General features: G+C 60.0%; 3 protein-coding genes across 5 annotated transcripts; 1 reads left to right on the top strand and 2 right to left on the bottom strand.

Moving 5' to 3' along the window:
- Nucleotides 1-5,170: 5,170 nt before the first annotated feature.
- On the bottom strand, nt 5,171-14,877 carry RNPEPL1 (arginyl aminopeptidase like 1). Of its 2 annotated transcripts, none has more exons than XM_057306174.1 (11): nt 14,335-14,877; nt 10,873-11,013; nt 10,314-10,465; nt 9,659-9,775; nt 9,233-9,468; nt 8,917-9,030; nt 8,442-8,554; nt 8,057-8,165; nt 6,855-7,104; nt 6,633-6,775; nt 5,171-6,169 (listed from the first exon to the last, which is right to left on the bottom strand). In XM_057306174.1, the coding sequence occupies exons 1-11, from the start codon at nt 14,860-14,862 to the stop codon at nt 5,829-5,831; spliced, it is 2,244 nt and encodes a 747-aa protein (XP_057162157.1). In that variant the 5' UTR covers nt 14,863-14,877; the 3' UTR covers nt 5,171-5,828. The 2 variants fall into 2 exon arrangements, with proteins under 2 accessions (XP_057162157.1, XP_026346958.1); XM_026491173.4 differs by having other exon boundaries at nt 6,855-7,085.
- A 1,928-nt stretch (nt 14,878-16,805) lies between these two features.
- On the bottom strand, nt 16,806-19,997 carry DUSP28 (dual specificity phosphatase 28). Of its 2 annotated transcripts, none has more exons than XM_026491202.4 (2): nt 19,455-19,997; nt 16,806-19,327 (listed from the first exon to the last, which is right to left on the bottom strand). In XM_026491202.4, the coding sequence occupies exons 1-2, from the start codon at nt 19,890-19,892 to the stop codon at nt 19,169-19,171; spliced, it is 597 nt and encodes a 198-aa protein (XP_026346987.1). In that variant the 5' UTR covers nt 19,893-19,997; the 3' UTR covers nt 16,806-19,168. The 2 variants fall into 2 exon arrangements, with proteins under 2 accessions (XP_026346987.1, XP_026346995.1); XM_026491210.4 differs by having other exon boundaries at nt 18,364-19,327; nt 19,491-19,997.
- A 3,572-nt stretch (nt 19,998-23,569) lies between these two features.
- On the top strand, nt 23,570-42,266 carry ANKMY1 (ankyrin repeat and MYND domain containing 1). Its single transcript, XM_026489264.4, has 7 exons — nt 23,570-23,738; nt 26,201-26,384; nt 29,183-29,326; nt 33,988-34,460; nt 36,191-36,407; nt 36,615-36,779; nt 40,629-42,266. The coding sequence occupies exons 1-7, from the start codon at nt 23,581-23,583 to the stop codon at nt 41,094-41,096; spliced, it is 1,809 nt and encodes a 602-aa protein (XP_026345049.3). The 5' UTR covers nt 23,570-23,580; the 3' UTR covers nt 41,097-42,266.
- The last annotated feature ends 11,614 nt before the right edge of the window (nt 42,267-53,880 follow it).

Genomic DNA, 53,880 nt, shown 5'->3' with positions numbered 1-53,880 from the left:
CTGGCTGAGGGTCTCGGGATGGTGGTCACAGTGTTGGCCAGAACTAAGTCAGCTGGAGATTGGCTGGGCCAGGGGCCTCAGCTCCTTGTCACGTGGACCTTTGTGAAGCTGCTTCAGTGTTCTCACCACGTGGCGGCTGGTTTCTCCCAGAGCAAGCGATGCGAGGGAAAGGGAAAGTGCAAGCTGCAGGGTGTTTTGGTTTTGGTTTTTAACATTTTATTTATTTGAGAGCAAGAACACAAGCAGGAGGAGCAGCAGAGGCAGAGGGAGAAGTAGACTCCCCACTGAGCAGAGAGCCTGATATGGGACTTGATCCCAGGACCTGAGCTGAAGGCAGCCGCTTACCAACTGAGCCACCCAGGTGCCCCTGCGGGGTGTTTTATGACCCACCATGGATGTCCTCCATCGTTTCTGCCACATTCCCTTCACTGAGAGCAAATTCCCAAAGTGCAGCCCACACTCAAGGGAGGGAGCATCAGAGAAGCTGTGGACACGTGTTAAGGACCCCATGGGTCCCGAGGGGTGGGCTGGGAGTGTGGCAAGTGCAGGGACCGGATGAGCAGTGTGGGAGCCTGGGGAGGGGGTGGGGGGGCGGGGCAGCCCAGGGCTCTCACTTTAAGGGATCACGCACTGTGCGGTGGGCTCAGAAAGGTCTTTGAGGCTAGGGTGGGAGAGTGAGCCCAGGGGCCCAGGTTTTGAACCAGCGAAGGAGAAAGATTTAGTTTCTTTGAAGGTGCTTGGTGACTAGTCACGTGAGTCAGAAAGAGGGAGGGTGCCGCGGGATGGTGGCACCAAGCGAGGCAGCCTGAGGCCCTGAGGAACTGGAAGAAGGACTGGCTTTGTGCCCTGTCGGTTTAGGAAGCTCATGGGACTCCTCGCAAAAGAGCAGTCTTTGTTCAGGAACATGCCTTGACGCAGACGAGGGGCAGGCGCGCTCTCCGTCATGCTGCCAGGTCTGAATCACAGGGCAGTTTCTGGCCCGCAAAACCATGCAGGCCCTGGGTCCCACCGTCCAGGGCCTGAGAGGGGCCCAATGTCCTGGTCCTGTGGGCAACAGATACCTGTTCCTCGGGGCAAGCCCTTCTCTCTGGGAATCTCCCAGTAAGGGGAGGATGCAGGCGCGAAGCCCCCCAGCTTAGCCAGGCCCTCAGGACAGCCTCTGCCGTGCCCATCCCGGAGCTCACTGCCGTCAGAACACAAGGACGGCAGGAAACTGGGCGGCCGCCCCCGCAGGTCTGGGAGGTGGCTGGAGCAGCAGCCCAGGGGCCGGAGCCTGGACCACTCTACAGTCACCTGAGCAAGGACTCTTCTGGCTGCTCTTGGCCTCCGTGTCAAGCACAAACCCTGTGGTACAGAGGACCCCAGATGGTCGTGACAATTAAGTGAGAAAGAATGCGAAGTGCGCGGCTGGCCTTGGCCGGGGGCGGTGCTCAGTGAGGGGCAGTGGCCAGTGAGGGCCACGGTCCTGGGCCTGGGGGCCGGTCAGTGAGAACACGGGATCGTGGGGGTGGACTGGGAGTTGGGTCCTAGAAGCCTGGGTCTCCCGTTCCCCGCTGGAAGGTTTGAGCTGAAGGAAACCCCAGGCAGGGCTGGAACAGGCCGTTTCCACCTTGCTTGCACCCACCGCAAGGGCTTGAAGGGTCGAACTCATTTGAAACACGATGAGTGTTGAGTTGTGTGGTCCTTGCCCATCCCAAAGGCAGGTGTCACTGTTCCATGTTAGGATAAGGAGCCTGAGCTTCAAAGGGAGGAGGTGGGGGGCCCGGGGGAGGACACAGCCAGCGCCCAAGCCAGGCAGACCTCGTTCACTCTGCTCACTGCAACAGAGGAATGGCTTCTTTTTGGGTGGTGTTGTAGATTAATATTTTTTAGAAATAAAAATAATACAAGCTCCTAATAAAAGTTTTCCCCCCTACCTCTTGCTCCAGAGGGTCCCCGGGGTCACGTGTTCAGTGTTGTCCCGAGCACAGTGTAGATCACCTCCGCCCTTGACTCCAGTTCCCTGCTCTGGGGCCTCTGCTCTCCCAGGGTCTGGGCGGGGGCGGTTTACCGAGAGAGTGTGGGGGGTGCAGCTGACATTAGATTTCTCTTGGCAGAAGGACAGTCTGTGCTGGGTGTACGGGGTACGCGCGAGCCAGGGCCGGAAGGGCTGATGGGGAAGAGTGGTGGGGAGCAGAGGGGAGGCAATGCTAGGGAAACGAGGCTGGGGTCCAGGGGGCCAGCTGTGGAAGGAAGGGCGAGCCGAGGGCAGTGTGGGCGCCTCGATTCCTGTGAACAGTGTGGCTTAATCTGTCTCTCCATGACCACCTGGTCTTAAGGAAATTCTGCTACTTCACATTTCCTCTGTACTTACCTTCAGACTCCTTTGCTAACTCTAGAACATTCTTTGTCCCATATTCCAACCCATGAATCCTCTGCATTGTCACCTTTCTACGGAGTGTTCTTTTTGGGGGGGAGGAGGGGTCATTTTTAACCTTAGTGATGGCTCCTTAGAACAATTTCCAAGCCTCTGCCTGGTTCTTTTCTGGGTTCCCAGTGTCCTGCAAGTGCTGATCCCTGTTTTATGGTGTATTTCACACACACACACACCCCTGCCGGGTGTGGCTGAGATTTTCCTTCTACGTGCTGTGAAGTCCTCCTCTGACACTCCACTTGCTGTTCCCACGGGTGTAAGTTTAGTCTGGTGGGTGCTGACCCTCTCCCGGGAGTGCCCAGCCCAGCGTTATCAGATCTGAAGTTCCGCCCTAGGCACCTGGCCTTAGGGGAGGGACCTACCCCCAGTGAGTCCCTGAGAGGGTGGGAAGCACTCCTGGGACAGGCTGGACACACAGGACACAGCCTGAGGGACCCTAGGACCAGAGAGGTTCCCGGCAGCGTGGGGCACTCCGTGCAAACCCGCGGCCTCCTTCCTACCTTCCCCGAGCGTCAGCTCTCCTCACGGCCCCACCAGAGCCCATGCTCCAGGCCACTGCTGTCCCCTTTCTGGGTGTCATGCCCCTGGCTCCCTCGATACCACTCTCCTACCTGCCCGGCTGCTCCCTTCTCTGTCCCGAAACTGCAGCTGTTTCCCAGAGTTCTGCCCTCAGCCCTGTGGGGGTCACTACTGCCACTTGCCACCCCCCTTCTGTGCACGTAGTGGGAGTGGCTGTGCAGGCCCCCCAGCGTGTGCCCTCTCCATGGCCAGTGTGAGCCCCTCGCTCATCTCTGGCAAGGTGTCTGGAATGTCCCAGATGTCCTCTCCTTCGTCAGCATGGGTGGCCCCTGAGGGACCACAGTGATGGGGACCCCACCCCACTGCCAGCCTGTAGCACGAATGAGAAACACCCCTTGTTGAAAACGTTGGTATTTCAGACGGTTTGTTGCTGGAGCGTGACTTATTCAGCCTGTGGCCGAGAAGCTGGCCCCGAGGAGGGTACCCCTCGATCAGAACACGGGACACGTGTACAGTGGCGTGGGGTGGGCGGGGCCGTGATTGGAAGCCCGAATGTTGCCAGGCTCTTGTGACCCGGTGGCGCGACATGGTCAAGGCCAGCCCTGGTGACTCACAGGGCAGACGGTGTGTGAGACGCTCATGGATCTGGCGGGAGCAGCAGCAGCGTGTGTTGGGCACGGGTGGCATCGAGCAAGAGAGTACACGGAGGAGCTGGCCCACGACAGTATTCCAGGGTTCCAAGCTGTAGGGAAGAGGAATGTCGAGAGGCCAGGAATGCAGGGCCTCACAGGGCTGGTTGCACTGTGTCTCGCCCCAGAGGGTAGCTCGGGGCCAGGACAGACCGTGACAAGGACAGTGTCAAGGATATGGGCATCACCCCCGAGTTGTGATGGCTGGGAGTCGCTTCTGCAAAGTCGGGAGAGAGCGGGCGGGCGGGGAGGGAAGCACACCTAGCAGGGTCCCGGGAAGGCGTCGTGGCCGTGGCCATGGAGCTGCGGGCAGGTCTGTGTTTTTGAGAGTTGAACTGCTAAAGAGACCAAGAGCCCAGGGCTAAAAAGCGTGTGACAAGACTTGAAAACAAGCTTCCCTCTTGCAGGGAAGAGGCTGAGAAGGCCGCTCAGCCCCACAGAGGGCTTCTTGGTTGACGCCTGATTCGGGAAGAGAATGGACCCTCCTAAGGGCAGAGCCAGGGCCCCCGAGAGCCCGGGACAGGCCCCACTCGCAGGACTGGGTCCCTTGCAGGGTGCTGGATTGCTATGGGGCAGGGGCTGCTGGGCGCCTCCTGTGTTCCCCTTTCTGCAGGGATGTTGCTGCAGTGGCCCTGTCCCTGTTCCCTGCAGGGCAGGTGACTGGCCTTCCAGTTCACAAGTTTCTGAGTTGAGTGGGCCCCACTTTGCCCTGGTGCACAGACCCACATCCATGGAGACCACCAAGATGCTGGCTGTGGGCTCCACCATGACTGTGGGGGGACCGGGCCATCTCCTGGGGGGGGGGGCGGGGGTCTAGAGCCGTGACCTGGCGGCTGGGCGTGGCAGTGCCAGGGTGGCTGGCCCACCATTTCCAGTGCTCCCGTGTCCCGGCCCCCTGCGTACAGCGGGGCTCTGTGCCTGGGACTGGCCAGTGGCGCTGCCCTGTCAGGCTGAGCCCATGCGCGATCGTGAGCAGAACCTGGACTCAGCCTTTGGTTTCAGTGGCTGCCTCACTCCCACCGCTCATTGCTCAGGCAGTCGCCCTTCCTGGTGGACACCCCCGTGGAGTCCCGGCCTCATTCCCCCTCTGGCCGCACCTGGACCTGTAGCTTCTGCCGCACCTGTGCTAGTGGGTGTCTGCAGCCCCTCGCCCTTGCTCATCCCAGACCAAACTCACCCCCACCACGCACCCCTGCCTTTACTTCGGGCTGGGATGGGGGCCACCACTGAGAAAGGCCCAGAGCGAGGGTGGTGACAAGTGACCTCCTTTGCTTCAGTGTTCGATGGTCAGCTGGGAGGGAGCAGAGGCCTGGCCCAGGGGCCGGAGAGGGAAGGGGTGGCCTGCTGCAGGTCCTCAGAACCCGGGGCTGCAGAGCATGATCTGGGGCCTGTGAGGGCAGAGCGAGGAGTGGCTGGAGCGCAGAGGAAGACCCTTTAGCCCCCTCAGCATCCCCCTGTCAGAGGACAGGCCGTGCACAACTTCTGACCCCCACCCCAGGGGAGCCCGGTGCCCACGGAAGACGATTCGGGTGAACAGGCTGGGAGGTTGTTTGCAGAGTGGAGGTTTAATGGGACAATCATGGTGACCCTGTTGCGGCGGTCCCCCAGGTAGCCCACATCGGACTGCCGGGGCCCCCAGGCCTCTCCCAGCACGGTGGGCCTAAAAAGAGCACCAGCCCCACCTGCCCTCTTCCATGTGGGGTGTTACAGCCACAAGACAGACTGTCCTGTCCCACTTCCCCTGGGGCCCAGGACCCCGTGTTCCCTGAGGGGCTAAGGCTTTCTGGGGATCCCTCCCCAGGGAGGTCCACCCCCTCCTCAGTGTCCCCTGACCCTACACTACAGGCATGTCTATGTCCTTGTCCTCTGCCAGGGGCCAACTGAGGCTGCCGACCCCCGGGGTGGGGTGCAGGGCTCCGCGGGGTGGAGGCACGCTGTGGGGACAGTGCAGCCCGGACGTCGTGGCGGATGTAAGGCACAGTGTGGCAGTTGCCGTGGGGACTGCGGGGCTATCACCCCGAGGGCAGTGCCCGGCGGTCAGTGTCGAGACAGGGAGGCATGGCATGTGCTGGCCGCTCCGGGCCTGCAGTGCAAGAGAGCTGGGGGGACCAGGTCCACGGGCACCGCCGGCCATGAGGAGGTCCCTGGGTGAGCCCCAGGAGGGGGCATGGTCCCCGGCGGAGCTCACGGCCAGAGCCGAGGCACAGTCAAGGCAGGCCCGGGCCACGAAGGCACAATCGTGGTGTCTGGGAGGTCAGGGCTAGGCAGACACGTTGACGTCCCTGAGAGAAATGGTGCTGCTGGGGGCCTCGTCCCCGAGCAGCAGGGCCGGCGTGTCTGCGTCCCCCTCCGAGTCCGCCCCGGCCCTGGCCTGCTCCACGCCAGGCTCGGCGCCGGGGCCCAGGCCCTGGGACAGGATCTGCTGGATGGTCCTGCGCAGGTTGGGGTGCAGTCGGCCCTGTGTCTGGTAGAACACCTCCAGGGCGAAGGACTTGAGTGCGCCGGTGCAGAGGTCCTCGTACAGCGGGATGGTGTACATGCGGGACATCTGGGGAGGTGGGCACACTGTGGGCCCGGCCCGGCCCCCGCCAGCAGGGGCTGCAGGGCCTGCGCTCACGCTGACCGAGGCCTCTCGCCCCCACACTGCTGCGGGTCCCCTGCAGAGGCCTCATCTCCAGGGAGCTTGGGCTCGGGGGCACTGACGGGGACAGGCGTGTGGAGCAGGGAGGCCTGGGACCCTCAGACGGCCCTGGGGCCAAGCCAGGCATGGGACTGCCCCCAGGCCCAGGGCCATGTAGGCCTAGACCTCCAGACTGTGCTCCCAGCTTTCCCTCCGGAGGACATGGCCTCCCTGAGGACCGATGGGGTCCAGGCTCCTCCCACCTGGTGTGTGCCCCAGGGGCAGCCCAGACCCCGCACCTCCCCCACCCCACTGTCCTGGATGCGCAGCCTGGGAGGTGGGAGTGGAGGGCTGGGTGGAGCAGTTGGGGGGGTTGTGCAGGTGGCCATACCTGGCTCTCGAGGAACCGCCGGACCCGGTGGAGGTCGGGGTAGTAGTCGTTGCGGACCACGATCTGCAGCCAGCGGATCCGGATCTCGGCGTTCATCGAGTCCAGCAGGGAGGAGTAGCACTTGGACAGGCTCATCACCACCTCTGCAGGGCCACGGGCAGGTCAGGGCTGGGCAGGCACCGCCCCCCCCCCCCCAGCCACCCTGGCAGCCATGCGACCCACCCTGGGGCAGCGGGGACCCATCTAGGAGCCGGTCCAGGAAGAGCGCTGTCTGGAAGGTCCTCCACTTGGAGATGTCGATGGCACTGGCTGAGGCGGCTGCCTGGTCCAGAGGCTCCGCAGTCCACAGCTGGAAGAGGGCCTCTACCGGCCGGGTCAGGCTGGATCCCTGAGACAGGTCTGGCTCGGCCAGCGGTGGGCCCGTGGCGTTGAGCCAGCGCTCGAACTCCAGCCCTGCAGGGGAGATACCGACCTGGGGTCCCCACCCAAGCCAGGAGACCCCAAATGCTGAGGGTGTCCCTGGGTGTGACTGTCCCAGGGCCGGGGGACCCCAGGGCAGAGGCAGCTAGGGGAGGCCGGGGTCAGCTCCAGCACCTGCTACCCTGAGCCACAGGAGTGGCTTCTGTGAAGGAGAATGAGGGAGGCCGGAAGACTCAGGTTGGTGACTGAGGCACCCCTGTCCCTCCCTCCATGCCTCTCATGGGTACCAAACAGTGAGTCACTTTAAACCCAACCTCAGCGCCAGGGGGTGTGGTGGGGGGCAGTGAATGGCAGGAGTGGTGTGTGTGTGGGGGGCGGTCTGCAACATAAGGGGCTGATAAACCGACAGTCCTGCTCTAAAGCCTCGGGCTGCTCTGGGGGCAGGTGCTGCCCATTCCCCACCCCTGAAAACTCTTGGTGCACTCATTAAAACTTCCAAAGCAGAGTCACCCTGCCCAGACCCCCCAGCCACACCTCATTGCTCTCCAGCAAATATTGGCTTCTCCCTAGATGTCAGACCTCTACAGTCTCTCCTTTGGCCCCAAAGCCCTTGGATCCCCAGAGACATCATTATGGGCATTGCACAGATGGGTCAGCTGGCCTCAGGCAGCTCCAAGGCAAACCTCCCTCTGCCCAAGCAATCATGCCCCAGGCCCTTTGCACATACTGCCTAACCAGCCTGCCTGCCCTAAGTGCTACCTCCTCAGGGAAGCCAGCTGGGCCCCATCAGGATGGGAAGCACACTCTCCTCTCTGCACCCATGCTGTCCCAGCCTGAGGCTCACACCATCTGTCTAGGGTTGGCTGAAGGAGGGACGGCTGAGCCCAAGGGGCCTTTCCCTGGGCTGAAGCAGTAGAGCCCCCCCACCCATCCTCACACCCACTGCTCCCCCGGCGGGCTGAGGGCCATCTGGCCCTGGACACGTGGCAGGCAGTGGGCCTCACCTGCCCGGCAGTCCACACTTTGCTCCTTCAGCTCTGGGAAGAAGCTCAGGAAGGAGTCCAACAGGTCCTGGGCTACCACGCTGGTGAACTTGTACTTCTCCACGTAGGCCTGTGCAGGTGGGACAGGGCTCAGCAGGCCTGGGTGCTGGGCGCACCATCCCCTGCCAGAGCAGCGTAGGCTCAGACGCACCCGTGTGGCCATGTGGGCCTTGCCAAGTGGCTGAGACCAGGAGGGAGCCAGAGGGAGGAGGCGGTGTCCTGCCCTGCTGCTCCCAGGTCCCCCCAACTCCACGCCAACCTCCAGGACAGGAGGCAGCCCTGGGAAGTGGGGAGGGGCTCAGGGTGGGCGGAGGGCAGGGCAGGTCCCCGGGAGAGGGCTGCTCACTCGGAGAAAGTCGTCAAAGCGCTGGGGCTCTCCGCAGAGCTGGGACAGGTAGTACACGAAGCAGTAGCCCTTCTCGTAAGTAAACAGGTTCATCAGGTGGCTGGGATTCACTCCTGCAAGGGGACACCCTGGCTCTGGGCGGTGTCCCAACCCAAAATAGGTCTCCTGGGATGGTGTGCGGAGCAGGAAGGGCCCAGGGTCCTCACATATCCAGATGCCCTGGGAGTGCAGCGCCCGGGGAGCCTTGGCGGAAACGGAGGGCCCACGAACATGGCGGCCAGGGCTCAGAGCCCAGGAGAGGCAGTGGCAAGCTGAGGGAGCCTAGGAGAGGCCTTGCTAGGGCTGGGGGCACCTGGCCTGGCCTTGGCAGGGATCCAGCCAGAGACGCTCTAGCCAGAAGAAGCAAGGGGTGGCAGGGAGGCCCTGCAGGGTAACGTCTGTAGGGCCCGAGGTGAGGCCCGGCAGGACTGGGTACCTGGCTCCAGCTTGACCTGAAGCTTGCTCACTGGGCTGTCCTCTCCGAGGAGCTTCATCTGCCTGTGTAGGGCATCCAGGCGGAAGGCCGTCTCCAGACAGGTGAAGGCAGCCCCTGGACAGGGGGACAGTGGAGGCAGGAGGGGGCGAGGGCAGGTTTGAGGCTGCTGTCCCAGCTGCTCCCCGCCCTGAGCCCTGTGGAGCTGACCCAATGCCACTCTGCTGGACACACACATGGTGGGGGACCACACCCTGGGGGACAGGCTGGGCTCTCAGCCCCTTGGTGGCACCAGCCTCCTGCTGGCCGCGGGCAGTACCGTAGGTCTCGGTGGTGATACGGCGCTGGGCATAGGTGGCCAGGCCCTCGCTCAACCACATCTCCTCCCATGTGGCATTGGTGACCGCATTGCCGAACCAGCTGTGGGCCACCTCGTGGATGACATCGATGACCAGGAACTCATCACTCTCCAGGATGGAGGAGATGATGAAGGTGAGGCAGGGATTCTCCATGGCCACGATGGGGAAGGAGGGGGGCAGGAAGACGATGTCGTACCTGGCCAGGGAGGAGGGCAGGCAGATGAGCCGAAGGGCTGTGGGCCTGGGTGGTGAGCGGCACTTCCTCCCCAGAAGGTCAGACTCAGGGCCCTTTGTGCAGGCCCCCCGTTTACTCCTCGGGAGGGCGGGACTTGCCCCCTGCCCCCACCCCCTGTAGCCGGCCCGGCTCCCAGTGCTCCGGGACATACCTGCCCCACATGTATGGCCCATACAGCCGCTCAGCCGCACTCAGCCACTGCTCCACCGCGCCCGACAGCTTGCTGGTAGCCGTGGGCAGGAGGCACGGCTCGGCCCACACCCGGCTCCTATCACAGGGCGGAGAGGGTGGGCAGAGGCTGACCAGCCCCCACCCTGCTCACGCACCAGGCCTTCCCTCTCCTTCTGGGCCCAAAGACCACCCACACCTCAAAAAACGCCCAGCCCGCTGCCCGCCGCCCCACCTCATTTGAGGGCTACCAAGGAGGCCGTCCCCACCGCAACGGCCAAGCCACATGCTGAGGGGTGGCTGGGTTCCTTTTGCCACGGAGTTGAAAAAACCCGCCCAAGCTTGAGGGTGCACCCGGCTGCGGTGTGGCCCCGGCAGGATGGGCTTGAGGAGGGCACTAAGGAGGCCGAGAGCCCCAGCTTCTGGTCTGGGGGTGGGTGGGCTGAGAGGAGCCTGGCAGGGCTGGCCTCTGGCTGAGGCAATAAAAGGCGGGGGGCAGGGCTGGTCTCCACGCTGCGGGATCCCCAGCGGGGCGGCCACAGATGTAGGCCCCATGCCCAGCCCAGGGCGGGACTTCCCCGAAGCCTGGGCCCCCAGCAGCAGCCGCTGCTGTGGGAAGCAAGCGGCAGTGGCCCTACCTAGGCCCGATGTCTGCCGGCTGCAGGTCCCCGGCCACCAGGGCCACGAGGTAGGCGGGCACAGGGTGCTCCATGTGGAAGCGGTAGACGCCCTCCTCCTCCACGTACGTGCTCTGCGTGGCGCTCATCAGCACCTGCACCCCCGACGGGGCCTGCGTGCGAGAAGGCCCCACCCATCAGGGCACCCCATGTCCTTGATGGGGAACCCCATGCTCTGGTGGAAAACCCTACAACCCAGGTCAGGGAACCCCATATCATGGTAAGGAACCCCACATCCCCCAACAGGGCACCCCATGTCCAGGAAGGGAAATCCCGTGCCCCCTGTCTCCAATGGCAACGCCACACTCTGGGTCAGGAAACCCCATATCCACGGTAGGGAGCCCCACATCCCTGATGGGGAGCCCCACGACCTGGGCCCGGGAGCCACATCCCTGTCAGGGTACCTCTCATCACAAAGAGCCCCCACGCTCTGTTGGGAACCCCTACCAGGCTGCCCCCCCACCCCGGGGCTCCTTCCTGGAGGGTGGCAAGGAGGCAGGCCAGGCTGGGGGACACGGACCTTGACAACGGCCGAGTAGGTGCACTTGACTGCCGGCGTGTCGAAGCAGGGGAAGAAGGAGCGGTTGCACACTGAGTGGCCTTGGGTGAAGACGAAGGGCTTGGCATTGCCGTAGGTCAGCTCGGGGTCCAGCCACCAGATCTGCAGGTGGGGGGGGGGCAGGGCATCAGCCAGTGCCACCCTCCCCACCACAGCGAGGCACGAGGGGGCCTGTTCCACAGAAAGCGGCATGTGGGTATGCGAGGACACCCCTGCCAACCGTGCCCTGGTTCCTGGAAGCTGGGCAGGTTTCCTGGAAAGAGCAGGGCCTTAGGAGCAGCCCCAAACCTGTGGTCCTGCTCAGGCTTCTTGGCCCAGCGCCTCTGGGGGCTGGCAGCTGGAGAGGAAGACGGTGAGGGCCCGGGAGGAGATGGCCTGATGGGGCTCCTCCAGGGCCAACAGCTGTTCCTGGTCACCCAACCCTTATGCAGGCAGGGCACCTGACCCAGAGCTTGGACAGCAGGAGGTCAGGCACCCAGGAGCCAGCTCAGGGGGTCCCCCGGCCCCAGCCGCTCATCCCAGCTTCTGATGGGAAACTGAAGCACCATCTAAAACCCAAGTCCAAATTCTCACAGGCCGGCAGTGAGGAAAGGGAGCCAGAACGTGAAAATGGCAGAAACCAGAGCTTCCTGATGACTCCACACACCGGAAGGGAGCTCCTGAGCCCAGGGCCACCCCCAAGAATGGGACCAGGCACCTGGAGAACCCAGGCCAGGCAGGACAGGAATGGGCATGACGAGGGCCGCTGGGGCGCATGCACGGCCCCCTGAACCCGCCCCATGCTCCCCTCTGCCGGCACGTGATCGCTGGAGCAAACTGGATTGTTCCTGGTCCACTTCCGTGACCAAGCACACAGGGGTCCTCCCAGGGCCATTAAGAAAGGACCCCCTCACACACACAGCCTCTACAAGTGATGGGCCCGTGGAACCCACAGCTGCTGGCCACCACGGCTGCTGGCCACCGGCGGTGTTTCATGCTGAGATCGCAGGAGCGATGGACTGCCAGACCCAGGAGGGGCTGCCCCTCCCACAGACCAGGGACCAAGTGGACTCCCAGACCTGGCAGGTCTACCTATCCGGTTCTGGCCAGACTCCTGGCCAATGTTCACCGGCTTCTTTAAAACTTCCTTTTGGCTGCTGTCTCTGTGTCTTGCTGTGTCTCTGTCCTCTCACCAGGGGAAGCATGCAGTGGTCTGTTCTTTTTCTACAGACCCCCCAGGCTGCCTCAGGTGTGCGGAAGGCCTGTCTGGGGAGCCTGTTCAAAACCGCAGCCTCTCGGGCCCCACCCGAGAACTGCCAGGGGCCGGGACCCAGGAATCTGTATTAAGGAGACTCTGCAGCAGATCCTGCTACAGGTGGTCCTTGGGCCCCGCAGTCCCCCAGACTCCCTTCAACCTCGATCTCCCCTCTCACACCTGCTCCACCACCGCAGCCTCACCCCCAACTGACTCCTCCCTTCCCTGGGGCCCTCCTCAGGCTGCACCCAGCTTAGGGCTCCTGTTCCCGCCATCCATGTCCACGTCTCAGCCCAGCCAGAGATGGCCCATCCAGCACTGGGCTCCCCTGAGCCTGGCAGAGACCAACGGGGTCCACAGTCCTCCCTGGGAGTGGGGGGCTGGGGCAGACCCCCAGGCAGGCAGGGCCCTGCCCTGGAGGTGAGCCCCCAAATCCTTTCAGGGTACAGGGGCAGAGGTGCAGCTGCTGAGGGGCTGGTGAAGGAGTGGGCTCCAGATGCCAGACGCCACAGTGCAGGAGGAAGCCGTTCATGCTGGGGTGGGGGTAGGAGGATTCAGGAACGGGATGCAAGGGACAAACTGGCTCTGGAGCTGTGGGGCCCCACTCCCAGGAAGCTGCATCCTCACCTGGCACAAGGACAGGTTTAGGGATCCAGGCCTGAGTCCCAGAACAAGCCAGGAAGAGGAGGGGACTCCGTGCACAGGCCCTGAGCCCTGTGGTGTTCCCGCATGATGATGGGTGCCCGGGGTCAGACGCCAAACCCTCTGTCCTCTGCAAGTGATCCAGTTGCAGGCCAGGACCCTGTCCCCTTGTCCACAGGGTGCACCATCTGTGGGGACCACGACGCCCCTCCCTGCTCAGCCACCCAAGCCATAGAAAATCCAGGGACGACGGCTGCTCTTGCTGGCCTGACCCAATCCCCAGCAGACTGCCGAGGGTCCTGGCCCCACCACTCTGCTGGTCATGGTCTTGAGTGGACCAGACACAAGGGCTCCAAGCTCACAGATCAAGGTCAGGAAGAAGCACATCTCTTCGTTCTTGCTGCCACACTGGGAGGCATATCTGCCACCTGTCAGAGCCCTAGATGACCTGAGCAGGCAGCAGGGGCCGACCCAGGAGGCCAGCAGCTAGCACACTCCTGGGGGCTCAGGGTAGGCAGTGACATGGTGGGGCCTGCTTAGGGTTCCTTGGAATCATGCAGGAAGCCCACAGGTGTGTCTGGTCTGGGCTCTTCCCATCCAGATGGCACCTTGATGGCTCCTGGCCTGATGCCACCACACCACCTGTCCCTTTACACACTACAGACAGTGACAGATGGAACCCCCCAGGGCCTCCCAGAGCTGCGTGCATGCTGTGTACATGGATGGAGAGCAGTGTCATGTGGGTGCTGTCCACACGGGAAGCCAGGGAACCCCCATGGTGCAGAAGTGAAAGGCCCTGTTCCATCCTGAAAGCCTCACCGTGGTGGAGGGGGTGCTGCAGGCACCGTGCCGGACCTGAGCCACGGAGGCTTTCTGGCAGAGTCTTTGGGGCAGTGGGTGTTCCATGCCCAAAGCCCTGCAGAGCCTACGTGCTTGTCTGCGGGGGCACCCAGCTGCAGCCCCCGCCAATCCTCACCCAGAAGGCCCAAGGCACGGAGCCAACCCAGCCCTTTCTGGGTCTGGCAGCTCTGTCCCTCACGCCACTTATAGAGAACAGATCAGCTGCCCCCAAGTCCTCTGAAGACCTAGGTCACACTGAGGCCCTTCCACATCTGACACCACCCATTGGCCTGCCCCAGTGCCAGGCTCCGGCAGATGTATGGACTGGCTTGTACCCACCGGAAGCTGTCCTCCTCCCCAGGCTGGGACAACCCTTGCACAACTGAAGGGAGAGGCCTCCATTGGTGGTATGCTGTCCCCTGCCCCCACCACCCACTGGCCAGCACCAGGACTCTCACTGTGTCCAAGGCTCCTAAAAACTTCCCGGGCATCCGCTGGAAATCGCTGAGAGCACCTGAACAGGACTCCAAGGCCAAGTGGAGGAGTGCCAGGCCAGAGGCCACGGACTCCCCAGGGCCAGCCTGGTCCCGCCCTCTGTGCAGGTGCCCCAGGCGCAGAGCCCAGGTTACGGCCCCCTCACCGGGCAGCGCGGGGAGAGGCTGCCCGGAGACCGCCCTGAGACCAGCCCACAGCCCCGGCGGACTCACGGCCGGGGCGTCGGTCGAGGTGTAGCGCAGGATGACTTGGAAGGGCTGGTGCGCCTGCAGCTCGGGCGGCAGCGTGACGGTGAGCGAGGAGCCGTAGTCGGTGAACGGGTCCACCCTGAAGGCCAGCGGGCAGCAAGCGGGCTCCGCGCCGGGCGCGTCGGGGAAGGCGGGCAGCGGGGGTGGCGGCGCGGGCCCGGGCTCGGCGGCCGCGAACGCGAAGGCGCAGGGCGGCTCGGTGGCGGCGGCGGGGGCGCGGCGGAAGGCGGCCGAGTGCAGGCGCAGGGCCGGGTGCGCGTCGAGCACGAGCGCGCGGGGCGCGGGCCGCAGCGCGCACAGCTCGAGCACCAGGCAGCCGGCCAGCTCGCGCGCCTCGGGCCGCAGCTCCAGGCCCAGCTGCAGGTGGCGGAGGCGGAAGAGCTGCGCGCTGGAGGCCGAGGCCACGTCCAGGGCGGGCGGCGGCTCGGGCGGCGGGCGGGCGGGCGCGGCCTCGGCGCCGGGCCCCTTGCAGCAGCAGCACTGCGCCGCCATGGCCGCCCGCGCTAGGTGAAATCCATGGGCGGCGGCCGCGCGGGGCCGCGGGGAGCGGGCGAGGGGCGCCGGGCGGCGGCGCCGGGCGGCGGCGGCGGGGCGCGGGCACAACAGGAAGTCGCGCCGGGAGCCGCCCGGCCCGGCCCCGTGCCGTGCACCGCCCCGCTCGGTCTCCGCTCGGCCGCCGCCGGGGGCGCTGTGCGCCGGGCCGGGCCGGGGAGCCCGGGACGCAGTGCGCACGGGACCGGGGTGGGGGCGGGCGAGGGAGCCGCGCGCGGGGGACCGGAGGTCCGGGGCGCTCTACAGGGGGCCGGGCCGGGGAGCCGGGGAACGCTGTGTGCGGGTCCGGGGGCAATGTGGGGGGTTAGGCCGCCCTGGGAGCTGGGGAAGCTGTGTGCTGGGGGCCGGGGGCCAAGTGCGTGGGGCCGGACAGCAAGGCGAGGGGGTCCTGGGCGCGGGCGCCAGGGGTGTTGTGCACTGGAGGACCAGGGCGCACCGGGTGGCCAAGTGGCCTCCCAAGCCCTGTGCTCTCCTGACCCGGCTCCTCAGGGTTGCTGTGGGCTAGGTTCGTGAGAAACGGCTGCCCAGTGTGGTCTCTGCTTCTGCAAAGCCGGGAAGTGTATACACGCCCCCCTCACCACCACCCCCCTGAGACAAGTGGGGAGTTGGGGGCCTTAGGGCTGTGCCGTCTGATAAGGTAGTACTAGCCATGTGTGGCTATTTCGATTTAAATGAAATACAATCGTAAGTTTAGTTCTTCCCTGGCATAGCCGTATTTTGAGGTCTCCACGTGTGTGGGGTCCTGTGTGGCTAGTGGCAACTGCGCTGGTCCAAGTGGACACTCCATCATAGCAGCGGTGCTGCCTTAAGGGCTGGCAGGCCGGAGACCCCCTGCTGAGGAGGTGAGTGCTGGGGTGGTAGCAGGGATCTGGCTTGTTCCCCATCCCACTTTGCGGGGTCCTGTCCAGAGCCCTGGGCCCAGAGGAGAGGGCTGCACACCAGGGAGGCTTCAAGATCCACCCGAAGCTATGCAACAAGAGTGGCCACCAAGATGGTGCCATTACCATGATGTAAGAATACACATCTTTGGGGAGGAGGGGCTCTGGGGCCTGGAAGGGCAAACATAGCCTCTCACCCCGCTCTTCTGCTCGGTCATGGTGGGGGGCAGGAGCTGCACCACCCAGGCATCATCCCCGAGTAGCATGTAATCCTTCTGGACTCTGTCCCTGTCTGTAACCCATGTGATGGCGCCTGCCTTCCTCCCTGGAAGCCGGGGAGGGGTGGGAGGGATGGTTGGCTGGGCGTGAGGACCAGGTCCACCAATGTGGAGCATGTGCACTGAAGCATTGCTTTAATTTCCCCATGGGTCCTCTTAGCTGGGGTAACACAACCCACTCCCCCCCGCCCCAGGAACCCCAGGGCTCATGTAGTCACCTGGAGGAGGAGGTCAGTTCTACGTCTAAGACTCAAGAGAGGAGAGAGCTGGGGTCTAAGTGGTCCTCTCTAAGTTCAGTGTCCCAGTGCCTGCCCACTTGGCAGTGTCCCGAGGCACCAAGGGCAGAGGGTTTTAGATTGTACTACCAGTTTTAGGAGCTTCCCTGAGCTCCTTCCCCCAGGCCAGTCGGTTGGGGCTGGAGGAACATCAGGACTGCATGTGGGTACCCAAACTAGTCTGCCCTCGTCCCCTCAGGCAGGTTGACCAACCATTTGTGCCCTCAAAAGCCATCAGGGGCTTCTTGTCTTCCTGGTCCCCTGGACTTAGGGAAGCAGGGGTTACATATCCTTTCTCTGCTGGAGGGCCCTGGACATCTCCCCAAGGCCAGTTCTGCACATAGGACGGGTGGAGTGGGGCAGCCTTGCTGGTCCACAGCTGTTACCTCCTCTCCTCTCCGGGTGGTGGTGCCTGCTACCCCACATTTATGTAAGAAGCCAACACAAGCCAGTTTTAGAGCAAACATCTGTTTTGTAGGATTGAAACCAGACCACTAAGGCACCTCGTGAACTATGAGGCCCACAGGTGGAGGGCTGTGGTTGTCCTCAGTCTCTACCCTGTCTCTGTCCTACAGGGGACAGTGCCTCAGCACAGCCCCAAGGCCCTTCCTTGTAGTCAGTCTGGCTGCCCTCCCTTCCCCTGCAGCAGGAGGCAGCATTACACTGCAGCCTTCCGGAGAGCCGCTGTCCAGGGGATGCAGGTTGGGAGCAGCTGCAACGCACTTCCCCCCTCTCCCCACCCTGACCTGACCCAGGGAGATGAAGGCGGAATCGGGGCTATCAGAGGCTGGGGTTTTTCCCACTGGAGAATTTTCATACTCTAGTCTTCCAGTGATCAAATCCTGGCTGGCTTGGGTGGGCTGAAGCAGTCAACACTGCCTATACCTAGCCTTCCCCTAATGCTCATGGACTGGCACCACCATTCGGGTGCACTGCGCCAGGGAGGAGAGCAGGTCCCTGGCCTTACCTCCTGGGAGGATGTGGGGGCAGGCAGAGGTCCTTGGGAGAATGGGGCTGCAGGTGAGCGCTTTTCAAACAGAACTGATGTCTTTCAATGTGGCCCAGCTCTGTCGTCCTTGAACCTTCATTACCCAGGGCCAGGTCAGCCAGTCAGGGGGGATGTCCCATCAAAGGGGCCGTGAGCATGCTGCGTAAAAACTTGGGACTCAGGTCCTGGCAAACTGCGCAGCTCACCTCCGAGCCACTGTAGCCTCGCCTGCCAAGTGGAGACAGCTTCCTCATGGAAGGGGGTTGATGGCAAGGTGACAGGAGCTCTGAGGGGCTTGGAGAGAGTGACGGCAGCAGGCAAGCCCTGCACGAGGGTGGTAGATGGTGGCTTGGCTGCAGTGAGCTGCAGACAGGTCATGACAGGCGGCAGCAAGTGCATGGGGGCGGGAGCTGCTCACTGGTGACACTGCGAGGGGCTAGGTGCCAGCCTACAAGGTGTGGTACATGCTTGCAGCCAGGGACCAGTGGAGGGTGTCATTCCCGTCACAGTCAGAACCCAGATGCAGGTGTAACAGGGGTGGGAAGGGGGCCCCTTTCACCACCATCCCAGTGCCTCACTCACAAAGCAGGAGTTTCCCATCCCCACAATTTTGGGCTCTCCTGGGTCAGAGATTTTGTTCCTAGGTACGATGCTTCTACCAGGGACACAGGTGTCCCCCTGGATAGCAGGCTGAGACACCACCTGGCCATTCTGGGCTCCTCAGGCCGCGGAGGCAACAGGCCAATCCGGGGCTGCTCTGCTGGGTGGAGTGCCCGGTCCTGACTCTGAAGGAGCAGCAGGGCTATGCTCAGTGGGGTCAGAAGTATGCTGAGCTTGGGACATTCTCCTGAAGCCTCCAGCACTCCCTGCTGTGACGACGAGTTGAGGAAGGCCACAGTCCCAACGCAGGCAGGGCCACTCGGGGCCCTTCAGAATGGAGGCTCGAGTCACCTCACCAGGAAAGACCAGGACCAGTGAGGTGCTGGCTGAGGAGAACATGAAATTAGTGGAGAGGGGAAATATTAAACACTAATTATGATATTTTATTAATTACTTGTTATGTATATAGTGGTATATATTAACCAGGGACTGTATTTTCTGTAATTCACATTGTAACCCAGTTTCCCCCTTTTTTCCCTCCTGCTATCTTACTTAAGGGGTATTGATGGTGATTAATTTTCTGGTATAGTCTTTAGCCCATAGGATCAGGTGAGGTGTGGCTGAACCACAGGAGGAATCAACACGCTCAGTGCACAGGGGGCGGGTGCATCTTTGATGTGAGGGTGGCCGTGGGATGAAGGTAGGGGCTCAGCACTGCTGTGGAAACTGGGAGGGCAGCAAGGCAGGAGGTGGGCACTGGCCCTAGGCTGTCAGCAGGAAGCCTCACATCCTGGCCTGTGTGTTGCAGCAGTTACAGGTCTGGATCTCCTGCCGGATTCTGAGATGGGGCCACTGTGAGGTTTGGGAAAAGCCCTATGGCTCCAACAGGTAGCAGGCACAATCCTGATCTTGGCTCCCTGGCCTTGCTCTCTGTATTAAGTTACCTTTCTGCCTAAAATTCCTCACGTGGTTTTGATTTTCCTGACCAAGCCCTTTCCCGTAAACCTGCTGACCAAGGAAGGGAGGCTTCCAGTCCCCTCTTCAGAGGACACGCTCCCGCAGCACTGTCAAACTAGACAGAAACACTCGCGCGGCATTTCAGGAAGAAGCGGAAAATTGTGCGACAGTAAGGAAGGAGGAGCAAGACCCCCTCCAGTCGGCGGTTCAACTACCTCCAACTCCATGCGCCCTGCACGGGGGGCTGGGTGTTCTCCAAGGGTTGAAGGACTAGGGCTCATTCTGGAACTCCTCTCCTCTCGTTCCGGAGCACGGTCCCGAGGGCTCCCCGGGCAGGCGGGGCAGGGACTGCAGGGCCTCCTCGTACTTCTGCAGCTGAGACCAGAAACCCGGGTTGGGCTCGGCCACCGGGCGGGCGCTCTTCACCGCCTGCGAAGGAGAGGCAGAGGCTGAACGCGGCGCCGCAAGGTGCTCTACGCCCCTAACGCCGGGAGGCCCGCCCCTCCTGGAAGACGACGCACCTGGGAGGCCCGCCCCACATGGAAGACCAGCGCACCTGGGAGGCCCGCCCCACCTGGGAGGCCCGCCCCACCTGGAAGGCCCGCGCCAGGCTGAGGCCGCGGTGCCGCATGAGGTAGGCGGTGCAGACGGCGGCGGAGCGGCTGCGGCCGTTCTTGCAGTAAACCAAGCAGGCGCCGCCAGCGCGCACCGCGGCCTCCATGGCGGCGCAGGTGGGCTCCAGGTGCGCCAGCAGGTCCTCGGCCGGATCGTCGAACACGGGCACGCGCAGCTCGGCCACGCCGGGCGCGCTCGGGCCGGGCTGCTGGCGCGAGACGTTGACGCACAGGGTGACTCCCGCGCGCGCCAGCAGCTCCGGCGCGGTCGCGGCGCGCGCAGTACCGAGGAACAGCGAGGGGGCGACGCGCACGAACGGCGGCGGCGCGGGCGAGGCGACCCCGGGGACCTCGCGGCGGCCGGCTTGTCCAGGGTCCATGACCCGCGCCCGGGGCCCGGCCCGCGGGACTAATTTGGGCGGCCGGGCGGCCCGCCGGGCACCCCCGGGGTCCTAAAGGCCTCCGAGGGTCCCACTCGCAGGGCCCTGGCTGCCTCCGCATTGGCCGGGCAGAGCGGGGCTCGTCCTCTGATTGGCTGCGGGTGGGCATGGCGGCCATTGGCTTGGCTTGTGGTAGGGCGGGCGAGTGGGATTGGCCGCAGCAGGGCGGGCGGGGCGGGAACGTGGGGAATGAATGGGCGGTCCCTGGGGGGAAGAGCTGGACCCGGAGCTGCGGTCCTGTGCCGGAGGGCGGTGCTTTCTTCCGGGCGTCCTGGGCTGATCGCGACCGGGGCCGACCTGAGGGGCTGGGCTTCTAGAGCTACAGTGCCTGTCCCTGCGCCCAGGGTGGGGGGTGGGGTTTGGGGGTCGGCTCACAGGCGCTGGGAACTGTGCCGGAGCGGGTCCGGCCATGGAAGGGGTCAGGCAGCAGGGTCCCAGCTGGGCTCGGGGAGGTGGGCTTCTCTTCCAGCTGCCGCTGCACTGAGGAGCACAGGGGGTCCCGTCCAGTGTCCTCCGTATCGTTTTGTTGGTAGGCTGCCTGGCTTCGCGTCCTCTTAGGAAATAATCATTGTATTGCCGGCTGAGGTGCCGTTTAGCACAGCTTTATGTTTGTTACCTTTTATCTGCTTCCTAATTATTGCCCTTTGTAATTTCTGCATTTTATTTTCCCTTTTATTGTAAAACACGGTTCATAAGAAATAAAACTAGTTGCTGTTTAATTTTCATCATTTCTTCACATACCAATATTTTTGTTTTTTTCTTCATTTTTGGTTAATCACTGTAACTTTTAAAAACTAACATCGTTTAGGGGCGCCTGGGTGGCTCAGTGGGTTAAGTGTCTGCCTTCAGCTCAGGTAATGCTCTCTGGGTCCTGGGATCAAGCATCGAGTTGAGCTCCCTGCTCTGCGGGGAATTTGCTTCTCCCTCTCCCTAAGCCGCTCCCCATCCCCTGCGCGCGCGCTGTCTCTCAAATAGATAAATTCTTTAAAAAAAAAAATCATTTAATATCCACATAGTTGCCACGTAAGACGACTTATTCAGGAGGTTTTTCTGATGGCCGGTGTCATTCAGGGATGTCTTTTGGGGACCAGTTTCAGTGAAAAGTAGCTGTTATGCAACCCTGTATACAATGATATTGCACTTTGTTTTATTCTAATAATAGTTAACATTTTTTTCTGATTATAATAATCGGTGGCTTAAAGTAACAAGTTTATTTTTCCCTGTGTTTGGGGTCTCCAAATCTCTTTTATCAGGACACTAGTTATTTACTTTAAGGCACATCCTAATCCAGTATGACCTCTTAACTTGATTATTTGCAAAGACCCTATTTCTATATAAGGTCATTCACAGGTACCAAGGCTTAGGATTTAAACTTAATGTTTTGGGGGGATGCCATTCAACCTGCAACAGATGGTAGGGCTTACCAAGTTTGTAGGATATTCTGAAGTTCACCATTCTTCTTTCTCTTTTTAAAAGATTTTATTTATTTGACACAGACACAGAGAGAGGGAACACAAGCAGGGGGAGTGGGAGAGGGAGAAGCAGGCTTCCAGCTGAGCAGGGAGCCCAATGCGGGCAGGGATCCCAGGCCCCTGGGATTGTGACCCCAGCCAAAGGCAGACTAATGGCTGAGCCACCCAGGTGCCCCTCCTTCTCTTTTCATAGCAAAGGAATTTTATTTCATTTTTAAAGATTTTATTCATTTACTTATTTATTTTAGAGACAGGGAGCAGGGGTGGGGGCACCAGCTGAGGGAGAAGCAGACTCTGCCCTGAGCACAGGGCCCATGTGGAGGGCTCGATTCCACCATCCTGAGATCATGATCTGAGCCGAAATCAAGAGTCAGACACTTAACCCACTGAGCTACCCAAGCGCCCCACAAAGGAATTTTAAAGAGTTTAGTTTGTGCTTAAAATTCCCAAGCTGTGGTTGGAGGATCAGAGCAGAGAGGAGACCTGAAAAGCGGTAAGGATAAGAGGTAAAGAGAGAGAGGATCCAGGGACCAAGGCGGGTACGAAGGGAGAAGAGAAGGGAATTGGGAGATAGAGGGCTGGAGGAAGCACCCCAGAACCCTAGCCAGAATCTAGCCACTGGGGGAGGGACTGGGCAGGGGCTTTGCTTATCCCTTTCCCCTTGCTCTGGAGGGCAGCCTAGGCTGAAGACCCCCGGCCCTGCGCGTGCAGGGAGCCCTGCCTCTGTCCCAGAGGCTCCAATGGCTTCAGAAGCAGACGGCCCTTGAGTTGTTTGCCACACTGCGCTGTGCCTCTGCGCACCCTAGTCCGGTTCTCTGCACGGCGCCTTGCGCTCTCTTCGTTCGGAGAGCTCCTGCGCATCCTCTGAAACCCATGCAGGACCCCTCTCTCCGCAGTCTTCCCCAGTGACGCCTCGGTCCACACTGCTCATCCTTCCTGTCTCCGTGACCTGGAGCCCCTAGGTCGCCTTGTCCCCGCACCGGAGCAGGAGCTCCCGCTCCGTGCCTGCCACGGACTTGGACGGAACCGACAAAAACGGGGTTTTGAGTCCGGCAGAGCTCGATCAGATCTTGACTCCACGGCGTGCTGGCACGTGGCGGTGGACAAGTTAACCTCACTGCGCCTCGGTTTCCTCCGGTGTCTCACGGGCACAGTCCCCGTGCTCTCTTCACGGGGGCGTTGGAGCATTTAGCGCTCCCCCCGGGGAGCCTTGGCCCACAGCTGGCTCCCCGTCCTCTGCTGGACGTGGACGTCGGTGTCCGCGGTGGAGACCCGCCCGCCGGCTCCCGCAGAGGCGTGTGGTGGGGGGGGCTCGGCGGGCGCGCACGCGCCGGGGGCCTAGTGAGGTCACAGAGGGGCGCCCCGCGTTCGGCCGAGGACGCCCGTGGGCGGGGCCGGGCGCGGGGATTGGCGGAGGCCGCGAGCGGCAGCGTGCACGTGGGCGGCGGGCGGGTCTCCAGGGAAACCCGACGCTCTGGGCTCCCGGCGCTGAGCCGGGCTGCTCTGTTGGCCGCCGCTCTGGGCGGGCCGGGAGCGGTGGGTGCGAGCTCTCCGAGACTTGGTGCGGCCGGGGTGCGGTCGGAATCCCGGCGGGAGAGCGGGCAGCTGGGAAGGGGCGTGTCCCGGAGCTCTGCAGGGCGGCGAGGGCGGCCTGTGCCGTGGGACCCGACGCCCCCTGGGCCTGGCCCTCTGTCCTCCCGAGCCGGGGCGGGCAGGAAATCTGGGACCCGGCGGGTTTGAGAGGCTGTGAGTGTGAGGTCGGGTGAGGGCCGTGTCCCCGCACTTGTCTGTCCACCCTCGCGGGCTGGCTTCAGAGAGGCCCGTGCGGGAGGGGACACCTGCTGTTCGTGGCCCCTCTTGGGCCATTAGCAGGCTTAATACTGACCCCAACACAGGGCCCTAAGAGGTCGTGGGAGGGTGGCTCCAACCGCCCTTTACGTGGTTTCCGCCCCACGGGAGGGACGGGGACCCCCTCGGGGCCCTGGCAAAGGTTTCTCTGGCAGTTTCCAATAGAATAGGGGCGTCGACGCGGGGGGGGGGGGGGCTTTGTTTCTCTGAGGTGGATGGGGCTGTGGGCCTGTTCCTGGGCGCCCGCCAGGAGCTCTGAGGGTGAATGCGGGTCCCTGGCTTTGCTTCCAGGTTCGGAGACGAGCGGCATGGAAAACAGTTATAACTCAGCCTCCTATTATGAACTCCCAGATGCCGACCTCTATGAATATCAGCTGGTGGGGAGGGGCGGCGAGCCTGCTGCTGCCGCCCAGGACCTGGGGACCCCGGAGAGCTCCAGGGCAATGAAGATGCTCTTTAGTAAAAGGTGCGGGGTCGGGTGTGGGTTCCCACAGGGGCGTCCCAGCCTGACCCTGGGGGCCACTTAGCTGGGATCCAGCATTGGGACAGGTGTTAAAAAACCACTCAAAGTTATTTTGCCCCTCAAAAACGTGTCTCTGGAGAGAAAGGAAAACCTCAAGGTTGTATCAGCAACCACTGAGGAAAATTACAAACTGGGTAACTGGAGCCCCCTGCCTGGTGTCCGCACACTCCTAGCTCGCCCACTCCGCCATTCCGTGTGGCCTCCTCATGGCCTTAGGAACATCTGCTTTACACCATGGCATCCCCAAGTTGGTACAGCTCCTTCAGAGTGATAACCTTGAGAGGTGACACATCTCAGGTCTACTTTGGGCGGGGGCTGCCCTCAGAACCTTACCTTGGCATGTTGTGAAATCCACCCTGTAACCCTATTGTATTTGTCCCTGTTATGGACTGGACTGTGTCTCCCCCCTTCCCCACTCCCAGGATGCATGTTAAAGCCCTCACCCCCAATGTCCTGGTGACTCGCATTCATCAATAGCAGCTCAGCACACGCTTCAGCCCCAGCCATCCTGGCCTCTGTCCTGGTCACAGGAGGTCTGGAGGATCCTCTGAGCTGGGGGTGCATTCCGGGTGGAGGAAGGGGCTGGGGTCCTAGAAGCTCCGCTCTGCCTGCAGCTGCTCCCGCTCCCGCTGGCCCCTGCCAGTCCCCAGGCTCCAGCCTGACACCCCGGTTGTCAGGCCACCCTGCTCTCCCCTGGCCAGCACACCCCTCCATGCATCGACTGTCCTCCACACACCTGCACACCCAGCCCTGGAGATGGGGCTTTTGGGGAGTAGATTTAGATGAGGTTGTGGGGCCCCTGATAAGATTAGTGCCCTTATAAGAAGAGGAAGAAGCTACAGCTTTCTCTGTCCGTAACACGAAGGCACAGTGAGAAGGTCCATCTGTGAAGTAGGAAGCTGGCCTTCACTGGGAACGGTGCCTGCAGGGAAATTTCCGTTTGTTCCTTTTGGTTTAATTAAGTAGGATTTGTGCCATGCAGCCAAGTGGGAAGATAAGTGCTGTATGAATGTACTAGGGCTGCGACAGGCGGCCACAGGCTTGAGTGGCCTGAACAAGAGGAAGGTGTTGTCTTTCAGTGGGCAGGCGGCAAGTCCAGGGTCAAGGTGTGGGCTGCGTGGTTTCTTCTGGGGGTGTGAGGGGGACTCTGCCCTAGGCCACTCTCCTTGGCTTGTAAATGACTGTCTTCTCCTTGTGTCTACACATCACCTTCTCTTTGTGGGTTTCTTTGTGTCCACACTTCCCCTTGGCCAAGGACAGTAGTCCCATCGGATGAGGCTCTAACTTGGTCACCTCTGTGAAGACCCTGTCTCCATGTACAGTCACATGGTGGGGTGCTGGGATTTGGGCTCCGGTATAGGGTTGTGTTTGGGGGGGAGGGTGGGGACACACTCAGCCCGTAATCACAGGTAAGCAAAGAAAAACAAACTGAATCAGCCCCCAGATTTTATCACTGTTGCATGTGGGTGTCCACTTTTCCTGGCTTCTTCCTGCAGACGCATGACATGGCAAATGGAGACTCTTGTGTTCACAGGAGATTTTGCGTCCCTTCTTCTCTGGGCAATGCTTTGTTAAGCCTCTGTGGCTCACGGCTGGCATGGGAGGCCTGGCTGGGAGGGGCTCAAAGTCTGGAGGTTTCTGTGCTTTGAGGAGCCCAGCTAGACTGTCCACCTGACAGTGGCACAGGTCAGTAGACCAGAGACACCAAGATGCAGCATCCCCAGAGAACCCTTTTGACTTGAGAGGGAGGCAGAGAGAGGGACCGTGTGTGTGTGATGGGGTGGGGGTAGGAGTAGGTCCCCTTTTAAGTCAGGATTTGTACTTTCAGATAGAGCCGAAAAGAAGCAAACTCACCTTGGTGCCCATTCTCTGCCCCTTGCTGTGCACCCAGCCATCCGTGTGGCCTTCCATCGGTCTGTCTTACTGGTCAGCTTGCTGCTCTTCTTGAACCAAAGCTCCCTCTCCTCCTTTAGACCATTCATTGGTCCATGCGTGTCTGCTGAGTGTCCACCTCCTGCCCAGCTGTGGGCCAGGCTGCCGGCTCCCAAGAGAAGCCCCTGCCAGGGGCACTCTGGGCCGGTGGAGGACACACGGCTTGCCCCGCACACAGCTGCAGGGGGGGCAACCATCAGCTTCCAGGTAGTAGAGCTGGTCTTGACTCCAGGGCACTGGCAGCCGTTTAGCCACAGGAGACAGACACAGGGTTACACACTTCCTGTGTGACTTGGGCCATCACTGCACCACTGTGCCTCAGTTTCCCTCTCTGCAGAAAGGGGGTAGCAGCAGCAACTGCCCTGGGGGGGTTGTTGGGAGGAAGAACTGAGATGGCATGTGGTTCTCTGCACCGTCACCCCTCAGGCCGGTGCGAGTGTGGGTCCTCCCTCCCCTGCTCTTCACCTCCTTAGGGACATCCCAGAGGCCCCGGAGGAGGAGGAGTCCGAGGGTCCCTCCGGGGAGCAGGACCTGAAGGAGGCCTACATCCAGCTGGTCCAGGGTGTGCAGGAGTGGCAGGACGGCTGTGTGTACCGAGGGGACTTCGGGCTGGACATGAAGCTGGGGCATGGTGAATTCTCTTGGCCCACGGGCGAGGTAACCGGCTCCCACTGCTCCTTCCCTCCTGGCCAGGCTCAGCCAGCCACCGCTGTCTCTCCTCTCCCTCTCTTTCTTTCTTTCTTTCTTTCTTTCTGGATGGAGAGAGGGAGGGGAGTGGAGGGGCAGAGGGAGGGAGAGAGAGAGTCTTAAGCAGGCTCCATGCCCAGCGCAGAGCCTGACATGGGGCTGCATCTCACAACCCCGAGATCACGACCTGAGCTGAGGTCGAGTCGGACGCTCAACCCACTGAGCCCCCCAGGCAGCCCTGGTCTCTCGTCTTCTAAGAGGGATGTGAGCTGAACGTGCAGATCCCCAGCAGGAAGGTGCTAGGCTAATGTCCCTCCTACTTGAGAAATGTCTGGAGAGAAACATTCTCGCAGACTTCCAGGGTCGCGTCCGCAGTTGGCCTGGGCGTCCCAGGTCCAAGGTTGGGAAGCGTGAGTAGAGATACATTCTTACTCTGGGCAACTGTTTTAAGATCACAAATTACTGTATCAAGCTGTGTTTATGTTGGTGAAATGGCCTTGTATTTAAGGGTAAACAGAAGGAAAGGAGCTTATTAACAATCAGTTGAAAGCACGCTCTAGAGTCCGCACAGCAGGCCGCGTCCCGGACCCCAGAGGAGACCCGGCGGACCGGCTGCGGAAGCTGCTCCCCCCCGGGGCCTCTGGGAGGGTGGAGCAGCCGTGGCCTGGGGCAGGACCGTGACAGACACCCCGGGTGTGGCTGCCTGCTCTTCCAGTGGGCGACTGTCAGAGCATGGGTACTAGTGTGAGGTGGGAAGATGTCCCTTTAGGGGATTTTGATTCAGTAGCTCTAGGGGCAGTGGACTGGTGGGGTCCTGGCTCAGGCCGGGTCCTTTGCCTGGAATGCACACCAAGCTCAGAGGACCCTCCAGACCTCCTGTGACCAGGACGGAGGCCAGGATGGCTGGGGCTGAAGCGTGTGCGCTGACGAATGCGAGTCACATGACGTCAGGGACTAAGCCCCGAGTCCTGTGGGGCATTCGTTGTTTTAGTCCTCAGCCAGTTTCTCTCCTTCCGCATCGCTGTGGTGTCCCGCAGCCTCGTTCATGGCTCTGGGAGGTTCTGGTGTGCTGTCCTGCAGAGCCCAGGTTCTCCCCGTGAAGGGAGACCGCAGCTGGGGGGCTGTCGTGGTGGAGCCCCAGCTTCATTACTGCTGGGCAGGGACCTCGGGTCCACTGAGCAGACGCTGGTCCAGCCAGGACAGCTTGCGAACTGGAGAGGCCAGGGGGACGAGAGGGCATGCCACTCACGAGCAGTGACCTTAAACACGTTAACTGTGTCCAGAGAACCGGACCCAGCATGTCCGCTCCGGCTGGTGAGATGAGGCTCCCGGTCTGTGCGGAGGGCTGGGGAGGGATGGAACCAACGATGGACAAGGTCCCTCTGGTGCTCTCTCCCAGGGAGTGGACAGAAATCCCCCCCATGCAAACACACCTGAGTAACCAGAGAGGTAAATGTCCCCCCTGCAGTTCTACACAGTTTGTAAGTTAAGGTTTTTTTAAAGTTGGGTGAACTCTGATTTGTCCCACCAAACCATGCAAATGAGATGGGTGCTGGCGGAAGATGGGCAGTCCCAGCCCAGTGACTCTCTGCTCATTGAGTGTCCTTGCGCTGGACCAGCTCCTCAGGAACCATTACTGGGCCCACCTTCAGCCCAGGTGAGACTGGGGTCATGTGGCCCTAGGCTGGGCTGGATCCAGGGATTCCAATGACCCTGTTGGGCCCACTCTCTCCCCATCTCCATGTGGGGTCCAGACTGACCCTCCACCATCTGGCAAGCCCATGGGAGCTGCATCACAGACTCCTGGAAGAGAGGAAAGGCCCAAGCGGGGCACTGGTCTGGCTTGCACATATGTCCTGTGGCCAAACCCAAGTCAAGGCTGGGGCTGGGGGGTCAGGAGTCCTGGGTTGGCCAGGCTTGGTACTGTGTGCCTGGGGGCTGGGGTCAGTCCACCACCAACCACATGGGGAGTCCTCTCCCTTACGAGAGGAAAGAAAAGGGACCCTAAGCAGGCAACAGTCGCCATCCCATTCCTCCAGAGTGGTCTGTGAGCATTGCTGGTGCTCCTGGTGCGGAAAGAGGCTGCCAGCCATACCGGAGTCCAGTCTGGTGGTTGGAAAGTGCTCAGAATGGGCATCCTATTCTTTTTTCCCTCTTGAGGCCCCAGTAGAGGGGCAGGCTGGGACAGACCTGCCCCTAACATCTGTGGGGCTTGGGACAAGAGCAGACAGAGGCCTGCACCTGTGGCTCCGTATGGAGGCGTTCTAAATCAAAGCCACACCAGCGTGTCCAGCCAGGGACAACAGCCCGCCCCTGGGGTCACACAGGGGAGCAGGAGGCTGATGGCCCCCCCAGTGCCTGGGCCAGCCTGCTGCTTGTGAACCCAGGCAGGATGGAGCTGAGCCCGGGTCCGACAGAGCCCCTGAGTGGAGACGGCTCCCACCCAAACCCAGTCATGGCCGTACAAACACCTGTCCAGACTCCCCCACCTGAGCGAGGGCAGGCCAGAGCGATGGTGGCCCCTGGGGTGCTGAGCGCCTGGCACCTGCTCGGTGTCACGTAGGTGACTGTCTCTAACAGACACGCTTTGCACCCCAACTTGAAGGGGGCCTGTGGCCAGACATCCTGTGGGGGCTAGCACGGCCCCGGTCCGCTCTACTGCCAGCCTGGCGTGCTGGCTCCACTTGGGGGGCGGGTTTCCTGGAAGGCTCTGGGGGGCCGTGAGGAGCAGCTGCTCAGGCACGCCCCTCCCTGGGCTCTCTCCACAGTCTTACCGCGGGCAGTTTTACCGCGACCACCGCCACGGGCTGGGCACCTACCTGTGGCCCGATGGCTCCAGTTTCACAGGCATGTTTTATCTGAGCTACCGAGAAGGCTACGGCACCCTGTACCAGAAGGCCAGGCTCTTCCAGGTGAGGGCGGGGCCGCCCGGCGTGCAGGGGAGGGGCGGAAGTGCCCTTTGTGCAGGGGAGGGGTGGGGTCCTGTGTGTCCAGGCCACTGGATAAAAGGATATTTAGGTTCTGGGGAATTTTATTTGTGTAACCAATGGTAGCTTTCTTATTTTTGAAGATTAAGACAGTACCAGTAATAAGACACAATAATAAGGCTCACGAGAAGAGGACGACACAAGCGAGAAGACAGGCGTCTTCCGGATCCCATTTTCCAGAGTAGGCCTGCGTGTCCTGTAGAGTCAACTGTAAATGCACCATAATGTTTCATTTTTTGTACATAAACTGGCTTATTCCACATATATTGTCTTGAAACTTGCAGATCAGATACCTTTTCTCCTTTTATTTCCTCACAGTAAAACCCACCCCCTTTAGTGTATATACGGTTTCTCAAGCGCACAGCTGTGTGGCCGGTGCTGCCATCGGCACAGGACTGTTCCATCCCCCCAGCGCCCATGCCCCTTGGGTCTCCCCTCCCACCCCAGCCCTTGGCCCGTCCTTTGGCCTGTAACTTGCCTCTGCAAGAATGTCCTGTTAACAAATACAGCATGTAGACCTTTCACTTAGCAAAATGCGTTGGAGGTCCCTCTGCGTTGCAGTGAGCCCGTGTTCCTTCCTCAGAGCTGAGCCCTTGGGCGGCACCTGGCTCCGCCACGGCCGCCCCTGCCAGCGGACAGATGCTTGGCTAGTTTCCAGCCTTGGTTATGAATCAAGCTGCTGTAAACGCTTATATATGGTGTCCTGTGCACACGTGCGTTCGTGAGCACCCACGGTCCCCTGCAGCCCCCGAGGCTCATTCGAGTCAATCTCCAGCCTCACCCTCCAGCCCTCGATGACCCTGCTCTGCTTGTTAGCACGGCTATCCCTTTCCTGTCATTTCGGGTCAGGGGGACCCTGCCGTAGGTGGCCCTTCATGTTTGATTCCTCTGGTGTAGGGCCTCATTCTTTGGAGAGTCAGACATATTTGCATATGTCAGCAATTCGTTTCTTTTACTATGAAGCAGTATTCCATCGAGCGGACATGAGACAGAGTTTTTATTGATTCGCTGAGCGCTGCACGTTTGAGTTCTTTCCAGGTTTTGGTTGTTATGAATGAAACTGCTAGGATCATTTGATTACCAGTCCTCACATGCGTGAATGTCTATTTTTGCTTCTGGATAGATACCTGGGAGGGGACTGCTGCTCGTATGTCCGGTGTACGGTAAACGCTATAGGACACCGCCAAGTGGCTTTCCAAAGTCGCTGAGCCACCTTCCCTTTCAGCCCCTCAAATATGAACGCTGTCCTTGCTCCGTATCTCTGTCTGCACTTGGTGTTGTCTGTTGTTTTCATTTTAGCCACTCTTAGGCTTATCAATTTTTCTTTCCTAATTCTTGTTTTTTTTTTAATATCCCAGTTACAAAATCTTAGCTTAACCCAAGGTGACCAAGATTTTCGTCCGTGTTCTCTTCAACGTGTTACAGTTTTAGTGCTGACATTTAGGTCTGTGATCCATTTTGAGGTAACTTTTGCATTTCACGAAACGAGGGTTTATCCTCCTTCCCTCCCCCACCCCCACCTGTGGGTGTCCAGTTGTTCCCGTGCCATCAGTTGAGAAGACGGTCATTTCTCCACTGCTGGCCTTTGCATCTTTGTCAAAAACCACATGCAGAGACGCATGTCTGGTTGTCTTTCTTCATGCGATGTCAGGGTTGGTCAGTGGGACCGGGGTCTGCAGTCCCATCCCGTCTGTTATGATGGCGGTCTCGCCTCACTTCTCCTGACTTTGGAGAATATCGATGACCGTTATTTCATGAGAGGGTGCAGGACAGTGACATTGTAAATCTATGATTCCTCCTCCATTTATTAACTAGAATTCTTTTATCTATAACATCCCATCAGCTGTTTGGTTACCTGGAGGTAGTTTAAAGGGAAAAGCAGAATGACACCGGATCGTGTTCCTTTCTTCGCCCATGGTCAGAGTCGTGACGTGATTGCTGTTTAACGTTCTTCAGCGGTGATCCATGGAGCTTCGTGGTTTTTTTCTTATCTTTATAAACTCATGGATTTTGATATATTTGGTTTATCTGTGTACATTGCAGTCAGGAAGCTTTCCGATGCCCACTGGGCGCACTCTGGTCAGGGGGGCCTCTTTGGTCTGGCTCTTGTAACTGCCACGACTCCAGCACGCTCTGGGGGTTTTCTTGCCTTTGCTGTGAGGTGTCGTCCCCAGCTCATCCGTACGCGTCCTGCGCTGGACCCAGAACCGACCTTGTCTGGCAGGCCTGGTTCCACGGTGGGACATGGTGTTCGGAAACCACAGCTTGGGTGCTTATTACTACTGTGTTGGTTTGGTTTTCATATTTAGTGTTTTCAGTTGCAGATCTAGAAAAAATATATGTATTTTTTCTAAATGAGAAAAGACACCACCGGTTCATACCGACGTCTCCAAATCCAGGTTAGGAGAACGGGGCTTTTACTCAACAGCCATGCTATTGTATTTGCATATCTTTCCTCTTAGTCTTAAAAATATTTGCTTCTAGCCGTTCACATTTCTTGTTTTACCTCATTAAATATGTATGACAGTTTCAGAATAATAACATAGCATCATGACCCCCACTAAGACTCCTGAAAACAACTCAGGGCTCCTGTGCCTTCCTTTTGTCCCCGGGACTTACCCATGGGAATGTCGAATCCAGTCACAGGACATAGTTCCTTTCTGTGCAGTTAATCCACCACCTGGGTCTAGAGCTGCACTTACTTGTTTTGCTTTCGTTTTTTAGGATTTCATTTTTTAAAATCTTGCTTTAACCTTGTTTTATAATTATGTAAGAAACTGTTATTTTTCTGAAGGCAAATCTAACAAACAGGGTCCATCCAGAGGAGTCCAGCATCCATCCCTTCTCTTCTCGCTGGCGTCCTCTCCTGTCATTGGTGATTGTTTCTACAGCTTTATCTTCTTTGCACGTGCAACCGGGAGCCGTGCACCTGCCCGTCCCTCCCCGCTTAGGCGGCGGGCATGTCTCTGTGCGCTTTCGTCGGTTGCCTGCAGTCTCCCAGCACCTGGACATCTCGTGTCCTTAAAGCTGGTTGGGAAGGACTGACCACACGGGAGCTTTTCTCCGGTCTTTATTGTGCCAAAGGGCACGGTGGTAACGGTCTCACTCATTAATCATTCCGTGCTTTTCTTGGTGATCTTTGGGAAGCATTCATTCCTACGAGGGCATTGCTTGGTCACAAAGTAAATGTGTATCAGAGACAAATGTTTAAGCCTGTGGCGTGTTACATCCTAGACATAACCATTATTAGGATTATATTTTATTAGTTCCGTAGTTATTAGTGTTATTAGAGTTTGCTGCCATAGGTACTGTTGTGAATGTACACGTGACCACACCTCCGATGATGCTGGGATTATTTCCTTATGATAGGTTCCTGGAAGGGGAGCTCTTGGGTCAGCCCTTGGGGTACGAGTGCCTTTGGACTCCTCATAGACCTGCGGCAGCTGCTTTCCCGACTGCCCGCCTCCCTGCACCCCCTTTTCCTGCCCTGTGGCCCGTGGCTCTCATGGCTCATGCCACCTCAGTGCCACTGGGGAGCTTCCAGGTCGAACGCACACTGCCCCACCGAGCCACTTTCACAGACCACGTTGGCACGTGGTACCCTGTGGCTGGGGCGCAGATTCTTGCAGGAGTACCTCTGCCCCCCCACTGCACAATGACATCATCCTCAGCGTGTTTTGCTCATTCTTTTAGTTTCTGCGGCCTGTTCTAGACTGCAGCTTCTTGCGGGTGGGGTCGTGAGTCTCGGAGCCTTCCATCCCAAGTGCCCGGCCCCGGGGCTTGCAGCCAGAGAGCTCTGACACAGCAGCCCCGGCCCAGTACGCAGACGAGGGCACAGCTCCTGGGAGTGACCTGGATGTGACCTGGATGCTCCCGCTGTGTCAGGCCTCCGCAGCTTTGCCCAGGCTGTTTCCTTGGTCCTCCCAGTGACCTCCAGATGTCCTCCAGTGCCCGCGCAGGGAGCATGCGGCCCTCCTGGGAAGCGGGGCCTCTCTCTGAGCGCCCTGTGCAGGAGCCCTTCTCCAAGTTTCCTTGTTGGGGGGGTTGGCATTGCCTTTCATTCAAGGCCCTCCTGGCCCTTCCCTCCCCACACATCGTCCACCCAGCACCCAGTCCACCCAGTGGGAGCACCGAGAGAGGCCCAGGAATCTCTGCACTCTGCTGGGTTCCCGCCCCTCCTCCTCCCCCTCCCCCTCCTCCTCCCGCCTTCTCAGTTCATGCCTGCTGGGGTCTCTCTGACCCAGTGCCCAACTTCTCCACCCCACATGCTGCTGGGGTGCCTGGGCTGGGCCCCCTAGTGCTGCAAGGGGTTCCCTGAAATGAGCCCACACTCAGTATCCCCGACACTCTTCTACCTTGAGACCCCCAAGTGTGTCCTGACTTTCCCAGTAAGACCACCCCTGACCACCCCGGGCCCGTAGCACCTTTCTCCACCAACGTGTTGGGCACACTAAGCCTCCACAAGTGTTTGTTGAATGAATGAATACATTTCTTAGGAAGGTTTAATTTTCTGATTTTGAGAAACCAGTTGCAGAGTATATGGCCCTGCTGAATTCTCTTTTGCTGCAGTGAGTTCTGTTTTGCAGGGGCTGTACAAAGCAGACCAGCGGTTTGGGCCAGGCATTGAGACCTACCCCGACGGCAGCCAGGACGTCGGGCTGTGGTTTCGGGAGCATCTGATCAAGCTGTGCACAGAGGTCCCCAGCGGCTTCTCCATACACAACTACCCCGAGTACTCGGGCTTCCTCACGCGCTCTCCTGTCAGAATCAGCCTCTCAGGCGACGAGAAGATGGAGTGGGACCTGAACAAGGAGCAGGACCCTTTTTTCTATGACTACAAGCGGTTTCTTCTGGATGATGACCTAACGCTGCCTCCGCAAATGTACATTTACTCGACCGACAACAGCCACCTGCCCATGACCTGCTCTTTCCGCAAAGAGTTAGATGCCCGGATCTTCCTTAACGATATCCCTCCGTTTGTTGAGGATGGAGAACCCTGGTTTATAAAAAACGAGACCCCTTTGATGGTCAAAATCCAGAAGCAAACTTACAAGTACAGGTAAGTTGTCACATCGTTCTTCCTCACCTCAGTGCCTGGAAGGCCTGCGCCCCCCCCACCCCACCCCCGACGGGCCTGGCTCAGTGCTGGGCCCCAGGAGGGGCCACCCTAAGTAGCTTGCAGGGTTATTTGTCAGGTTAAAGCGAATGTGCTTCTCCTGTTTGACTGAGGCAGCCCGGCGGTGGAGAGGGAGGGAAAGCCGTGCCGGGCCTGTGAGCTGGGACACGCTCCCCGAGTTGCAGGGGTGGGGGCAGGCAGGTACTGGGGCCATCCACGTTTGCACAGAGTACCGGGACGTGGGATCCCGCTCACCGGCTCTTGGGGGAACGAGCAGGGAGCCGGGCTAGTCCCTAGAAGAGTGCAGAGCCTCACGAGGGGATGTGGAATAGGATCAGCTCCTGAGTGGATGGGGCTGAGTTCAAATCCTGCTTCTGGGACCCTGTGTGTGTTTCCTCTATGCCGGCTGGTGCTAGCAGCCCAGCCTCTGCGGGTCATGTCTGTGACCAGGTGTCCTGTAGGTCGGGTATCTACGCGAGGTCCACACAAGGAGAAGGGACTGCTGTTACCCTGATGTCTGAGTACGGATCGGCCCCGAAAGCCAAGGGTGGCAGAGCAGGGTAGGCGTGGGCTGGGGGCTGGTGGAGCCTCTGGCTTCTCCAACTGTCTGGGAAAGATGGAGCTGCTCCGCTGGTCCCCAAAGACCCCCCTTCCTCCCCACCCCAGCCCTGGAAATGTTGGCTGCTACCTGATGAAAACTGACTTTTTTTAAGTTAAAGTTTTCAAGAATATTTTCATTTGTTTACTAAACTTTGTCCTCTGATATCACTAAACTGTTTTAGAATTCATGTTTTGTAAGCACAAGTGGCTGGCTGCTTATACATTCGTGCATCCCTCCATCCATCCACCCGTCCATCCATCCATCCATCCACCCGTCCACCTGTCCACCCACCCATCACCCACCCACACATCCACCCAGCCACCCACCGGCCCACCCCTCCACCCCTCCACCCTTCCATCCGCCCACCCATCAGCCACCCACCCCTTTACTCACGCATTACCCACCCACACCTCCACCCACCCATCAGCCACCCATTTATCCATCCTCCCATCCGCCCACCCATCAGCCACCCACCCCTCCACCCACCCACCTGCCCGTCCATCTGTCCATCCGCGGTGCAGACATCATCTGAGCCAGTAACTGTTGATAACTGTTGGGTACAGAAGCTGCCTTAAATCCATAGATTCTTGACTGTGGAGGAGCTTATGTGTACACGGGAGGCTTAAGTGTGTGCTGGTCAACGGGCCATGGGACTTGCGTGTTATCTTCTCAAATAGAAGAGCGAAGGAGCAGAGGTGGGATGGGAGTGCTTGGTGCTGAGTGCCAGACCCGCAGGTGTGCCTGGCCTCCTTCCCGCCCGGGGCCCCTCCTGAGAGCCCCTCTCCCAGCACACATGAAAGGACGATGAGTCAGGGGTGTGCAGGGTGCAGGATAAGCTCGAGTGTCTGCATCCGTGGCCGTGGGTCACACGACGGGGCTGTGTCCACGCTAACTGTGATTGGTCAGTGCTGCAGCCCCCGAGGCTCAGGGTGCCTGAGCAGGGCACTGTAAGGGGAGGAAGAGCGCCTGGGGCAGGGCAGGGTGAGGAATGAAGAGAAGGGGTGTGGGAGGGAGGGCCCAGCGTGGGGGCCCAGAGCTGGCCTAACCCCACTGAAGCCCGCCGTGTTGCCAGGAACAAGAAGGCCCACAGCAACTGGAACATGGGTGCCATCCTGGAGGGTGACCGGAGCGGCTTTGCCCGTTGTGGGCCCAAGGAGCGGCTGGCCAAGGGCATGATCCTGAGGGCCGGGGAAGGGAACTACGACTGGATACACGGGATCCTCAGGGATGACCTCGCCAGTGCCGATGTGGCCGATGCCAAGGGCTACACTGCACTCGCTGCGGCCGCCGTGAGTCCCCACGCAGGGTACCCGGGACTGTGGACTCTCCCCTGTGCAGGGCCTCTGTCCTCCCAGCCCATCGGTGCAATGCACAGGGTCAGATTGTGGAGAAGCTGGGGTGCGTTGATCTTCCCACGCCGCCGTCTCCGTGTTGATGCTAGCGCGGGCCTCGCTCACACACCCGTTGTCCTCACAAGGCTGTCTTCCTCCCTCCAGGTTCACTGTCGCAACAACATTGTCAACCTTCTGCTGGACAGCGGGGCCGATGTGAACAAGCTCACAGACGAGGGCCTCACGGCGCTCAGCATGTGCTTGCTTCTCTACTACCCGTCCAGGTGCTTCCAGCCCAACATCGCCGAGAGGACGGCGCCCAAGCCCCAGGTCAGCCCCTCGGCCCCGTGGCCTAGCCTGGTGTCTGCAGCACCCGGTCCCCCTCCGCTGTCCCCCACGCCCCATCCACCTGCCATCTGCCCTGGCAGTGGTCCACCGGCCTCTCCATCGTCGTGCAGATCGGCTTCGGCTGGGGCGAAGGGACACTAAGGCCCGCAGGCAGGCAGCAGGAGGCAGGGCGGAGCTGGCATGCCCGCTTAGCGTCCTGAGCGCTCGCCGCAACGCCAAGGGATGTGTGTCCCGTCCGAGCCACATGAGCAGCAGTTGGGCTGAGACCCCTCCTGTGGGCCCATGGGAAGGAGACGCGGAGGGAGGGAGGGAAGGCTGGCGATTCGGGAGTGAGGCCACCTTTGCCTGCTGTGAATACTGTTTCCCGGAAGTCCCTGGTCAAGCGTTGGCGTGAACTCCTGCTTCGGGTTGTTTGGGGTGCACACCCAGCCGTGGGATTGCGGGGTCACATGGTGGTCCTGCATCTCCTCCATCCGGGAGCCTCTGAGCCACGCCGCCGCCACAGGGGCACCCCGGGATGCCTACGTTCTAGGCAGTCTCGGGGCCTCACAGCCGGGCGGGCAGAGCCTGAGGCCCTGCTCCCTGCAGTGCAGGGCAACCTCGGTGGCCTGTCTCCTGAGCTCCAGCCGCAGGGGCTGCATCTGTGGGGGGGGTGTTCCTACCCCTTGGGCAACCCTGGACCCTAACTGTCAGCCCTGTGGGGCCGGCCTGGCTTGGGACTGACCTCCACCCAGCAAGCCTCCCATGGGGGCTGCGGCCTTCATCGTGGTCAGGGCCCCTCCTGGGCAGGTGAGGGGATGGCGCTGGAAAAGGTCCCCTTGGTGGGACTCTACTCTCACCTCATCCCTGTCTCCTGAATTTCTTCCTTGAGAAGAGGTGGGCAGAGTTGCCCAGTTACCAAGACGCGTCCCCCACCCCTGCTTCTCTGGGGCAGGCCTCGGCTCCTGCCTTCAGTTCTCTGAGGTGGGACCACACCAGCTCCTGAAGATTTCAGGGCAGGGGTGGGGGGTAGGGGAGCAGGTGCATGCAGGGGGGAGGCCAGAGCCCGCCGGGTCCTGCTGCCCTGGGTGGGTCCTGTGTTCAGGCTGCAGGGAGAGGTCTCCCAGGGAGGCGGGAGCTGAGGAGCCTGCAGGAAGTGGAAGGTGGAGGGTTTGAGAGCCAGCTGTAAGGTCCATTTGCTTTTAGCACCATTCATTCGTGTCTGGTTTGCGAGTACTCTCCTCCTTGGCCAGAAGTTGTTAACGTACAGTAGCCACAACTTTCAAGTACAAAGGTGATCCTTTTGGCCCCTGTGCTGTCACTCCTTCTTTGGGAGCCTTGTCCCCACAGCCTCTCCAGGCCCACAGAGTCTTCTGGGGGGACCCTGGCCGTAGGGGAAGAAGCCTCATCCGTTATTGGTAAAGGCAGAGAGAGCCCCAGAAAGCGTTATCTGTACACTTCAAATACTGGTAAAAATCACTCCTCTACCTTTCTTTTGGATTTCTTATTCTGGAACACACGGCAGGTGCACAACATAGGGGAAGGCTGCGGCGCAGGGCGGAGCCCCTCCAAGCAGCTGCCAGCAGGTGGCGCTCCCAGCAAGTCCCCACGCCCGCGGGGCCCTCCGCAGCGCTCGGGTTAGGGCGAATTCTGCATCAGCGGGCTTCAGGCCCAGAGCCGACCCCTAAAGACACACCCTTCCCTCTCCTCAGCACACCACAGACGCCAGCATCTCACCTGGAAAGTTAAACAGCAAGTCAGTGAGTCCTCTGGGATCCCGTCAGGGGCGGTTTCCTCATGTTCCCGCGTCAACCTCTCTTTAGAATGGAGTCAAATGAATCCGACCCAGAGTTCACACGCCGCACGAGATTCCGGTTTCCCTCCTTCAGCCTGTGACCGGTGCCCCGCTCTTTCCTGAGTTGAAGGAGGAGCTGGGCTGCCAGGGGCCTCCGTGTGGGCAGCACCCCCCCCCCCCACCGCTGCCTGCACCTCCGCAGAGTGGTATGAGGGGGGAGGGGACCGGTAGGGGGGGCCCAAACACAGTGTGAGCACAGCCACTCGACAGAAGGCCCTGGGCCCACCTCGCCTCCTCTGTCTACCATCTGAGCCCTTATGGGGGGGTCACAGAGAGTTGGGCCCCTCCCCCAGCCTTTCCTTTTTTTTTTTTTTTTTAAGATTTACTTATTTGTCAGAGAGAGAGAGAGGGCGAGCCTGCACGTGTGCGCGCACGCATGAGCGGGGAGGGGCAGAGGGAGAAGCAGGCTCCCTGCTGAGCAGGGAGCCCAATGTGGGACTTGATCCCAGGACCCTGAGATCATGACCTGAGCCAAAGGCAGACACTTAACTGAGCCACCCAGGTATCCCCCACCCCCAGCGTTTCTGCCTCAGGAGTCGGGGTGGGGCCCAAGAATCTGCACTCTGGCAAAAATGGACAAGGCAGGAAACAACAAATGCTGGAGAGGATGTGGAGAAAGGGGATCCCTCCTACATTGTTGGTGGGAATGCAAGCTGGTACAGCCACTCTGGAAAGCAGTGTGGAGGTCCCTTAAAAAGTTAAAAATTGAGCTACCCTATGATCCAGCCATTGCACTACTGGGTGTTTACCCCAAAGATACAGACGTAGTGAAGAGAAGGGCCATATGCACCCCAATGTTCATAGCAGCATTGTCCACAATAGCTAAATTGTGGAAGGAGTCGAGATGCCCTCCAACAGATGACTGGATTAAGAAGATGTGGTCCATATATACAATGGAATATTACTCAGCTATCAGAAAGAACGAGTTCTCAACATTTGCTACAACATGGACAGCACTGGAGGAGATAATGCTAAGTGAAATAAGTCAAGCAGAGAAAGACAACTATCATATGGTTTCACTCATTTATGGAACATAAAAAGTAGGAAGATCGGTAGGAGAAGAAAGGGAAGAAGAAAGGGGGGGTAATCAGAAGGGGGAAGGAACCTTGAGAGACTATGGACTATGAGAAACAAACTGAGGGCTTCAGAGGGGAGGGGGGTGGGGGAATGGGATAGACTGGTGATGGGTATTAAGGAGGGCACGTATTGCATGGTGCACTGGGTGTTATACGCAAACAATGAATTATGGAACATTACATCAAAAACTAAGGATGTACTGTATGGTGAGTAACATAACATAATAAAAATTCAAAATTAAAAAAAAAAAAAAAGAATCTGCGTTCTTGGCCATGCTGATGCTGCTGGTCCCAGGGCCACATTGCCAGTCCTGTCATTTAAATGTGTCTAGGGCTGGGGCGCCTGGGGGCTCAGTCGGTGATGCATCCGCCTTCAGCTCAGGTCATGATCTCAGGGTCCTGGGATCGAGTCCCAGTGGCTCCCTGCTCAGCAGGGAGTCTGCTTCTCCATCTGCCTCTCCTCTTGCTTGTGTGATCTCTCAAGTAAATAAATAAAATCTTAAAAAAAATGTCTCTAGGAGTGACATTAAAAAGAGATAAAACAGGTGGAATTAATTTTGATGATATATTTTATTAAACCATGTGTATCCACAATTGATTATCTCTGTGTGTAAAATCAGTATAAGGACAGGGAGATGTTCTGCTTTCTTTGCTCTCACGCGCCCGGATCTGGACGGGCCTCATGTCGAGAGCTCAGTTGCCACACGTGGCTGGTGGCTCAGGTTTCCATGCGATGCCTGGAGATGTTTGCTTCCCTCCCTGGGTTTTTGCGAAGTGGTTTATAGTCATCAGCCTAGGTGTCTGGAAGAACGCCGTCCGCCGCGAGTGCTGGTCCTTGCTAAAGAAGTTGGCTTAATGGGGTTGTCGCTCTGACTTCTTTCTTCTAATGATCTTTCTTTTTTTTTTTGGTACTTTCCAAAGGAAGCTTCAAATACGCCAGTAAATCCCAACCACGCCTTCTCATTCCCTGAAGTGGCCAAGGAGTCTGCCTATTTAGAGGAATTGGTGCCCACCCCAGGCAGCCAGGAGCTGAAGTCCATTGTGTCGGGCAGCGAGGAGGACGGCCTCACTGTGGGCACCCAGCTGTCTCGGGAGTCGCCCGACCTGGGGAGCACCCCTCAGAAGTGGGACACTCAGTCACCGCGGGGCAGCGTCAGCGACCTGGAGAAGGGGTTAGATGGCGTGGTAGGCAGTCTGGACGGGCACACACTGGGCAGCCAAGAGACGAACTTCGAGTCCGGCATCTGTGTGCACAACTACGACATCGCGCTGTCCCGGCAGCTCCTGGAGAAGAGTGCCCAGGCGCACAGTGTGCTGCGGGCCTCCTTCAGCGCCCCCGGCTCGGGAAAGGGCACCATGAGGAGGATGGCGCTGGCCATGATCGAGTAGGTTGCTGGGGTGCGGGCGTCGGGGCCGAGGGCAACTTCATGCTCAGTGGGCCAGCTTCACTTCCTGGCCACCCGCAGGGAGTGTTTCTGGAGCTGTGTGTCCCATAGCCCCCACCCTGCAGGGATGCCGCGGGGCCTGTCCTGTGCACGGCCTCCAGGGGTGTCTGTGTGGCTCCAGGCTGGGGACCCGGCTATGACATCAGGGGGAGAGTGGCAGTGAGAATCCAGGGAGCGGGCCATGGCTGCTACAGGGTGGGGGGCACCATGCAGGTGCTCACACACACGCATACACACACACACACCTGCACACACCCACGGACATGCTCACACACACGCACTTGCCTGCACACACTCACCCCCCCAGCCTGTCAGACATATTCCCACATGCACTCACACAACTCATCCGCACACACTTGCCCCTCACTCCCCACGCAAACTGCCTGGTTGTCCTACACACATGCTCACATACTCTTGCCCCCACTCCCCCAGAGACGCCCCTGCCCCCTCAAAGCGTGCCCCCAGGTGTCCCGGACCCTGTCGGGGAGTCTGGGTGGAGACGATTCTCATAACAACCCTCAGACGTCATCCGCCGTTTCTGTGTGACCCCCACACCGCGTCTTCCCCGGGCCGCACGCACCGGAGAATGCGCTCGGTGACGCAGTCGCGGCTACTTGGCCGTTAAACCTTGACCCCGAGTCCGTGCCTCTCCACCACTCTGGGTGATGAGGGGGAGGGTTGCCGAAGCACGTCTGCTCCAAACCAGTAGGACGGAGACCTCGGGGAAGGCGCTTCTCTGACGGCGTGTGCTGCGAAGGGCGCCTGCGTGGCCCCCGGGGGACAGCACTCTTACTTGCCAGAGCGGCCAGCCGGCACACTGGGGTCCCTCATCCTTGCGCACACACTGAGCCTCACGCTGTAGCGGGACAGCCGGCAGGGTGTGCTGCCAGCGATGGCATCTCAGCTCTCAAGTGGAAACTGGAATTTTGGAGCCCGTGCACCCCCCCCATACTGTCTAATGGTGTGTGTCAGCATCGGGGCGAGCTCGGGTCTTCCCACGTGACCAGGTCCTGATGTCTCAGACTCACGCAGGGTTGGGAGCCCTCACAGTGCTGGATTCCGATGTAGCCAAGTATACATTTTTCATAAAAACATTGTTTTTGTTAATATGGAATGGGTTTATTGTTACTTTTTACATGTATTAGTATTTAAATTTTTTTTCCTCATTTTAATTGTGACGTAGTAGACATGGATGGATGGAACCTGCATAAACAAAGCTCTTGGGGGTCCTGGAAAGATGTTAGGAGTAGAGAGGGGTCCCAATAGCAGGACGTTTGAGAACCGCTGCTCTAGACTGACCCTGCCTCTCCACGGCCTTCTTGCCCGCCCCACCTGGCACTGCGTGGGTGGTGGGGTCAATGGGAGGGGCCAGACCCCCTGTCTAACTGCTCTCTTAGCCATTCTTCAGCCTGCTTGGCTTGTCATCACCTCGACCTCCCCGCCCAGTGGGGCTGCTGTCCCGGCCGGTCAGGTCTTGGCAAAGCTTCCCCACTGATGCCAGCTTTGTGCTTCTCATAAAAGCCGTGTGTGTGTCAGTGCGCATGTGCACACATGGACGTGTGTGTGGTGTGTTTGTAGTGCGTGTATGTGTGGTACATGCATGTGCGTGATACTCATGGCGCGTAAGTGTGTGCTGTATATGCACGTGTCGTATTGTGCACACACATGGATGTGCATGTGTACTTGTGTGCATATGTGTATGCGCATGGCACACATGTGTATTATGTGTGCATGTGTTCCGTGTATATGTACATGTGTGGGGCGTGTGTATGTGTGTGCTATGTGTATATATGCAGGTATGTGGCGTCCATGGGTGTGCATGTGAGTGTATCGTAGGTGTACGTGTGTTCCATGTGTATGTGTATGTGTTTGGGGTGTATGTGGTGCATGTATGTATGTGCCGGTGTATGGTATGCATGTCTGTGTGTGTGTTTATGTGTGTTGTGTGTGCGTGCATATGGGTGTGCACGTGTGTATGTGTGCTGAATGTGCATGTGTATGGTGTGTATGTGTGTGGTATGCATTGTGTTACATGTGTGCATGTGCGTACACAGTGCATGTATGTGTGTGCTTGTGTATGTGTCTGTGTGTTGAATGTGCGTGTGTATGTGTGTGCATGTGTGTATGCGTGTATCATGTGTGTGTCCGTGCAGTGTGTACATGTGTGTGCATGTGTGTGTCGTGTGCGCGTGTATGTCTGGGTACAGTGTCGTGCCCTGTGTGTACTAGGTGCTCTATGTTGTCACCTCGTGGCCACGCTGGGAGGGAGGGCTGGTCCCCACCTCATGCCCCGTCTCACAGATGACATCAGAAAGGCTGAGCAACCACGCAAGGCTGGAGCAGGCAGGGCTGCAGCTGGACTCGAGCTGGGCTGGGCTGGCAGCTCAGGGTGGTGTGGCGATGGGAGCTGCCCTGGTGCGGGGCAGGGGCCGGAGGTCTCGGAACGGATGCTGAGGGGCTGTGAAGGCTCCCTCTTTCCCGGGGAGCGCCACTGCTGACCCGGGTGCGGTCCTGTGCCTGTCCTCCGGCCCGTGACTGTGTCACACTGACCCTTGCAGACACAGAACCAGGTGGCTGACCATCGGGCTGCTGCTGCGCCGAGGCGCGGACCCCAACCTGTGCCGTGTGCCCATGCACGCCCTGTTCTTCGCCGTGAAGGCCGGGGACGTGGCCGGGGTGAAGCTGCTGCTGGAGCACCGAGCCAGGACGGACATCCAGCTCCCCGCTGAGGTGGGACGCGCGGCTGGGGGGGGGGGTCTGGCGAGGTGGGAGGGATGCGCTGACGGGGGCTTATTAGTGGCGAGAAGTCAGAGCGCTTGGTTTGAAATGTCCTCGCAGTGTTGTTTCTTCTCTGGCGGTGAGAACGCAGGCTCTTTGCTGTGCCAGGAGGCGTGCATGTGCCCTGGGGGTGGCCGGGACGGGCAGGTTCCTCTGGCTTCAGCTGCGGCTCGCTGTCCTCGCTCAGCGACAGGTGGGTCTCTCTTCGCCAGCCCCTTGGCCAGGCCATGCACCCCTTCTCTGCATGGAGGTAACCTGAGTACAGGAGAGTAGAATGTCCGTGGGAGACCGGGATAGTTTCATAACCTTCTAAGTTTACTGACGGGACTCCACGGTCGAAGCTAAGGTGGCAGCCCGTAAACTCGGCACAGATTACCATTCGCGTATTTGTCCCTTCTCTCCTTCCCGATCAGGCATTGGGCACTCACGTGGTCCTCTCTCCAGGCGCGGTTTGGCTCTATTTGAATGTTGGGGCGGATAACACGAGCAGGCCCAGAGAATGCCTGTGCGCGGTGGGCTGACGTCCTCCCGACCTTTCTCCATGGGCACCTGCTGTTACCCCGAGATGCTGCTTTGGGGTTTCTGGTTGTGGGGAGCACACAGCCCTCCGCTTCGCCCCCGGTCTGCTGCGCGCTCCTTGCCGGGCTCTCACATCTCCGTGGGGCCAGCACAGACTGAGCAGCTCCCGGAGACGGAGATGGTCCTCCTGCCAGTCTCTCAACAGATGGCCAGGGGCTGCTGTGGGTGGAGAAGGGACCGGCCCAGGCAGGGACCGGAGTCGGGAGCCGCGTGGCCATCCATGCTGTGGCATCCGAACGAGGGCCCGGAAGGAAGGGCAGTGGCTTTTCTCCGAGGAAGGTAGGGACAGTTGGTCTAAAATGAAGACAGGGCCGCTCGCTGTCCGTAGGCCTGGCGGATGGAAACGCCTTAGGAACTGAAGTGCACGTCTCCGTGGTCCAGTGTGGGCAGGCCTCGTGGTCCCAGATGTCACGACAGGGCCAGGGAGAATGCGGCATTGTGGGCTTTCTGAGAGAGGTGGGGCCTTGGGGGTGCCGCTCGCTGGGAGCGGGCCCTCACCCCTACCTGTGTTGCCTCTGCAGCTGGGGGCCCTTACACCCCTGCACATCGCAGCCGCCCTTCCCGGGGAGGAGGGCGTCAGGATAACGGAGCTGCTGCTCCACGCCGTCACAGACGTGGACGCCACGGCCGCCGACCAGGACGACGTGTACAAGCCGGGCAAGGTGCGCCGACCTGCCCCGTGGGGGTGGGCTGCTGTGGGCCCCGGGGGGCCTCTCCGCGCACCGTGCTGTCTGCTCAGTTCAGAATGTCACTTTCATTTCACGGCCCCTCACGAGCTTGATTACTGTTCTGTGGGCCCCAAGCCAGCCTGCGTCTGTCCGCACGTGTGTGGCTCCTTGCGTGCAGGGCCGAGGTGGGATGGGGCCCAGCTCTGACCCTCGCTGGGGCATGTGGTGGGTGCACTTGGGCCTGCGAGAGGGTTTTGCAGGAGGGCGCTCAGCCCCGCCACCTGGGGAGGGAGGCCACGTGCTCCAGCCCCCCGTGGGAACGTGCCTGTGGGGGGGCGCTGCTGCAGGGGGCTCCGGGCCCAGCCTGGCGCTGGGGGCTGGCACTTGCCCGCTCTGTCTGCACACAGCTGGACCTGTTGCCTTCAAGCCTGAAGCTCAACGGCGAGCCGGGCCCTCCCAGCAACTACTGCAGCAAGCACGCGTCTGTGCCGGCTGAGGGGGGCCGGACGGCTCTGCACGTGGCCTGTGAGCGCGAGGACAACTACAAGGTGAGCTGGGCGAGGCATGCGTGTACACGCGCATCTCTACACGTGTGTGGGTGCCTTGGGTGTGCACACGCAAGTGCGTGCATGTGAGTGCATACATGTGTGTTCTGTGTGCACGTACCTGTGTGCATGCAAGCGTGTCTATGTGTGAGCTTGTACTTGTAGGTCAGTATGTCCGTGTCCATGTGTACGTCTGTGTACACACATATGTATCTGTGTGTGCGCGTTGGGGGCAGGGCAGGGAGCCAACACACCTGTCAGTCACCATCTCGGACTCGGGACCCCAGGTGGTCCTGTCTTGTAGAGCCCTGGGCTGTGACTCTCTGGCCCTGTGGCCGATGCCTCCTGTCGGCCTTGGGGATTAATTGTCAGCAAGGCGGGTGCAGGAACCTGTCAGAGGAGGCCGAGCGGCCGGGGAGGGTGTGGGGGTAACTGAGAAGCAAACCTTGGCTTTGTGCTATAGTGGCCCACGCAGCCTGGGTCAGTAAGCCTCAGAGCATATAGTAAACTGGGCCTCAGTTTACCCACCCAAAAATGAAAATCATAGCCCGTCTCTCGGGTCCGTGGCATGGCTGTGGCACGGGGTGGTGATTGGGCATGCTGCCCTGTTGTGAGGGTGTGAGGGCCTGCATGAGGGGGGGTGCAGGGCGATGCTGGGTGGGGCAGGTGGGAGGTACCCACACACCTCCCTACTTCACAGCATCCCTTGTCGAAGCCTCCTTGGGCTCAGGCCACCATTCTGAGTCATCACGTGTGTGTGCCAGCAGGGAGGAGAGAAGGGGAGGCTTTCCCAGAAGCCCGTCAGCAGACTGGCGCTGGTATCTCCTTGGCCTGGCCGGGGGTGGGGGTGGGGGGGGTGGAAGGGGAGTGTGCTTGGAGGCGGCCCAGCCAGCCCACTGGGTCTGCGCACCTGCAGGGGGAGCTGGAGCCTGGAAGAATCCTTGGGGTGGGGGAATCAAAGCAACAAGGGCTTCCAGCACTGCTGGAGAAGGGGAAGGAGAGCAGGGGAAGCTGAGGGGTCCCCGGCGAGAAGGGCAGGGAGGGCAAGGACGGGCCCTCCCTGCATGGAATGTCTTTTGCTGAGGCTGGGCTGCTCCTGCGCTCTGGTGTCCTGCACGATCCCTGAGCCCTGGGGCAGGGCGTGTTCCTCTGGCCATACCTACCACGTGCCAGCCTGGCTGTCATAGTCACGTGGTCGTGACTCTCCCCTTCCCTTCGGAAACAAGCTGTAGAGCACTCTGGGCACCATGTGTCCGCTCTGTTTTGTGTTGGAAATGATGTATGTTTGGAAAACATCTTCCCAGTTTGAGGATCCCCCCAGCCATCCACCCACCTATCCATGCATCCGTCCACAGTTTCGAACAGTCTCTGTGTGCCAGGCAAGGTGCAGGTGTGGAGGAAATAGCAACTAAGTGACAAACTTGATCTTATGGCATTTGAGTTAATGATCAATGTCCGGTGCTCCTGGGCACGTCTTTAACCAGCGGTCCTGCCTTTCTCCCCACGCAGTGTGCCAGGGACATAGTCCGGCTCCTCCTGTCCCACAAAGCAAACCCCAACATGCTGTGGAGTGGCCACTCCCCACTCTCCTTGTCCATCGCCAGCGGGAATGACCTGGTGAGCATGTTTTACACCCACTGACGTGCACCTGCAGTGTTTCTGCCTCAACGTGACCCCCTCCCTCGTCTTTCGGATTTGCTGTTGTTGGCGGTAGCATGAAGACAGCATGATGTAAGGGGCACGGTGGAACCCCTCCCAAGGGCATGGAGCTCCTCAGGGAGAGAAGGGTATAGAAAGGAAGGTGAGCTATGAGGATGAGGGTTTAGCTGGGTGGATGCCTCCTCAGGGCGGGTGGATCACAACCCCTGCTTATCCCAGTCATTGACCCCTCGGCACACTGGGAAAGGAACCTTGGCCACTACCCATCTCCTGCTGCCGCCAAGGACGTATGTGTCCACCACCCATCCATCCACCTGTCTATCCATTCATTCACTTGCCCACCCCATGTATCCACACATCTATCCGTCTGTCTACCCACCCACCCACCCACTCATCCATCCACTCACCTACCTACCCACACCCACCCAGCAATCCTTCCTCCATTCTTCCACCCAGCCACCCAGCCAGCCAGCCAACCAACCACACACACATCCACTCGTCCACAGCCAGCCAGCCAGCCAGCCACACATCCATTTTTCTATCCTTCTAACCACCCATGCATCCATCCATTCTTCCTTCCTTCCTTCCTTCCTTCCTTCCTTCCTTCCTTCCTTCCATCCATCCTTCCACCCATTTATCCATCATCCATCATCTTTCCTTCTTCCCTTCCTCCTGCCATTGATCTATAGTATATACACCCATTCATCCTTTCATTTAACTGTTGTTTTTTGAGCACCCACTACGTTCCAGGCAGGCACCCTTCTAGGCATTAGGTGTTGAATAAAATAAGGTCCCTGCCTTCAAGGATCCTGGTGTGGGAGACAGACCATAATCCAGTGTGTCACAAAATTTCAGATGGTGATAAGTGCTGTGGAGAGAGTAACAGCTGGATAAGGGTACAGAATGATGGAGGGCGGGCTGTTGTAGTGGGTGACCAGCGGGTGACCAGCGGGCGAGGTGACATATCAGCAGGGCCTGAAGAAGAGGAAGGCATTATCGATGAGGGCTGTGGGGGCTTCTGTGGTCCTTCTCTCCCCTCCCTTCGAGTGCATTGAGTCATTCACTGAGCAAGTTGTGGGGGGCACCTGCTCTCTACCTGGTTGTGTAGGTGGGGCGAGGCAGAGTAGGGAGCTGCTTTCTGGGGGAAGGAAGCTCTTGAGAGGGCCACACACCAGTGTGTCTCACGTCCAGCCAAGCTGCTGTCACTCCTGGCTTCCTGGTGGTACGTGGGCCAGTGGCTGGGGATACGGCAGGGAGTAGGTGAGGCGTGCCCCATTCTGCATCTGGTCAGGTGATCCTGGTGACTCAGGTGCCTAGGGGGCAAAGGCAGACTGGTCCCAGGGATGAGGGGCTGATGTGACACACACCAGGCCCTGTGCTGGCCCCTGGGCTGGAAAGTAAGACATGAGCTGGGAGCACTTTGGAGCAATTGGACAACATGCAGAAAAAGTGCCAGACCTGGGCTGCCGGGGTGGGTGTCGCACCTGCTAGTGCCCTCTCCCTGCCCCAACCTCGTCCCCTGAGCCGGGGTGGCAGTCGTACCTGCGAGTGGGATGTGTGGCAAGTGGCCAGGTGTGGCTGCTACCGTGCAGAAGCCTTACTCTGGACACTTCCTCCGCATGCGAGGAGAGGGGCTGGTGGGCGCTGACAAGCTTCTCCTTGTCCAGATTGTGAAGGAGCTTCTGTCCCATGGAGCTGACCCCAACCTGCTGCTGACCAAGGGTTTGGGCAGTGCCCTGTGTGTTGCCTGCGACCTCACCTATGAACACCAGAGGAGCACGGACAGCAAGCTGGCCCTGGTGAGGGCTGAGGCTGGGCGGGGCGGGTGTGTGGGGCAGTGGGCTCCGGCATGTGGGGTCTGGGGGGCGTGTGCTGGAACCCTTGGTCTAGCCTTCATTCCTGGCAGGTAGGGTTTCAAGTGATCTTGCTCTGCGATGTTCAAATACTTGAGAAAGAACAGAAAATTCTCGCCTTTTCTATTGTATCGGCCTAAACACGTGAAGTGTAAGCCCACTCAACAGGCCGGACAAAAGTCCTCTGGTTTGTCTTGAGAAAGACATGGGCCATCCCTTTGGTTGGGCTGCAGGACTGTAGATTTTCTAAGTAGAGCAGACATTGGCCAGGGAGCCTGGTCAGGGACCTGCTGGAATGGCATTGGGGCTACCCTGCGTGGGGATCCGGGGGGCTACCATGCCCTGGGTGGAGGGTCCGGGGGCTGCCATGCCCCAGGCGGGGGTCTGGGGTGCCATGCCCTGGGCAGGGGTCCGGGGGGTGCCTTTCCTCCCTAGTATGGGCCTGGGGGCGGTACCTTGCCCCCCAGGTGGGAGTCTGGGAGGTGCTGTACCCTGGGCGGGGGTCCGGGGTGCCGTGTCCTAGCTATGGACATAGTTTGCTGGTAGCACTGCTTCTTTCGGGTGGGCTCAGTTGTGACCAGGAGGCACTCTGTGCTTTGCAGGTCCTGGATTCTGTGCTGTTCCCTCAGAGTCCCCATCGTCTTCCCAGCTGCTCTGGCCCTGCCAGCTGCCCAGACACGTCCCCTTGTGCGTCTGCCCCCTCCTCACTCCCATGCCAGGGCCCTGGGTCTGCCACGGCAGCGCGGCGTGGGCAGGCCCTACCTGTGCTATGATCTCGCCCCTGCCTACACCCACGTGGGGCGGCTCCCTGTGGGCTCCTCGCTGCCCTGGCTCCATCGGGGCCGCAGTGTGGCTCCCTGAGAGCTGGAAGCACCAGAGGGGGGAGGGGCAATGAGAGCCTGGCTTTCTGGAGGCTGTCACACTTCACAAAAGTTCAACTTTAAGGAAAAAGAAGTAAGACCCCTTTTCTTGAGCTGCTGTTTCCAGATCCCATTTTAAGGATCCTGCCTTGATCCCGATCTGTCCTCTAAGCGCCTGGAAGTGCCTGCATTCGCGCTTCCGGGGCCTCTCAGTGCTGCGTTCCGGATCTGGGGAGGGGGGGCAGGTCTGCTTTGCCCCAACCATGCCATCTGCCTCCGTAATTGTTTGGCAAGTGGAAGGACTCTCGCTTTCTTGACCCTTAAATCGTCTTGTCTTTGACCTTGGGAGCCTTCCCCTGGTCCCCTCAGCCCCTGATGTCTGCCGTGCTTTCTGGCACATCAGCGGGGACCCTCGCACACCTGCGGGTTCTTGCCCTGACTCCAAATCAGCCAACCAGCTGGTTTTTCAAAGATTGACTTACAACTTACTCATTTACTGATTTTTATTACAACGAACGCGTTAAAGTTAGGAGGCCGGCACAGTGACGCCACATCCCCTCTCCTAGACGCACTGGTTATTAACAGCTCCGCTCCCCCCTCCCCATCCTCTGGCTTCCCTCCGCCAGCCGCCCTGCACCGAGTCGGCCCCAGCTGGGTGTCCATCATGCTACCCCACCGAGCCAGTGCACATGCATGGGGTGTTTGATAGGGGCCCCCCACACCCGGCCCTCCCCCGACCCCTGCCCTCCTGACATCTGCAGGCCCTCCCCACCCTCCAACTGCATCCTTCAACCCCCCTGCTCTGACGTGAGCCTGAGCCAGTCGTTGCAGCAGTTGCAGCCGGCTTCTCCGAGGGTGTGTCTCTGAGGTGTGAACGGCCCAGATGACCATGGAAGGGCCAACGTCCTCGTCCTCTCGGTGCTTCCCCAGTAGAAGGCACCCCACCCCCGTCCCTGCATCTACCGCTAAATGCATCACCCTCTTGGGATGTGGGCGGTCAGCGCTCCTGAACAGGAGAGGCCTTCAGCACCTTGGGTTCTGGCCGCAGATGGGGTCAGCACAGTTGGGGACAGGCTCGGGGCCTCCTGTCCGCTGGAACTGTGCAATGCTGGCTGTTCGGGAACCGCTGTGCGCCCCCTGAGCGATGGCCCACTTGCACTTGGCCGGGAAGTAGGCCATATGCAGTGTGGGCGGCGTCGGCGGATGGCAGCCTGTTTTTCACCTGCTCGGACGGGGCCGCACGGAGCCCCGTGGTTTTGCTGTTGGGTTAGAAGTCCTAGCTAAAACTCCAAGACCTGGAGCCTTTTTGTGGAACCCGCCCTCTCCCTCCTCGGAGTGCAGGTGAGCACCTCTGTTGGGTGCCATTTGCTGTGAATGCGATGGGTGCTAAGGAGCTAGAGACTTGCCAGAAGTCGCTCACGCAACGCTGACGAACACGCCTTTGTCCGCACGTGCTCGCACAGACATCCACAGTCACCGAGCGCCCTGCGTGGGTGGGAGGGGGTTAGGACGTGCTCGGTGGTTGCCCTCCTGTTGCTTTTGGTCTGGGGACTGGGACAGTAACCAGCCGCAAGTTACAGATGCGTGGCAACTTCCTGGTGTGGTGGGGGGTGGGGGGTCCCTTAGCACTGGCCCAGCCCCGACCTACCTTGTGCTCCGCCCTAACTTCTCCTCCGTGGGGTCGGCATGTCTGTCCTGTCTGTCTGCTGACTCCGCACAGCTGAGAGGGTGGCCTCCCTGGGTAACGAGGGCGACGACGGCCCTTGCGGGCAGCACCTGCTCTCCCGCCGGGGGCTCTGTCCTCGGGCCGCCCCCCTGCCGCCCAGTGACGGTGTGGAAGCTGCGGGTGCCGGGGGCCACAGTGCTGGGCACCCGGTTCCGAACCCTGCCTTCTGGTGGCTGGGCGTCCACACACATGTGACCCAGGCTCTGATCTCCACAGATCGACCGGCTAATTAATTATGGGGCTGACATCCTGAACCCTGTGACGCTCACGCAGGGGGACAAGGTGGCTGTGGGCACCGCTGTCGACTACGGGTATTTCAAATTCTACCAGGTACGGCCCTGAGAGTCCCACTGGTGATGGGGGTAGAGGAGCCGGGGCCCTTGGAGTGTCTCAGGCAAGGCTGGGCCCGGGACCTTCCCGCCTCTGATGGAAGCCGGCTCGGGTTGGCACCCTTAGCGCACCCCGCTGGCGGGGCTGCGGTTGCCAACTTTCTGAGTGCGGCTCTGCACCGTCCTCACGACGAGGAGGTGGGCTCCCCGCCCGTGTCCCCGCTGGGGGCTGGGGGCCGGGGCCCCGCGGTCCCTGGTGCTGACAGGTGCATGCCGCAGGACCGGAAGATCGCCCACTGCCCCTTCCACATGCTGACGCCCGCTGAGCGGGAGGTGTTTCTGGCCCGCAAGAGGCTCCTGGAGTACATGGGCTTTCAGCTGCGCCGTGCCGTCTTCGCCAAGGAGAGCCAGTGGGATCCGAAGCTGCTGACCCTGAGCAAGAGAGGTGGGTGCCAGTGGCTCGGCGGGGCGGCCGGCGCCATCCGCCATCGGTGGGGGAGGCTGCTGCTCCGCCCCCTTGCGTGCAGTGGGATTCCCGCCTCCTGGGGGAGCCCCAGGTGTCTGGGGCTGGGTTTCCTGAGGCCGTGGGGGGAGGAGCCGGATGGGACGGGATGGGAGGGAGCTTTCCTGCGCTGCCCAGGCTCGCCCTTGTGTCCCGCCCTCCACGGAGGTCATGCAGAGACCTCGAGAGAGATGGGGAGATGAGCCTGGGGAGAGAGGAAACCTAGAGAAGTCTTCAGGCCCCACTGTGGGACTGCGTCCAGGAGCACGGTGCCCAGTGCCAGGGGGCACCACGTGCTGCCTGTCCTGCTGTCACTGGTGGAGGGCATGATGCCCGAGGCAGGGCCAGGTCCGGCTGAGCTGTTTCAGGCTGCTACGCGGCCCTCCTGTGGGAAGCCGCAGGGCCTTTGCTCCCTGACAGCCCGGCGGCCCCAGGACTCTGCTTCACTCTCTTGTGGGCAGGGTTCATGGGGGCAGGCCTGCCGCTCCGCAGAAGGCCAGCAGGGAGGTGTGCCTGCGAGACACTCTTGGCTGGGGCCACAGGTTCCCGAGGCGGACTGGTCAGCTCTGGAGCAGCAGGAAGAGGGACCTGCTCTGTCTCTGCTTGGAGAGCCGCATCCTGGGGCCTGAAATGGTGACTGTGCCGCTGCCTGGTGTTGCCTGGTTTGGGGGTGCAGCCCTGGGTCCTACGCAGGCTGGTCGAGGGGCAACACGCAGCAGAGCCAGCCAAGGGAGCTGAGTTTCGGGCGAAAGCCTAGAGGGAAGGGCTGCAGGGTCATTTGACTTGGGGGACAGGCTTATGGATCCCGAGAAGGATCTGGAAAACACCTAAGTGCATGCAGGGAGTTCTCTTCTTAGATGTAGTAATGACGATTTAGCTTCTAACAAGAATTGGACTCCTGGTGACCAGCCATCAGCTGAGAGCCAAGCACGCTTCCCTGGAGAGCAGGACGCTGTGTAGGACCAGCCCCTTAGTGCACTGGTCAGCCATCCGTGTCTCCTCTGCATGACAGGGCATCCCCAGAAAGTAAAGTCACATACCCAGGATGGTGGCCTTTGCACCCACGTCACCAAGGGGGCTGGGGTTGCGACCGCCAGGAGTAACACGGTCACTGCTCTGGCTGTGGTTGCATAGGAGAGGCTCTCCCTCTGCGTGGTGCTTGCTGCTCCTTCTGAGCTCTGCCTTGGCTGCCAGGCCTCTGCACCCCAACACAGCTTGACTTCTGCACC

Source organism: Ursus arctos, unplaced genomic scaffold, assembly GCF_023065955.2.
Source record: "Ursus arctos isolate Adak ecotype North America unplaced genomic scaffold, UrsArc2.0 scaffold_1, whole genome shotgun sequence".
NCBI lineage: Eukaryota > Metazoa > Chordata > Mammalia > Carnivora > Ursidae > Ursus > Ursus arctos.
This window is presented reverse-complemented; position numbering and strand designations above follow the sequence as displayed.

Bases quoted from the DNA above. Each gene is read 5' to 3' on its own strand.
- RNPEPL1 (XM_057306174.1), bottom strand. From the start codon at position 14,862: ATGGCGGCGCAGTGCTGCTGCTGCAAGGGGCCCGGCGCCGAGGCCGCG. The intron at 11,014-14,334 runs GTGAGTCCGCCG...CCCCACCTGCAG, and splicing joins CCTCGACCGACGCCCCGGCC to ATCTGGTGGCTGGACCCCGA. The intron at 8,166-8,441 runs GTGAGCAGCCCT...CCACCTGCACAG, and splicing joins GCTTTGACGACTTTCTCCGA to GCCTACGTGGAGAAGTACAA.
- DUSP28 (XM_026491202.4), bottom strand. From the start codon at position 19,892: ATGGACCCTGGACAAGCCGGCCGCCGCGAGGTCCCCGGGGTCGCCTCG. The intron at 19,328-19,454 runs GTGCGCTGGTCT...TCTCCTTCGCAG, and splicing joins AGGTGGGGCGGGCCTCCCAG to GCGGTGAAGAGCGCCCGCCC.
- ANKMY1 (XM_026489264.4), top strand. From the start codon at position 23,581: ATGGAAAACAGTTATAACTCAGCCTCCTATTATGAACTCCCAGATGCC. The intron at 34,461-36,190 runs GTAAGTTGTCAC...CCGTGTTGCCAG, and splicing joins AAGCAAACTTACAAGTACAG to GAACAAGAAGGCCCACAGCA. The intron at 36,780-40,628 runs GTCAGCCCCTCG...TACTTTCCAAAG, and splicing joins GGACGGCGCCCAAGCCCCAG to GAAGCTTCAAATACGCCAGT.